Raw genomic sequence first — 72,089 nt, 5'->3', positions numbered from 1 at the left:
CGGACTGTGTGGGTTATGCAACGTATTGGCAGGAATAACAGGATAAAACCTTCTCTATTCTTGTTCAGTTTGGACATTTTCCTCTCCATGTGCCATAAACCCGGAGAGAACATTTCTCATTATTCAGGTTTTTTACATATAGGAGAGCCGTTAAGCCATAACCAAATAAAGTATTATGGTCCTCAGCTGGATTAAGGCTCATTAATGCTGATCAGCAAAAAAAAAAAAGAGGATTGGCAGAGGAGTTTGCTATTAATTAATTGTCCATTAACTTAATTACTGTTCCGGTTAACACCCCCGGCAGGTAACACAAGTGTGGAGTCTAAGGCTGGCCATATACACTGTTTTTTTTTTTTGTTCATCATGCAGGTTGGGGGGGGGGATCTAACAGATTCCTCCATTCACACTATACGGAATCTCCTGGTATGACTTTAATCGAGAAAGCTTAGGGTGCCACTCCAGGTCCCCATTCCAATGGCCTCTGAGGACTGGAATAAAAAGGGTTCCAGTGTACAAAGAGACTGTCCTGGCTCAGAATGCACTCATAGACAACAAAAATGATTCGATGATCAGCCCAGCTCCGACCAGGCCACGCTCGATGCGTTTTGCCCCGCCCACAGGGCTTAGTTGTGGAGATGACCTCCCGCTATGGCTGTTGGATTGTGGCAACCAGTGCCAGCAGCTGTCAGAATACCCAAACAGTGGCTGCATTTGTTTGAACATGGGCGCTGCCGCTGTCCAGCTTCTTCGATTGGCCTTCAAAATTTGACCAGTGTATGGCCAGCTTAAGTAGCACCTTGGTCTTCACCATAGCACCCTGCATAAAGTGATGGGCCAGTTGAGGCAGAGGTCAAGGCAAGCAGCAAGCAAGAGAGTAGTTGGTGTCCAGCTCTCTTGCTTGCTACCCTTCTCGACCTCTACCTGGACACCAAGTACTCTCTTGCCTGTTGCCTGCCTCGACCTCTGCCTCAACTGGCCGATGTCCAGTGAGCAGAATCAGCAACTGGGGCAGAAGAGATAAGCAGAGTCAGGCAATGCGGGTCAGTAACAAGCAAGACATAACAATAGAAATCTAACAAGAAAGCTGGCAAGAAGTCATAGCAGCGGCCAGCATTAGGGAAGGAACTTAAATACCCTCCTGGCCTATGTGCATGCCTAGCAATAGGAACGCACACCAATGCACGCTAATGTACTGTATGTGCGCCAATCTACGCACATCAACGTGCACGCTCACACCTAATAGTGCCAACATGTGTACGCTCACAACTATGAATGCCAACATGTGCATACTCATGTAGCGCTGGTAGATTTTATCTACCGCTGATAGGTAAATTTAGTGGGTCGCTTATTATAGGAAGTTAGATTTGCCTCTGTTCCAGCTTGGCTGACGTTACACGCAGTTCCGCATTGTGCCGGTGGGTGTCGTTGTCACTGTCGGCAGGTGTTGGAAAAGCAACGTGTTAAAGCGAATGAGTGCTCCTCTTTCCCGGAGATAACTCGGTGGAGGTGGTCCTCCGAGTTGCATTCTGGGAGAGGGTATTTATGGGACAGACGCCATGTTTTAGGGTTCGTTTTCAGCCATCTGCTGGCCCTCCTGGCCGACAGGTATGCACTAGGAATACCACCTTGTGGTCCTCCGTTCCGGAGGCCCGCGTCGCTGCGGCGTGTGGGTGGGCCCAGAAGCCTGTCTGGGGCCTACCACAGCAGCCGAGGAATGGTCCTGAGCTGTCTTTTCTGAGTAAAGAAGCTGGACAACGAGAAAATCCCAGGGGAGGACCCGTCATGGAAGGATCATGCAGAGTGCTGGTCTGGAGAGGGGCCTGGTGACCCGGTTGGAGGACGCATTCTGAAGTAATCTTACAGTATAGTACTGCCGGGTTGGCTTAAAGGTTCGAGTACTGTATCTGACTTTCACCACAAACCAATACATCCTGTGGTAGAGGATCGTACGGGTTTTATTCCAGATAAGTCTGTGGCAGAGACTTTTGTTCGTGCTAAGTGCTGGCTGCTGGGCAAGTGAGAGATGTCTATCCAGGCGGGCAAAGATTGAATCCTACGACTATTCAATTACAAGTGTTTAATTACAAAGAATGTTCTGAAGAAATACAACAGAAAGGTATTTGAGCTTCCCTGCAGTTTTCCTACTACTTCTTTCCTGCTACTTCCCTTAATCGTTCTATTAAAGCATTGGAAAAATCTACTCAAGTGTTTGGTGCTTATATCGTCCAGAGGTAAACTCAGCGGAACCCTAGAACCGGTGCCGGTGAAAAAGAGGTGTCGAGAGTGAAGGTAACAAGCCCGTTTAAACCAGCAGCTCCACCGAGAGTAATTGCTACATGTGGGGGCGTCGTCCGGGATTTGTTAGCCGTCAATTCTTACAGCCTAGAGAAGTGTTTTGCCGAGAGTTTGCGGTGAGAGCTGGACTTTGTCGTTTTTCTCAGGAGAGGAAGAGGTTAAAAGTTGCAGGACTTTATTTCTGAGTGCGTAGGCGGCGGGCGCCAGTAAAAGCCACGGAGCTACGTGATCAGAACAAGTGGGAGGACCCTACCCTACTTGATACCGCGTGGGACGCGTGTATGTGTTTGGCGCCAGAGAAGAAGAGAGGCCTAGTGATCGTGCTGAGAAGATCAGAGTGTGGCCATGTCTTTTTCAGCGATGCAGTCAATTATGGGACCAAGAATGTTCCCAGCGAGCGCCGTGTCGAGTACTGTGCTGACCGGAACCCTGCTTACAAATACCGATATTCATCTGAAGCCGCAGGGGAGGTTTGTTCTCTATACCATTGGAGATATCGAAGGGCTGGGCATGATCTACCACCAATGTGAGGGACTGGCCGTGCATCTCCGTCCATTTGGTCGCTGCCCGCAATGTGGAGAATATTTGTTTGTGGTGGAGCAACCTACCATGTCGCCCCGTGCTTATCGTATGGACTGGGCTACAGGTGTCGCCACAGTAGAAGCTGCTACTCCTGCTGAGAGAGAACGGCAGGCCATGACTTTGCCTGTTGCTACTGAGAGTGTTCCGGAGAGAGACACTGCTTTTACCGATTCATCAGCGGACATTACTTTGATTTCCGCGTCCACTACACCTATCCCTGTTGTACCTGTCCAGAAGAAGGTGGGATATGTGAAGGCTTCCCGCGGCCGTGGTCAAGGCCTACCCCAGAGACTACCCGAACCGGATCCAACAAAGTCCATGTCAGGAACGGGTGAGCAATTGTTGGGGAATATATCTGGGACTGTAAATAGATATCTGCCAGCAGAAGAACTGGGAGATTCGGAGATAGAATCCATGTTGGATCTCTCTGGTGATGATGACCTGTTTGAGACTATGTCACAAGAGTTATTATGGGCCCAAGGTGAGGATGTCGCCTCTGCCATGACTTTCCCTGAATGGACAGCCCTGAGTTCTGGGAAGACGTCACTCTGTGTGGAGACGCACAGCACTGTAAATGAGACATTGTCAAAAGTTACTAGTTCACTTCAGACACCGGCTGGGTCTATGGTGAGCAAGTCATTGGATATGTGTGTGCCTCCTGGTATGGGGAAAAATAGATCCTTACCGAAACTTGCACGTTTGCAGAGAATGTTAAACAAGCTCGTCGCTACGGAGTATGGTTTGGAGTTCCCCTATGTCCCTCAGGACATAATGCAAGTGATTGAAGCTAACCGGGAGCTTTGGTCAAGTGAAGCTGTTTGGAACTATTTGTCTGTGCCTAAGCCTTTCTGGAAAACTGGTTGTTCTGTTGCTATGGATGAACGTTACAGTGGATGTTTTATGCACTGGAATTATGGTCGGCACATTCATGCTGACAAAGTGGTCATTTGCAGACCCGGAAAAGATGACGTTGTGTATTTCATCACTACAGTGGATAAACTGGGAAAGACACTGACATTGCCAGATCCCCAGTTTTATTGGTAATTATGGACAAAAGAACTTTGAGTTAGTTAGTGTTAGTGCATAGAGATCTTCGTGGTCAAGATCTGAATACTCATCTCAGTGTTTTAAATCCAAGGACTTCTTTTTGCTAGCCGGATTTTCTTCAATTAAGAAAAAAATGTGTATATATAGGGATGGACTCCTAAAGATTAATCTGATATAGATAATGGGAAGAGAGTTTCATTTTTCCAAATGAGACTTTGCTCCTGAAACAGTATAGGTTGTGTGTATGTTTAATATGTTTTTTTTCAGGAACCTTTGTGATCCCCTATCAAGCTGTTAGGCTTTTCAGCTAAAATAGATAGTGAGGTTGTGTACAGTCATAGGATGGTTTTGTTTGCGGATGTGAAAATGTTGTTTTACAAATGTTGATCTTAAAATGTCTTTCTACTGTCTTTCTTCCTTCCTTATCTAAATCCAAGTTTTAAGCTCAAATACCTACTCTCAGGCTCAGCAGGTGCACGCTCACACCTATGAGTGTCAGCATTTGCAAGTTCACACCTATGAGGGCCAACATGTGCATGCTCATCACAACTATGAGGGACAACATGTGCATGCTGACAACAATGAGAGCCAAAAATGTTATACGTATGAGTGCCAACACTCACAGCTATGAGGGCCAACATGTGCACGTGCACACCTATGACTTGGCAGCATGTGCATGCTCCCAACTATGAGGGCCAACCTGTGCACACTCACACCTATGAGTGCCAACATGTGCATGCTCACAACTATGAGGGCCAACATGTGCACACTCACAACTATGAGGGCCAGCATGTGCACGCACAGACCTATGACTTGCCAGCATGTGCATGCTCCCAACTATGAGGGCAAACCTGTGCACGCTCACACCTATGAGAGCCAACATGTGAATGCTGACAACTGTGAGGGCCAGCATGTGCACGCTCACACCTATGAGTGCCAACATGTGCATGCTCACAACTATGAGGGCCAACATGTGTACGCTGACAACTATGAGGGCCAGCATGTGCACGTGCAGACCTATGACTTGCCAGCATGTGCATGCTCCCAACTATGAGGGCAAACCTGTGCACGCTCACATCTATGAGTGCCAACATGTGCATGCTGACAATAATGAGGGTCAAAAATGTGCATGCTTATACCTATGAGTGCCAACATGTGCACACTCACAACTATGAGGGCCAATATGTGAATGCTGACAATTATGAGGGCCAGCATGTGCACGCACACATCTATAAATGCCAACATGTGCATGCTCACAACCATGAGGGCCAACCTGTGCATGCTCACACCTATGAGTGCTAACATGTGCACGCTCACAATTATGAGGGCCAACATGTGCACGCTCACAGCTTTGAATGCCAACATGTGCATACTCACACCTATTAGTGCCAACATGTGCATGCTCACACCTATGAGTGCTAACATGTGCATGGTCACATCTATAAGTGTCAACATGCGCATGCTCACACCTATGAGTGCCAACATAGCTGGCAGGTGATAGGATTTTCTACTGAAGCTGTGGCTACTTTCTTGAGAAAACTAACTGTAGGACTTTGCACCCTTTTTGTTTTGATGCATCTGGAATAAACTGTCATAATTGCTGGACTCTCACATTGGATATACTCGCCCACCACCACCTTTTGCACAGCCAAAACTCCCAGCCAGTGAAAGTTCAACAAAAGTTAGCATTTTTCAGACTTTATTCAGCGTTGGTTAAAATAACAGGGCATAATGAGAGCCTGTGGCTGTTCTCTGTGTTAAAGGTTATGGTAACACAAGAGCTGAAATTAAGCAGTAACTAGGAGCATGCTACCTGCACAGGAGGAAGTGCAATGAGATGCTCCAGGCTAAAGAGAAGTGACCCTGGAATGATAAACGGTCGCTTATCGGAAGCTGATTCTTCGGTTCAAAGTTCATCAAAACACATTCTTGGGAATGATAAATCCATTATCATCACCTGCTTATATAAAATGGCAAACAAGTATGACGCTGGAAGGGTGATATACACCTGATTTATGGCTGCTGTAAAGCACGGCAATATTAGTTCTTTTTGGGATATTATCTATAAAGACGATTTTTTTTTAATGATGAGGTTCCATATATCATTGTCCGAGTGTCAACAGGGGCAGAAAAAGGAATAGTCCTTTTCAAACACACCTGTGCTGATAAGATAAAATCAATATTTGAAAAATACTTTTCCCGGACATTTTTTTAAACATAATAAAGACAGACGTTTAATTTTGTTCCTATATTTATACTGAGCTCCGTGTAGATTTTTAGAATTCCTTTCCTCCCCGTCAAACAAAAAGAAAGTCCCGAATCATTTATTCATCATCTCCACGCTCCGGGGGCTGCCTTCTCAGAACTCTTCTAAAGGTCCGGGAATTATCCAACCCACTTCCTGTGAGCCCAGGTTGTCAATAGCACGGCCCCCTGGGGGGGGGGGGGGTGTCATTACACAGCTTGGACTTACGTTGGAACACGTGTGTGAGTGCCAGCCTATAAAGCAGAAGATTGCCCACCGCCAATACTGTGGATCAGGGGTCTCTAAACTTTCTAAACAAAAAGCTAGTTTATTGTCTTTCAGACTTTAGGGGGGGGTTGGACTGTGGCTATTGGGAGTAGAAAAAGTCCAAGTGTCAGTAGGAGTTAAACTTTGCTTCATCGTTGGCTTTGAGGTGAGGAATAGTGCCCCATCACTGGTGTCATTGGACGGAATAGTGTCCCATCGTTGGTTTTAGTGGAAGGACTAGTGCCCCATCATCGGTGTCAGTGAGAAGAATAGGTTCCAATTGATGGAATCAGTGGGAGGAATAGTTCCCCAATTGTTGGTGCCAGTAGGTGGAATAGTGCCCCATTGTTGTTTGATTTCCAGGAATAGTGCCCCCATTATTGGTGTCAGTGGGGGGAATATTGCTCCATTGTTGCTTGATTTGGCGGAATAGAGCCCCATCATTGGTGTCAATGGGAGGAATGGTTCCCCATTGTTGGTGCCAGTGAGAAGTATAATGTCCTATTGTTGGTCATAGTGGGAGGAATAGTTCCCTAATGATGGTGTCAGTGGGAGGAAGAGTGACTCATTGTTGGTGTCGGTGGGAGGAATAATGCCCCATTGTTGGTGTCAGTGGAAGGAGTTTTGCCCCATTGTTGGTGTGAGTGGGAGAAATAGCGTTTTCTATATCATTGGGTGGAACAGTCCCCCCGAAGGGCACGCAAAAAAGGTAAAGCAAATTGCTGCAGTTTGGAGACCAATGCTGTAGAGCAGGGGTCTTCAAACTGTGGCCCGAGAGCCAGATGTGGCCCTTTGCTAGCCTTTATGCGGCCCTTGGGGCACTATTCCTCCCACTGATATGAGGCACTATTCCTCCCACTGACACCAACAATGGGGCACTATTTCTTCCACTAATACCAGTGATGGGATACTATTCTTCTTACTAATAGGGGCACCATTCCTACTCCTATTGACCACCAACCCTAAGGCCATATTTATTCTGACTCATGCAGAGTGTGTGACATTTTCGGACCCTGCTGGCCAAAATTTGGCCCTCCTCAAGTCTGAAGGACAATAAACTTGCCCGTTGTTTGATAAGTTTGGAGACCCCTGCTGTAGAGGATAAAAAAAAAAAAAACGTGCAGTGTAAGTGCCTGTGATAAATATATGCGTAAATAGATACAAAAGTGCCAAGTTCAGTACGGGCCTTACAGCAACTATAACAATTTTCTCTGAGCTACTTGGAAGGCCCACCCAAGAAGTGTATGCAAGTATAGTAAGGTGACGTAATGACCTAGTGCCGGAGAAACTAATTGGGATCCCAAACCCATAGTGTTTTTCTAGCACCCCAGGGGCGCCACTTTCCTGGAGGCACATCACCAGGAGCTCCTTGTACCTCCCAGCCCCTGACCAGACAAATGCAACTCCATCCCTACCAGAAAGGCATTTGTACTTAGAGAGCCTGCCTACCACGGGGGACAAGCCTAGCGAACCACCAGGCCAAAATTCAGCCCGGACCGGGAGGAAAGGATCCATCCCCCCAATACCCAACTTCATCATCTTCACCACCTTCAATACCTTCATCATCAGGAATTACTAACCCTTGCCTAGGGACACCAGCATTCTGTTCCCAAACAGTGATAAGAACAGATACTACACTTGATCTTTGCCAAAAGGTTGAGTAGCTACTGTTATTATCGGATGAGTTATGCAATTGTTTCCCAGCAGTCACTGCTTGCCAAATGCCGAGTTCCATCCTGGGACTATATGTCATATGTAGCACCCTCTAGTGTGCTAGAAGAATAGCACCAGTTTGTGAGAGTAGGTCAATTTCCAGGCTTGGCCGGCAGGTGTGTTTTGATCTGGGCTGGGAGTGGTTCAGAGTAGTGCTGGGTGACCCACAGGTAGCATAACCAGGACCTCCCACTTCTTTCCAGAATGTTCTGGTGTTTTCTGGAAAGAGAGGTGAAGAAGGGAGGTGGAGCTGCCTGGGGTGTTCTGAGGAGCCATGACCAAGCCCCAATCTGGATTGGCAAGGGGCAGGCCTCCATTAATACCCAGGGTCAGCCCAGCTGGGGAGGAGTTGTTCGAGTGGAAGATAGAGATGGAGTGTTGGGCTGTCGGGGGCCTTTGGGGGAGCTCCTCAGTCTGGGGGGGGTGCCTTTGGGCCTGGGCTCGGGTGCGGACAGGACCCTCTTACAACCCAAAGAGGTGTCCTGACCAGGAGGCACAGAAGGAGCAAGAGAGGACAGAGGGAGAACACTGCCAGTCAAGTCTCCAGAAGTTCCACAGAGGCAGCCAAGGGGGCTGGTGAGTGTTCACACAGTCGGGAGGACTGGGAGGCAGGCCTGAGAGGACTGAGATGTAGCAGTCTAGGATAGATACAGAGCCAGTCTGGAGGATTGTGCTGGCACAGGCAGTGGAAAGAAGCAGCTGCAGCCAGGAGGGCTGGCAGTGCCCGAAGAGGTGGCACTGGGAGCAGTAGCCACAGGGACAGCTAGCACTGGAACTTTCTATATTTTTGCTACGCCATAGGAGGCCCGCGGTCCCTGCCTGCAAAGGGCATCTGATTTAAGCCTGGCTGAGCCAGTGTCAGGCCTACAGTGCTAGTTGGTTCCGGGAAGAGCAAGCAAGCAAGGTGCTGGAGGAGTGAGGAGTGATAGTCTGCAAGCAAGGAAGTGCAAGAGGAGAAGAGGAGATTGTATATACTGTGGTGTATATAGTTGGTCCCAATTTTGACCGTCAATTATCTGAGCATCTCATAAGTTTCCTATCCCTATCCAAGTTAAATTCCCCTCAATAAAATACAAAAAAAAAAAAAACAAGTGCAAAGACTTCTTTCATATCTCTAGATGCTGAAAGTATGTGCCTGGCTGGGCAGGGTGACAGACGGACTACTACACTCAGCAGCCCCTACGGGGGTACCGCTACACATACATGGTAACATACGAAGTGTAAAGTATTTACTCATCATTGCTACTGGTTTGCATTCTGGCTAACAAGTCAATGTACGGTAAAATGCTACTACTGAGTGCGGTTTTGACAGTGAGCAGCAAATGTACTTTAACGACTTGAGTTTAGCAAGTTCATGTATTATTGCAGAAAAGATAAAGACAAGGTAAACTGAAGGTTTTAAAAGCCATATAACCTGAACCTCTTCTGAGATACTATGGGCTGAGATACTACTGTAGATAAAACCAGATGCAAACAAACCATTAGACTTGTATAGATTGACCTTTAACTCCCTACTCCTTATGTAAAAATGGCTATACACAGCTGATTTCTGTGCATCAGACCAAATTTGAGCCTTGGTTGGCCTTGCCAGCACCACCCGGCTCAACCAACTTCGATTAAAAAATCGAAGGACCTGGACAGAAAAAAGTCAGCTGAAGATTGACTACGGCCAATCAACTGCAGTCACTGTTTGGGTATTGTGACAGTTGTGGGTGCCGGCTATCAGAATAATATAGCCCGGTGTCGGCTGTTAGGGCACAATTGCTGCCAGTGGGGGAATCTATGGATCTCTCTCATTCAGTTCACTGGGCTGAATGAAGGAAATCATAACATGGATTGCCAGTTGAAGTCCGCTGTTGGCTGACATCACAGAGCCGGTCCAGGCTCCGGCAAGATTGCAACAGTGAAGTCGGGATCTGCCCGCGTGCCTGAACCGGCATCCGGCTCAGCCTCACAACGAGCCGCTGAGAGCCTGAGCCGGCCGCTCCCACCCTCTCCACAGCCCAGTGATCCAGTGAGTGGAGGGGGGGAGACTGACAGTCACCAGCTCTCTGCTCATGGAGCTCTGAGAACTGAGCGCTCGGCGGTGTTTGATCGCTCGGTTCTCAGTGTTAGAGCAGATGCTTACCTAGATAAGTATAATTCTGCAAAAAAAAAAAAAAACGAAACCCCATACCTCTCTTTTAATAGTTTTTACCCAAGATTTACTCAACTGACAGCTCTTTTCACAAAGGATTCAATTAAAAAAGTGTGAATCTTGGGCGAAAGCTGTGAGAATCTTGTGTGAAAACATTGTTATGGACCCCTTTAAAGCTGATCTCCAGTTTTTATATGAAGTCTAAATAGTTTGTTTGGACCAAGCTTAAAACAAACAAACCAAAAGTGCTCTATGAATGGCATGTAACCTCAGCTGCATATAGTATACAGCGCTGGGTTCCCGCCTCCAGGAACAAAATTGGGTTGGGATGATCGATGCTCAGCCTTTCACGGGTGGGAAACACATCAGAGTCCCCCATCACTTCAGAGGTCCTCCGATCACATCAGAGTCCCCCCTATACATCAGAGCCCCCCAAAATCACACCAGTGTCCCACCATCACAGAGCCCCCCCAGTCACACAGTCTGCCACATCATAGAGTCTTCAAATGACAAAACCCTTCATTCATACAGTTGTCATCCTCCCCATGACAGAACCCTTCAAGCACATGGTCCCCCAATGACAGAACCCTTCAATCACACAGTCTCCCCCCCCCCCAATGACAGAACCCTTCAAGCGCATGGTCCCCCCCATGACATAACCCTTCAGTCATACAGTCCCCCCATGACAGAACCCTTCAGTCATACAGTCCCCCATGACCCATGACAGAACCCTTCAAGCACATGGCCCCCCAGTGACAGAACCCTTCAATCACACAGTCCCCCCCCCCCCCCCATGACAGAACCCTTCAAGCGCACGGTCCCCCCATGACAGAACCCTTCAGTCATACAGTCCCCCCATGACAGAACCCTTCAATCACAAAGTCCCTTCATGACAGAACCTTTTAATCACATGGTCCCCCCATGACAGAACACTTCAATCATAATATCCCCCATCAGAGGCACCCTTCAGGGCAAACTGGGTCCTGTGCTCACGGCACCCCAGGGAACCCAAATAGGACCTTGGTTGAGAAATGTTGCCCTAAGGAGAACAGTGGTGGATCTCATGTACTCCCACTGCCAGGCATGGTCCTACAACATGTTAATATGGTCAAATATCTCACTGTTTATTGTTTTTGGGAGATATTTGATAATTTTTGAAAAGCTTATAGTACAACAATATACAGTGACTTGAAAAAGTATTTATACCCCTTGAAATTTTCCACATTTTGCCATGTTACAAGCAAAAACCTAAATGTATTTTATTGGGATTTTATGTGATAGACCAACACAAAGTGGCACATAATTGTGAAGTGGAAGGAAAATTATAGTTTTTCAATTTTTTTTTTTACAAATAAATGTCTGAAAAGTGTGGTGTGCATTTGTGTTCATCACATGCCTGACGAAGGGGTCCTGCGTGGCTCCGAAACGTTGCACTTTCCTTTGTGATGTGATCTTTTTCATTAAAACTTTTTGGACGAAAAATTGCTGATCCATGGTGTGCTGGCGAATATGTACGCTTGTATTTGTATTCAGCCCCCTATACTCTGATACCCCTATCTAAAATCTAGAGGAACCAATTGCCTTCAGAAGTCACCTAATTAGTAAATAGAGTCCACCTGTGTGTCATTTAATCTCAGCATAAATACAGCTGTTCTGTGAAGCCCTCGGAGGTTTGTTAGTGAATAAACAGCATCAAGAAGGTCAAGGAACACACCAGACAGGTCAGGGATAAAGTTGTGGAGAAGTTTAAAGCAGGGTTAGGTTATAAAGAAATATCCAAAGCTTTGAACATCTCACAGAGCACTGTTCAATCCATAATCTGAAAATGGAAAGAGTATGGCACAACTGCAAACCTACCAAGATCTGGCCATCCTCCTAAACTGACAGGTTGGGCAAGGAGAGCATTCATCAGAGAATGTGCTCTGGTCAGATGAGACCAAAATTTAACTTTTTAGCCTAAAAGCAAAAAGCTATGTGTGGTGGAAAACTAACACTGCACAACACTCTGAACACACCATCCCCACCATGAAACATGGTGGTGGCAGCATCATGTTGTGGGTATGTTTTTCTTCAGCAGGGACAGGGAAGCTGGTCAGAGTTGATGGGAAGATGGATGGAGCCAAATACAGGACAATCTTAGAAGAAAACCTGTAATGCCGCGTACACATGAGCGGACTTTACGGCAGACTTTGCCCGGCGGACGGGATTTCGTCGGACAATTCGATCGTGTGTGGGCTCCAGCGGACTTTGTTTTCTCAAAAGTTGGACGGACTTAGATTTGAAACATGTTTTAAATCTATCCGTCGAAATCGAGTCCGGTCGAAAAGTCCGCTCGACTGTATGCTACAAAAAGCCACGTTAGGGCAGCTATTGGCTACTGGCTATGAACTTCCTTGTTTTAGTCCGGTCGTACGTCATCACGTATGAATTCGACGGACTTTGGTGGATTGTGTGTAGGCAAGTCCATTCATTCAGAAAGTCTGTTGTAAAGTCAGTCGAAAAGTCCACCGGGCAAAGTCTGCCGTAAAGTCCGACCGTGTGTACGCGGCATTAGAGTCTGCAAAAGACTTGAGGCTGGGGCAGAAGTTCACCTTCCAGCAGGACAACGACCCGAAACATACAGCCAGAGCTACAATGGAATGGTTTACATCAAAGCATATTCATGTCTTAAAATGGCCCAGTCACAGTCCAGACCTAAATCCAATTGAGAATCTGTGGCAAGACTTGAAAATTGCTGTTCACAGACGCTCTCCATCCAATCTGACAGAACTTGAGCTATTTTGCAAAGAAGAATGGGCAAAAATGTCCCTCTCTAGATGTGCAAAGTCAGTAGAGACATCCCCCAAAAAGACGTGCAGCTGTAATTGCAGTGAAAGGCGGTTCTACAAAGTACTGACTCCGGGGGGTGCCATACAAATGTACACCACACTTTTCACATATTTATTTGTAAAAACTTTTTAAAACCATTTATCATTTTCCTTCCACTTCACAATTATGTGACACTCTGTGTTGGTCTTAAAAAAAAAAAAAAAACCCAATAAAATACATTTACGTTTTTGGTTGAAAGATGACAAAATGTGGAAAATTTCAAGGGGTATGAATACTTTTTCAAGGCACTGTAAAACCATTAAAAACTAGCAGAATAACCACACAATTTAAACATACAGGTATCTGAATTTAACTAGTTCTCGACCTTAGGCATGCCAGTTTTGCTCTAAAAACTTTAATGAAGTACCTTCGGCATACCTGTTACTCCCTGCCCCCACTGTAGCTACATAATTCCTTCAAATTACCCAGATTCTTGAACTCTATACAAAATAATACCCTCCAGTGCTTCCACAGGATAAGCATAGAGAGTGCCAGATAATTACAGATAATGCTAGCACTGTGAGATTAGTCCGCTCTGCTCATTTCTTCCTTCCAAGAAAATCAACTTAAATCATTTAGCAAAGTCTGAGCACCGTACAAGAATTGGATGCATGCAACATGTGCAGAGCAGAATCTTTTTTTCTTACAGGCTCCCATGGCTCATCCCTCCTCTCCCCTGCAGCAGCCGTTCACTGACACAGGAGAGCTGGAGCTGAAGAATCACATGACCGGAGCTGATTAAAAATAGATATGTAGCCCCCTTCTAGTATAGAGTAGGCTGCTAGTTAAACTTACCGTGTATACTCGAGTATAGGCCGACCCGAATATAAGCCGAGGCACCTAATTTTACCAGAAAAAAATGGGAAAACGTATTGACTCGAGTATAAGCCTAGGGTGGGAAAATGCAGCAGCTACTTGGTAAACTGTGCCCATTTGCAGCCTCACTGTGCCCATCTGCAGCCGTACCTTTGATTACTAAAACAGCTGGTGTCTCCCGCTGTGTTATGCAATCTGTTCGGCGGCCGTCCATTGTAACAAAGCCCCGCCTCCTCCTCATCCGTGATAGAGGAACACTGATACAGTTTCCCAGCATTGTATTGGTGTTCCTCTATCACGGACGAGGAGGAGTGTTTTAGTAATCAAAGGTACGGCTGCTGTACTTGTCATTCGAGTATAAGCCGAGGGGGGGTTTCAGCCTAAGAAATGGGCTGAAAAACTCCGCTTATACTCGAGTATTTACAGTAGTTTGGCTCAGTGGAGCAGGGGTTGGTTGCTTAGGGCTATTCAGTGTTTCACAGGCTGCTGTTCGGTTACTTCCCCCTGTCTTCTAGAGCAGGGGGTCTCCAAACTTTCTTAACAAAGGGCCAGTTTACTGTGCTTCAGGCTTTAGTGGAAGTCAGTTGCCAGTGGAAGTAGAAAATGTCCTGACATTAGTGCCCCATCATTGGTTTTATTGGGAGGAATAGTGCCCCATTGTGGATATCAATGCGAAGAATAGTGCCCTATTGATGGTGTCAGTAGGGGGAATGGTTCTTCATCATTGGTGTCAACTGGTGGAATAGTGCCCCAAGGGTCAGTAAAAGGCAAGCAAAGGGCCACACCTGGCCCCCAGGCCATAGTTTGGAGACCACTGTTCTAGAGGCTTCTAGAAATATAGTTGGAAGGAAATCAGATCAGACAGCCTGAATATTTGTGGGACTCCATCCAATCCCTGGGGTGGTGTGCCCAGAAGTTGGAAAGTGAGCCCATAAAGAGTCAGAGGCCTTGGCAGCAGAGTGCAGGGTACGATCGTGCAGGAGGAGACCCCTGTGCAAGAGCTCTGCCCCCTTGTTTAGGATCCTTGAGTGAGCTTTGAGGAAGACCCCGATGTCCCAGCTCTGCTTAGCTGGGGGGCCTATTCACAGATCCATGTCCAGGGATCTAGTTGGTTCAGGAGTAAGCTCACTAGAGAGAGCCAGGAGGACGTTGGTGTGAAAGTGTACAACTGTCCTATGGTGGTGTGAGTCTACATCTCCCTCATTGGAAAAAGCCTGCTAGATATTGGCATGAGGCAACCAGTTATCCTGTGGTTTCCCCGAAAATAAGACCTAGTGTGATTGTCGGTGATGGATGCAATATAAGCCCTACCCCCCAATTAAGACCTAAGTCCTTGTAGGTCTTATTTTCAGGGTAGGGCTTATTTTCAGGTAAACAGGGTAGGGGTAATTTGGGGTGTAGGGCTTATATTGCAGCCATCACTGACAATCACGCTAGGTCTTATTTTCGGGGAAACAGGGTAAGCAGATGGCCCCTAAAGCTGAAGGGAAGTGATTATGTGTAGTTTTTGACTCTTGAGGGAGTACAAGCTCAGTCCATCGGTTTCTTATGCAAGGACTTGGCTCACAGTTCTACTAGAGAAAGTTCAGTGTCTTTAAATTGTGGTTACTGGAGTATCCTACCTTTACCCAATATATCCAAGTTATCAAAGCTTTAGAAAAAAAGCAGACCCCTAGACTGGGTAATGAGCCTGAAGAGTGATTGGAACTGTGTGTTTTGCTGCAAGGAAACTACTGGGAAAAGGGATCCTGGCATCTACCCAGTGGCTCCTACAAGGGTAGCGTTATATTGGTTGTTTAAATTTAGCCAGTTCTTGACCCTGAGCATGCCAGTTTTGCTTTAATTAAGTACCTTGGGCATACCTGTTACTCCCTGCCCTCACTGTAGCTATAGAATTCCTTTAAATTACTCATATTCCAATCTCTATTGCAAGTATTTGCTAAAATACAAAAACATGGCATTTGTTTGTGGAACTAAATGTAATCTGCTCAGAGTTTACACATACTTTACCCGAAGTGGATTGGAATATCTTTTAAAGGCACGTGCAGAAAAGGGTGCTGCATGTCTGATTGACCCAGATTCTGAAACTTTTTTTATACAAAATAATAACCTCCAGTACTTCCACATGATAAGCATAGAGAGTGCCAGATAATTACAGATAATACTAGCACTGTGACATTAGTCCCGCAGCCGCTCTGCTAATTTCTTCCTTCCAAGAAATTCAACTTAAATCATTTAGCAAAGTCTGAGCACCGTACAGGAACTTGGATGCATGCAACATGTTCAGAGCAGAATCTTTTTTTTTTTGTTGCTCTAATTTAGTTATTCTCTCAAAGTAGTCACAAGACAAGCAGGCAGGAGCTGAGAAAGTGGGTCATAGCCCTAGAGGACCCCAGGGTGAATGCGTAAGCTTGGATTTAAGTCAAAAACATTCCAGATCCTCAGTCGTTCAGTCTCACAACAAAGCGAAAAGACAAGTAGCTACTCTTTTCTAATTCACCTGTCATTACTTCGAGCATATTTACCGTACTGTTATACACTATCTGACCAAAGGTTTGTGGACACCTGACCGTCACATCTATATGAGGTTGCAGGGCATTCCATTCCAAAACTATGGCAACTAATATGGAGGTAGCTGGAGAAGCCTTTGGTGGCCTTCCACAAGATTTAATTTTCTAACTATCTTGTAAAATGTTGTATAATACACTATTTGACCAGAGGTTTTGGAACACCTGACCATCACACCATAAATGGACATCCCATTCCAAAACCATAGGTATTATTATGGAGGTAGGTAGGGAAACCTCTGGTTGCCTTCCACAAGATTTAATTATCGAAATGTCTTGTAAAAAGTTGTATAATACACTATATTGTCAGAAGTTTTGGAACACCTGACCATCACACCATACATGGGCATCCCATTCTAAAACCATGGGCATTGACATCAAGGTGGTTAGGACATCCTCTTGTCTTTTAGGAAGGTATTCCACTGTATTTAAGTTCCTAACTGTCTTGTAAGAAGATGTATAATACACTTGAGCATCACACTATACATGGACATCCCATTCCAAATACATGGGCATTAATATGGAGTTGGCCACTCTGTGCAGCTACAGTATAACAGGCTCCACTCTTGGGAAGGCTTTTCAGAAGATTTTGGAGCTTGTTTGTGGAATATTGTGTTGATTCAGCCAAAAAGAACATTTGTGAGGTCAGTTACTGCTTTTGGATGACAAGAGCTGACCCACAATCATCGTTCCAGCTCATAGCAAGATGTTCAAACGGCCTGAGGTCAGGGCTCTGAGAAGGACATTTATGTTCTTTAACACCAAACTAGTTAAACCATGTCTTTACGGAGTTGACTTTGTCTAATTCACCTGAGTGTATTTGCAGTGCTGTTATACACTATATGACCAAAGGTTTGTGGACACCATACCATCATACCTATATGAGCTAGCTTGTTGGACATCGCATTCCAAGACCACTACATATTAAAATGGAGCTGGTTAGGATAGTCTCTGGTCTTCTAGGAAGGCTTTCCACAGGATTTAAAGTCTTGTAAAAAGATGTATGATACACTATATGGCCAAAAGTTTGGGAAGACATGACCATCACACTATATATGAACATCCCATTCCAAAGCCATGGGAGTTGCCCCCCCCCCCCCCCTTACCCCCACTTGACGGCTATTAGAGGTCTCAATCTTCTGGAAGGTTTTGGAGCCATTCAGTGGGATATTGTGTCTATTTAAAAGAACATTTGTGAGTTCAGGTACTGATGTTGCATGAGAAGACCTGGCTCACAATAATTGTTCCAGCTCAAACCAAGATGTTCATTAGGATTGAGGTCAGTTCTCTGAGGCTCAAAAGTGATGTTCATGGTTGAGGTCAGGGCTTTGTGCAGGAAACTCGAGTTCCTCCACACCAAACTGGTCAAACCATGTCTTCATGGAGCTGGTCCAAACTTGTCAACCCATGTCTTTATGGAGCTGGTTCAAACTGGTCAACCCATGTCTTTATGGATCTGGTCCAAACTGGTCAACCTACAGTATCTCACAAAAGTGAGTACACCCCTCACATTTTTGTAACTATTTTATTATATCTTTTCATGTGACAACTCTGAAGAAATTACACTTTGCTACAATGTAAATTAGTGAGTGTACAGCTTGTATAACAGTGTAAATTTGCTGTCCCCTCAAAATAACTCAACACACAGCCATTAATGTCTAAACCGCTGGCAACAAAAGTGAGTACACCCCTAAATGAAAATGTCCAAATTGGGCCCAAAGTGGCAATATTTTGTGAGGCCACCATTATTTTCCAGCACTGCCTTAACCCTCTTGGGCATGGAGTTCACCAGAGCTTCACAGGTTGCCACTGAAGTCCTCTTCCACTCTTCCATGACGACATCACGGAGCTGGTGGATGTTAGAGACCTTGCGCTCCACCACCTTCTGTTTGAGGATGCCCCACAGAGGCACAATAGGGTTTAGGTCTGGAGACATGCTTGGCCAGTCCATCACCTTTACCCTCAGCTTCTTTAGCAAGGCAGTGGTGGTGTGTTTGGGGTCATTATCATGTTGGAATACTGCCCTACGTCCCAGTCTCTGAAGGGAGGGGATCATGCTCTGCTTCAGTATGTCACAGTACATGTTGGCATTCATGGTTCCCTCAATGAACTGTAGCTCCCCAGTGCCGGCAGCACTCATGTAACCCCAGACCATAACACTCCCACCACCATGCTTGACTGTAGACAAGACACACTTGTCTTTGTACTCCTCGCCTGGTTGCCGCCACACACGCTTGACACCATCTGAACCAAATAAGTTTATCTTGGTCTCATCAGACCACAGGACATGGTTCCAGTAATCCATGTCCTTAGTCTGCTTGTCTTCAGTAAATTGTGGGCTTTCGTGTGCATCATCTTTAGAAGAGGCTTCTTTCTGGGACAACAGCCATACAGACTAATTTGATGCAGTGTGCGGCGTATGGTCTAAGCACTGACAGGCTGACCTCCCACCCCTTTAATCTCTGCAGCAATGCTGGCAGCACTGATACATCTATTTCCCAAAGACAACCTCTGGATATGACGCTGAGCACGTACACTCAGCTTCTCTGGTTGACCATGGCGAGGGCTATTCTGAGTAGAACCTGTCCTGTTGAACCACTGTATGGTCTTGGCCACCGTGCTGCAGCTCAGTTTCTGGGCCTAAGCCATCTTTATGTAGAGCAACAATTCTTTTTTTCAGATCCTTTAGAGAGTTCTTTGCCATGAGGTGCCATGTTGAACTTCCAGTGACCAGTATGAGAGAGTGAGAGCGATAACACCAAATTTAACACACCTGCTCCCCATTCACACCTGAGACCTTGTAACAATAACGAGTCACATGACTCCGGGTAGGGAAAATGGCTAATTGGGCCCAATTTGGACATTTTCACTTAGGGGTGTACTCACTTTTTTGCCAGCGGTTTAGACAATAATGGCTGTGTGTTGAGTTATTTTGAGGGGACAGCAAATTTACACTGTTATACAAGCTGTACACTCACTACTTTATATTGTAGCAAAGTGTCATTTCTTCAGTGTTGTCACATGAAAAGATAGAAGAAAATATTTACAAAAATGTGAGGGGTGTACTCACTTTTGTGAGATACTGTATGTCCTTTGAAGCTGGTCTAAACTGATCAACCTATGTGTTTATGGAGCTGGTCCACACTGGTCAAACGATATGTTTATGGAGCTGGTCAAAACTGGTCAACCCATGTCTTTATGGAGCTGGTCCACACTGGTCAAACCATGTCTTTATGGAACTGGCTTTGTACACAGGGGCACAGTCATGCTGGAATAGAAAAGGGTCTTCCCCAAACTGTAACCACTCCATCTAAACACTAAAACCACATTTTTTTTTTTTTTTTAGTTTAGGGTTGAGTAGGAAATTGTCAAAACTGTGTGTGCTCTTATTGGCAAGATTTCCCTTTATTTCTTGTCACAGATACACAACGAGAGGTGAATTCCCCTTAGAGAACTGAAACCAGAACTCAATTGTAAGATTTCCCCTTTTCTATTCTGGTGGTAATCGTAAAATGTGGTATTTGCCCTCACCAGTGACAGTGATCACCAGGACAAAGAGGGAAGGCGATATTCCCCAGCAGGGACACAGACTGCGATAACAAACTCGGTGGAGGATTTCAACATTTCCCTTCTATATCCTAAAAAAAAAAATAAAGATTTGTTTGTTTTGTAGCAGCATACAATTAACTGCTTGAGCAATATAAATCAATAACTCTATCAAAAAATCAATAGCGCTCTCCAACAGAGTGTTTTGAATCAGCAGTTCCCAACCCGTTCGTCACAAACAACCTGCGCAGACCGGATTGGGTATTGTTTCACTGGCTTCAAAGGTCTGGTGTACAAATACACTGGTGTCCTTTTTATCTGGAATTAGAATTGTTGCCAAACATTTAAGCGATTATTTTAACGTAGACGTAAACCCAACCTGAATGACATTAACTTACCTAACGTACTGTGAATCATAAACAATTGATTTTTTTTTCCTAATAATTGTTGTTAACTTTTTATCCTTTGTTGCATTTCAGTGCTGTTGATTTCCTGCAGCCTCTTTGCAGCAACTACATGTCTACATGCACTCCTAGGATGGCTTTTTCTCTAGCCGTGTTTTCTGATGATGACAACACTGCATCATGTCTGTGAAATGTGTGTTCAAATGGCCACTTGTATTCACCATTGGAAGTCAAGTAGCAACGTAGGAGCACAATTGGGAGATGGGGGAGCTCAGAGCCCAATCACATGATCCTAAAGCTCTGTGTAAGGGAGTGCTGGACAGCGACTGAGAATTTGTCAGCCGTGACGTCACCCATAGGCTCTCATAAGCTTCCATGGCCCATCCCTCCTCTCCCCTGCAGCAGCTGCTCACTGACACAGGAGAACGGGAGCTGCAGGATCACATGACTGGACTGGAGCAGATTAAAAATAGGTATGTAGCACGTGCGTACCTACAGGGGTTGCAGGGGTCGTAATTGCAACTCGACCTCATGCTGCAGGGGGTTCATGTGACCTCCCTGTACGCCTAGGTAGGAGGAGCCTGATTCTTCTCCTGTCCCTCCTGCAGAAGCTGAATGCCTCCTGCAGAAGCTGAAAATGGAGAGATCGGTTCCTCTATATGCAGCAGCCCCTGCTGCTCCTCCTACGTAGCTTATTTCTGCTGCCCCCCCGTGTGCTCTTTGCCCCCCCCCCTGCTCTCTCCTGGCCCCCCCCCTCTTTTCCCCCTCAGCCCTGCGGGGTCCCCCCTCCCCTCTCCCGCTGGCTGCTGCGGTGGATCTGTCAGGGTGGAGAGTGGGAAGGGGCTGGTAAATGTGTCATTTACCGGCCCCTTCCTTGTCCTAATGAATAGTTAGTGATCCATACCGACCTTCCATTCATAACTGAGACATAGTAAACTGTGTTTGTGAATGAACAGGAAGCTCTGTACAGAGCTATTCCTGTCCATTCATTCTGTGCTGCTGAGGCTGCAGAGATGGATATTGAGGGATGTGTTCTCAATCTCCTTTCTCTGTCCCAAAGGTGAAACATTAGAGGTCTGTTTAGACTCTTGATATCTCAACAAGGCCGCCCAATGGGACCCCTAAAACAAATTGTTAAAAATATTTAAAAAATAATATTGTAACATTAAAAAATGAAAAAAGGCTAAAAAATAACAAAAATAAAATAACAAAAATAACAAACTACTGACACCAGTGGCGAAACTACCAGGGTCTCAAAGGTTCGGAGGGGAGGACCCCGGCCAGGGGTCGCCCTTCATGGTTTCTCGCACCGGGACCCTGAAGGTTCTCTTACACCACTGGCATGTAGCACACTACTGGTATAGAGTAGGCTGCTAGGTAAATTTCGTTTAGCTCCTCTGTAATCAGTGAAGAATGAATTGATTGCTTAGAGCTGCTCAGTGTTTCACAGGCTACTGTTCTGCTACTTCTCCCTGTCTTCTAGAGGCTTCTAGAAGTATTGGGGGAAGGAGAGCAGAACAGGAAGTCTGAATATTTATGAAACTCCAGCCATTCCCTGGGGGTGGGGGGGGTGCTCAGAAGGTGGGAAGAGAACCCATAAATAGTCCGAGGCCTGGGCAACAGAGTGCAGGGTCCAGTCCTGCAGGAGGAGACCCCTGTGCAGGGGCTCTGCCCCTTGGTGCAGGATTCTTGAGAAAGATTTGAGTAAGACAAGGTCTCAGCTAGGCTTAGCTGAGGGGCTTATTTGCAGATCCATGTCCAGGGATCAAGTTGGGCCAGGAGGAAGCTCACTGGAAAGAGCCATTAGGAAGTTGGTAGGAAAGAGTCCAATGGTGGTGTGAGTCTACATCTCCCTCGCTGGAAAGAGCCTAGTGGATATCGACAGGAGGCAACCAGTGATCCTGTGGCTAAGTGAGTGGATGAACCCCAGTGCTGAAGGGTATTGGTTGTGTGTAGTTTTTTGACTCTTGAGTCACCAACAGCATTAGGAATCCTGCGGGACATTCAGTTTGTGAATTGCAGCCAGAAGCTGAGATGTCCTCAAATTGTTCTTTTAAGGCTGCATGGAATTTCTTGGGGCATTGTTTCCTGATGGTGACAACAGTAGACCATCCCTGCGTAACGTGTGTGGAAAGTGTCACTTGTAGTCTCCATCAGAAGCCAGGTGACAGTGTTGCAGCACAATCTGGAGACAGAGCTTTGTCACCCTATAACAGGAAGTGCCTGAATAGGGACCTTCATGGCAGGAACATGGCAGAGATTATTTTAATGAAAGCTGCTAATACTACAAATGATATGAATATCTTTATTTAACCAATAAATATCATGGAACTGTATGTATTCTTCATGGAAAGGTCTCCCCTCCTGGTTTGTCTTTAGTTAGCTGCCAATGAAAGAATTCTGCAAGTATCAACCATTAACTCGGCCCCGTTGACACTTTCCATGACCTTGGGAAAGACTGAGGCTGGGGACTGTTTATATAAGTGTGGATTGTAGGGAGGGGGGCGTAGGTAGTGTGATGAATAGAGGTGGATAAATATCCTTTGCCCAGGTCAGGATTAATGTTTGAACTCTTTTTTGGCAAACTTTCCGGCATCAAGGTTGACATGTTTATCTGAACTTTTTTGGAAAGCACTGTAACAAATATGTGTAGATAAAATGCGTCAGCACAGAATCCACCTTATTATTTATTTATTATAGGCATTAAAGAGGAAGTAAACCCTCTCTAAAAAAAAAAAAATAAAATAAAAAAAAAAAAAAACACCCTGCAGGACAAAGGAATAATGAGCTAGTATGCATAGCATACTAGCTCATTATGAATTACTTACCTGAGATTGAAGCCCCCGAAACGACCCTCGTTCACCTCCTCCGTCGCCGCCATCATACCCGGAGTGACTTCCGGGTATCGCTGCTTCGGCGCTGTGACTGGCCGAAGCAGCGATGACGGGGCATGCGTGCGGGAGCCGTCAGTGACGGCATGATCGCCTTCACTAACGGCACGCTCAGTGCGCCTGCGCCGTAGACATCGGTGCTCGTTTTTAGGAAAACATCTCCTTAACCGTGTAGGTTAAGGAGATATTTCTTGCACCTTCAGGTAAGCCTTAATCTAGGCTTATCTGTAGGTTAAAGTGGTCTGTAAGGGTTTACAACCACTTTAATATAGCCAACAATTTACACATTTAAGAAGCTTACACTTTAAGGTAGGGTTTCTCAATCAGTGTTCCATGGAACTCTAGGGTTCCTCCAGAGGTTGCTAGGGGTTCCTTGAGCAATGAGCAATATCTGCCTCTCAGATAAGTTCCCACTGGCACCCTTGATCTTTTTAGCTATCTGTAAGGGAGAATTCTTCCCAATGACTGCAAGTGTAAGGAGAATTCTTCTCACTGACCATCACACTAATGTAGCATGAGTTGTAGATATAGCAAATTTTAGCAGAGGTTCCCTGAGATCAAAAAGTTATTTCAAGGATTCCTCTATGTTGAAAGGGTTTGGAAAGGCTGCTCTAAGGTCCCTATCTCATGTAAGAGTATATGGCCAATTTTGACATACTTTGAACCCAAGGTACAAATTATGACAGCTATGCTGCAATTTATGGGTCCTTCTTGCACTGCTTGGTGTTTTTAGAAACATGGTCCATCACGGGAAATGATCCCCTGGAAAGCAGTACAGTCCTGTACCATCCATGACCTCCCCCCGTAGGAGGCCAGCATACCCGTTTTACCCCCTTTGCCCTTTACCCCCCAAAGCGCACCCCGTATTAGAACCTGCCATAATAGTTCTTATAAAAGCATCATTACCTAGAAATTATTTCATTTTAAACATAGCAATAGGTCGAAAATGTCTATATCTGTAATTTTGACAAGCTTGGGTTCGGTCTAAACTCGGAACCCAGACGTAAGCTGTCATACTTGGGTCAATAAGCCATGGCTAGGACATTGCCTGCTATGTGACCGCATTAGGTCAATGATGTTGTGAGCATCCCCAATCCTTTGTGTAGCTGAAGAGGGGGGAAGGTCATTGGCCCAGGTCATTGACCCAGCTTTCTAGGTTCAGACCAAACCCAAGCCCCTCCCCTAACCAGTAACACTGTTGTTTAATCTGCTAAAGCCTGGTACACGCTATTCGTTTTTTTTTGTTCAACCCAGTGGGCTGAATGAAAATAAACTGAAGACCTCGGAAGGAGATCCTTTACTAACTATGCAATGTTAGTACAGCGATCTCCCCTGTTGAGCTATTGTGTTCTGACAGAGGGACTGCCTTCCTCTCTAGAACAGACCGGTCAGCTCTCTCAGCCATTTCGGTCATGCCCCTTCGAGAGACGTCCAGCCAAATGGCTGGCTTCTGTCGGACCGGTTGTCGTACACATGGGCCCAATGTTGTCTGGTTCCTATTGAACCGACCCGATGCAACCCAATATTCGGCCCATGTGTACGGTACTTTAGACTACACTTTCGTTGAAAGAAGCAGTGTACTTGACACAGGTGATTCAGCGGCTCAGCCTAGGAGCTGAATTTAATGTCCTCTGTGCGAAGCTTTTCATAAAATGCTTCCACACTTTAGTTACACAAGGGGGTCTTATGACCCCTTTAACTAAGCCCTGTGGGCTGGGAGAAACACATCAGTGGCATGGCCTGGGAGGCATCAGGCTGGGAGCAGGGATTGGCACTCTCAGCACCAGCACCTACAACCAGTGTAAGTCACCACAGGATTATAGGACCATTTCTTGAAGCGACGCCTGAAGTCTATAAGGCTTCCACATTATAGTTACACAAGGCCCTCCCTGTTTGGTGGATTTCCTTGGACAAAAGAATACATATCAACAAGGTGTGTCATAATACCATGGAGGCCTCAGGAGTGGAAGACCAAGTTCTGGGTCTCCCCTGTCATTTTCGGGAGTAGATGGCCTGGATGATGCCCGAAGAAGGTTGGTGCTGTCTTTCTGGAGAGAAAAGCAGATTAATGTATTTTTTGTGATGTCTGTGAGATTTAAGTTTTTTTTATCCTTTATTCATTTTAGTGCTGCTTATCGTTTGCAGCCTCTTTCAGCCAATTCCTGTCTACATGCAGCATTGGCTGCTCAGCACTGGCTTACTATTAATGACAATAGAGGAACCAGTCCTGGCCAAAATGTGTCAGTACGGCCCAATGTAGTCTCAATAATTCTTAATATAAAGCTCATCTCCATCAGAAGCCAGGTGACAATGAACCATTCCTTTCTAATATGTGCTGAAACAGCCATTTGTGGTCTTCATCAGAAGCCAGGTGGCAACAGTAGACCATTCCTGTTCAATATGTGCTTAAACAGCAACTTGTGGTCTTTATCAGAAGCCGGGTGACAACAGTGGACCATTCCTGTCTAATATGCACTGAAACAGCAACTTGTAGTCTTCATCAGAGGCCAGGTGACAACAGTAGACCATTCTTGTTCAATATGTGCTGAAACAGCCACGTGTGGTCTTCATCAGAAGCCAGGTAACAACAGTGGACCATTCCTGTCTAAAATGTGCTGAAACAGCCAGTTTTGGGCTTCATCGAATGCCAGGTGACAACAGTGGACCATTCCTGTCTAATATGCGCTGAAACTGCCACTTGTAGTCTTCATCAGAAGTCAGTAGACAACTCTGGGCTGTTCCAGTCTAATATGCACTGAAACAGCCACTTTAGTCTTCTTTAGAAGAGGAGTGACAACATTGGATCATTCCTGCCTAATGTGTTCTGAAACAGCCACATGTGGTCTTCATCAGAGGCCAGGTGACAACAGTGGACTATTCCTGTCTTACATGCACTGAAAAAGCCACTTGCAGTCTTCACCAGATAGGTGACAACAGTGAACAGTTCCTGCCTAATGTGTGCCCAAACAGCCACACGTGGTCTTCATCAGAAACCAGGTGACAACAGTGGACCATTCATGTCTAATATGTGCTAAAACAGCCACTTGTAGTCTTCATCAGAAGACAGGTGACAACAGTAGACCATTCCTGTTTAATATGCACTGAAACGGCCACTTGTTGTCTTCATCAGAGGCCAGGTGACAACATTGGACCATTCTTTTCCAATACAGTGCCTTGAAAAAGTATTCATACCCCTTGGAATTTTCCACATGTTGTCATGTTACAACCAAAAACGTAAATGTTTATTGGGATTTTATGTGATAGACCAACACAAAGTGTTCATGTAATTGTGAAGTGTAATGGTTTTCAACATTTTTGACAAATAAATATGGGAAAAGTGTGGCATGCATTTGTGTTCAGCCCCCCTTTACTCTGATACCCCTAACTAAAATCTAGTGGAACCAATTGCCTTAAGAAGTCACCCAATTAGTAAATAGAGTCCACCTGTTAGTAATTTAATCTTAGTATAAATACAGCTGTTATGTGATGTCCTCAGAGGTTTGTTAGAGAACCTCAGTGAAAAAAAACAGCATCATGAAGGCCAAGGAACACGTCAGACAGGTCAGGAATCAAGTTGTGGAGAAGTTTAAAGCAGGCTTAGGTTATAAAAAAAATCCCAAGCTTTGAACATCTCACGGAGCACTGTCCAATCCATCATCTGAAAATGAAAAGAATATGGCAGGAACTGCAGAACTGCAAACCTACCAAGACATGGCCGTCCACCTAAACTGACCGGCCGGGCAAGGAGAGCATTCATCAGAGAAGCAGCCAAGATGTCCATGGTAACTCTGGAGGAGCTGCAGAGATCCACAGCTCAGGTGGGGGAATCTGTCCACGGGCCACCGTTGAAAGAAAGCCATAAGAAGTCCCATTTGCAGTTTTCCAGAAGCCATGTGGTGGACACAGCAAACATGTGGAAGAAGGTGCTCTGGTCGGATGAGACCAAAATTTAATATTTTGGCCTAAAAGCAAAATGCTATGTGTGGCAGAAAACTAACTCTGCACATCATCCTAAACACACCATCCACACTGTGAAACATGGTGGTGGCAGCATTATGTTGTGGGGATGCTTTTCTTCAGCAGGGACAGGGAAGCTGGTCAGAGTTGATGGGAAGATGGATGGAGCCAAATACAGGACAATCTTAGAAGAAAACCTGTTAGAGTCTGCAAAAGACTTGAGACTGGGGCGGAGGTTCACCTTCCAGCAGGACAACAACCCTTAACATACAGCCAGAGCTACAATGGAATGGTTTAGATCAAAGCATATTCAAGTGTTAGAATGGCCCAGTCGAAGTCCAGACCTAAATCCAATTGAGAATCTGTGGCAAGACTTGGAAACTGCTGTTCACAGACGCTCTCCATCCAATCTGACAGAGCTTGAGATATTCTGCAAAGAAGAATGGGCAAAAATGTCCCTCTCTAGATGTGCAAAGCTGGAAGAGACATCCCCAAAAAGACTTGCAGCTGTTTTTGCAGTGAAAGGGGGTTCTACAAAGTATTGACTCCGGGGGGCGCCGTACAAATGTACCCCACACTATTCACATATTTATTTGTAAAAAAATTTGAAAACCATTTATCATTTTCCTTCCACTTCACAATTATGTGCCACTTTGTGTTGGTCTATCACATAAAATCCCAATACAATACATTTAAGTTTTTGGTTGTAACATGACAAAATGTGGAAAATGTCAAGGGGTGTAAATACTTTTTCAAGGCACTGTATGTGCTGAAACAGCCACTTGTAGTCATCAGACAACGCAGGAGGAACATAGTTGGGTGACAAAGGCAGAACGGCCTGTCCCTATACTCTATAGCAGGAAGTGTCTGAATAAGGATCTTCATGGCAGGTGTTATTTTATTATACTTTTTATTTTACTATAACTCACTTATTTTTTAAATTACGTTAATGTGTTAAACCTCATTAGATATTTTAGCGATTGGGTTTAGATTGATTTTAATTATGTAATGAAAAATAATACAAGTGTGCAGCCAGTGTGCAAACTCTTGCCTAGAAAAAGTTCTACCTTATAATAACCTCCTGGGTTCAAATATTGAGATGAAAGGATCTCAGTGGTACATCAGACCGGTAAAATCCAGATTGTGTGTCTCTACCAATTTAGCCCCCGAGAGCCGTGTTCGGGGTCCCGGCTTGTTTGCTTTGTGTATACACGCTGGAGCCACGTGGGGGATGGATTAATCCTTAGCATCCCGCAGTGATTTCACCTATTCTCCTCTACCTTTGTATTAATGGTACAAAAATATTTCCCTTTGTATTTACTAGCAGCAAAGCAATAGAGTAAAACTGGCCTTCGGAGGACAACCTTACAGAGCGACCTTCAGACGAGCAACAAGAAATCACAGTGATTTCTTAATAAGATCAAATGACCGTTCTGAAATTTTTTTGTGTCTGGCAAGTCACGGAATGACCTTCGTGTGTCTAGGAGTTTTAGACGTTCGGTTTTGTTGTTTGTCTGGAACACTGTAGGGCAAATAATCGTCTTTTTATCAACATATTTGAAAGCGCTACTGAAGTCTCACACCTTTTTTTCCTCTCTTCGTGGTTCTATACCCTGCTTGTTAAGATTGGAACCTGTTTTTTTCCATGAAAATGCTTTAAAATACCCATTTCTCTCAGTGTAACTGCTTCTTCCAGTCTTCACACTGCAGAGCTCTGTGCTGGCAGAGCTGAGTAACATCCACACCCCCCTGTACAAGTGCAAAAGAGTGTCTGACCAGGACTGTTACATTACTGAGAGTTAGGCTGATCATAGATGGATTATCAGCCACTTGACTGTTCCGTTAGTGAAGAGCTGATCACTAAATCAACTCCTCTTAAATGGGAACAGCCATAGATGGATTTAAATTTGAACGGCCCCCGCTGAACCAGCCCAATTTCAATCCACGTATGGCAAAGCTTCAGTATTTAGATATCAGATACAACTGCTGTAACAGGAAAGTGGAGTAGAAACTAAGAAAATTGACTTTTAGTAGTAAGTCTACCTGACTACATACCTAGGTAGCTCCCGCCAGCATGTAAGTGCGGGTTAGGGTCCTGTTAGTAAGGTCCGTCTTCTGAGTGGATATGGTGGGTGGGGTTAGTAAGTCCTATATATTCTGGAATCGGAAAGGCCTGGGCCAGAGGGTGATGGGAAGATGGTATATGGTCTACTGATATGTAAGCCTGTAGCCTTAGAAAGTGAACCCTTCAGGGTAGGCCCACGGTGGCCCTGGTTGGAGAATAACATATGGGGGGACCTGCAATGAGGACAAAAGAAGAGTTAGGCCGTTATCCTGTATTGATGTTGAACATGCACTGTGTGGACTATATATGTCGGGTCTAGAGGAGTGGGCATAAAAGCAGAGTTGTAAAGAACTGTGCATTATACTTCTACTACAATAAAATTCTTATTTCCGGAGGTGGGCCTCAGGCCTGGAGAATGTGAGTGACCAAAGAGGGCAGAGTTTTTTCTTGTTACAGGTATTGGCGTGCTCTGTCCTATTCCTATTGCCAGAGGACAGTAAGACACCATCGCTGCTATTGAATCAGGGCTGCTTCCAAGCAGCCCTTTTAGGCCGCCCAGCAGAATGTTTCTTCCAGCAGTTCACTGAGAAAATAGAAAAAAGAGGGCCATTTACTGGCTCCTGCATGGCCAGGAGGTTAGACTTGAACATAGGAGTGGTGAAAGGCCTATTAACTACCTTGGTGGGCTATTTTGGCTGTGGTTACCATTTGAGGTGTTTGCTGAGGAATTCTACCAGAGGGAACTGAAATGCTTGTTAACCTTTGGATTACAAACAGTCACAATTGGGAGTAAGGGGTTCACCATGAATTAAAGGCCCCAACAACGGCAGGACTGAAGCTGTATACATCCCATTGGCCAGTGGCCTAAGGTTTGGGTTAGGGTTATCTTTTGCATTCTTGACCTCCCTTTAGGAGCTGTGTCCTAGTTCCAAGCCATTTCACCTGAGCATAGGAATGCAGAGAGGCCTATTGACTACCTTGTAAAAGATTATCCAGGACGTGTGGGTGAGCTGTGTCCTAGTTCCGATCTATTTCACATGAGCATATGAGTGGTGAGAGACCCATTGACTACAATGGTGGGTAATTTGGCTGTGGTTACCATTTATGCTGTTTGCTGAGTCGTTTTACCAGAGGGAACTGAAACGCGCATTTACTTTGGGATTCCAAATAATCACACTTGAAAGTAAGAGCTTCACCATGAATTAAAGGCCCCAATACTGGCAGGACTGTAGCTGTATATATCCCACCGGTGAGTGGTTTATAGTTAGGGTTGTCTTTTGCAATCTAGGCCATCCTTTAGGAGCTATGTCCTAGTTCCAATCCATCTCATCTGAGCCTAGGAGTGCCGAGGGGCCTATTGAGTACCTTGGTGGGTTATTTTGACTGTGGTTTTCATTTGTGCTGTTTGCTGAGGAGTTATACCAAGAGGGAACTGAAACATGTGTTTACTCTGGGATTCCAAAAAATCATACTTGGTAGAAAGAGCTTCACCATGAATTAACGGCCCCAACACCGGCAGGACTGAAGCTGCATGTATCTCTCTGGCCAGTGGTTTAGGGTTAGGGTTGTCTTTTGCATTCTAGACCTCCCTTTAGAAGCTGTGTTCTAGTTCGTATACGTTTATTCTGAGCATAGAGGTGCTGAGAGGCCTGTTGAGTACCTTGGTGGGTTATTTTGGCTGTGGTTGCCATTTGTGCTGTTTGCTGAGGAGTTCTACCAAAAGGAACTGAAAAGAGGGAACTGAGGCCTCAACACCAGCGGGACTGTGGTTATATACCCCACATGCCAGTGGTCTAGGGTTGGGGATGTCTTTTTCATTCTAGATAAGACTTACAGTTGCCATTCACCTGTACTTTATAGTGCCTGTTACTCATACTGTGCTAATTGACCTTGTTCTCTCTCTATAGAACTGCCATATCTGACATAAGCTTTATACTGCTTTATGGGTGGGTGCTGCGCCCTTACACCAGCCTATTGTCTTCTAGGTCGGTTATTTCACAGATGGCCATGAGTAATAAATAGCGTTACCTTGGTAATTTGTGTCACGTGTCAAATTGTATTTGCGCTACTGTTATATGACTATTCCGCCCACCTGGTCTGTTATATAGCTTAAAACACATCTAGACCTAAAAACATATATATATATATATTGCAATTGCAGCTTACCAGTTCTTAGATGTGGTTGGGCAGGAGGGCTTAGAAGGTTTTGTTCTCTTGGTACTCAACTCAACCAAGACTCTCTGCATTTTCTTGGCAAGCTGGTTATGCAAACATCATCACTTCTGTAATACCAACAGAGACTTGGGTAGTCCTCAGACTGATACTCAACTTCTTAAGTGTCCACTATAGACTGAGCTACGTCAAATAATAAGTTACATAATTTAAAGGAATTTGATTTTCCCTGGATGAGAATCTGAACTTGTTAAACCTCTCCATAGTTGTGTATGATGGAATGTGGTCAGGAATGAGACTGTTCAAGTTAATGAAACCCAATCACCAAAATCTCATAGGAATTTTACCATGTTAATGTTACTTTTAAAGTAATTTTCAATATATTTCCATCTGCCGTTTTCATTTAAAGAATCCTCGGTGGTCCTGCCATGGAGGTCCTTGTTCGGGTGCTTCCTGTTATAGGATGAAACATTCTGTCCCTGTGTAAGAATGTAGGCAGGTGCAGTTAGCTAATTTGCCACCAGGGGGCTCTGCATCAGAATAGTGCCTGGTAATAGCAGACTGTGTCATCAGGTGCTAGGCCCCCTTTAGGCAGAGCCCTCCTGCAGTGATGTCATGGGTGAGGCAGCATCCATATAAGCCAGGCTGGGAGGGGTCATAGGTCTTTTGGGGCATGGGAGCCAAACACCTCACACCCGCACAGATGTAACCAGCACATAGAGGCCCTGGACAGGGCTGGAGGCGCCTCTGGACAGGGCTGGAGGCCAAGAAGGAGTAGACCTGCACCCAGGAGAGCTGGCTGTAGACTTACTGACCCATATGGAGCTGGGGGCTAGGGTGGGTTACAAAAGGCCTTTTAGGTCAGGAAGAGTTCCCTGAGTGAGGCTATTCCCCTGGAGCATCCCAGGAGAAGTGTACCCATGGAGGATATGACTATAGAGAACCCAGTTATGCGAGTCCACCAAATTTGATTGACTATGTGTTTTCAAGTGACTCCAGAATGTATGTGATGTGACTGTTGTGTCATTCCCTGTGTTCCATCAGTAAAGTGCAAGGATTCTGCTCGTATGTGGACATTCCTTCCTTGGGATGTAAAGGTCAACGGCTGGGAATGACATGTGGAGGCCTAGATCATGCAGTGGGGCACAATATGGTGGAGGGTTCAGCCTCAGCAGGAGGGTGCAATGTCCTAGCAGGACAGGAGTAGAGATAGGGAACTGTGCTCTTGGCACCATCATTAACCAGCCACAAAGCCCTTCATACAAGTATTCCATATCCCTCAGCCACAGGTCCAGGTATCATCACTATATTAACCTCACTCCTGTCAGGGTTTTGTACCCAGAAGCTAATTCTGGTCCAATAGTCCAATATCCTTGGCTACATTGTCCAAGTCTTGGTGAAGGGGGATTGTTGCCCTCTGAAATGCGTTGATGGCCTTTTGTGTTCCTGTCATATTTGAGATATTAATAAAGGACTTTTGCACTCTTGACACTTACTTATGTGTACATTTTTCAATTCAAGTGACCCCTTTTGTCTTGGGTGGGGGCACTTTTGGGAAGAGAAGCCAATTCCAAACCATTAGGCTCAACCAATGACTTCTTTTGACAAGTAAATCTGAGTCCAGTTGCTCACCCTCGCCTCCTCTTGAATGCTCTGGCCCTGTGTCCCAGTCAGGATCTCTATTGTTTTTCTGCATTCATGATAACCCCCTAGCACAATTGGGAGACAGGGACGAAGTGTTGTCTCCCAAAAACATTAAGTGTCTATAATGAAAATTAATGGTAGGCTCACCTGGAATCATTTTAAAATGACTTTACTGTGCGGTACTTATGTCCCCTTCTACCCCCCCCCCCCCCCCCTCCCCAATGATTTTTTCAACCTTTTTACCTGCTGGGTTATCACTGAAACACACACTTGCCCGACAAGTGAATCTAGCGTTGTCCTGCTGCTATCCACTGTAAGGTTGACACAACCCAGGTCCCGCGCGCCATCTAGGTCCTCTTCAGCTGCCTCTTCTAAGTTCAGGCAGGCAGTTCCCCATGACCTGCCCTCCAGGCACACCTTTTGCTTGGTCTTGCAGCCTCCTGGGAGATGTGACCTGAGTATCCCAGGAGATGCCAGACCAGGGACATGTCATTCCGCCATAGGCCAAATAGTGGCATGGGGGCAGTTCCAGAGGGGGAGAGTTTGAACAATACAAACCCCACTTTGGAAGGTAAGTTCTGCATTGGAAGTTGTTAGGTTTACTTATCTACTTTAAGTAGCTAACGTGGAACTGTAGTATAAAACGTGAGAAAAAAGAAAGCAGGCCGCCCAAACCAAAGCAGCACCCAGTCCCCAATATACAAGAAGAGCCAAAAAGGAATATGCCTGTGGGACTTTTGTGAGTGGTGCTGGATAAAATGCTACAACAGGATATTAAACAAAATACAAAATTTATATCAAAGTACATAAATAACACATACAATTCAATTTTGGTAGCATCTTCAATATCAACAGATCAAACGTGTATATATAAAGTACCATATATAGTTGCTAGAAAATGTGATAACTTATTAATAAGGGCTGTAATCTTTACGCGTTTCGCGAGAACAGCTCCCCTTTCTTCAGAAGGCAGCCAAGATTGCTTGAGTGAAAAACACTTTAAGATCCCAGATCGCTGCTCTGTCTCCAGGAACTTAAGGTGTTTTTCACTCAGTGAATTGTATTTTTTGACCCCTCTGATGTGTCTGGCCCTGGGACCATCCACCATCAATAGCTCCCCAGTTGGAAACCTCTCCTGTGGTATCTTTTCCAAAGTATTGAGATCTTGGTGCTAATGAATCTGTCCCGTGTGTTTGCATCGATTTTGTTTATCTTTACTCCAACAACATTTGGATATACTGTATGCAAAATTCAATCTTGGCTGTTTCCTGAAGAAGAGGGGCGCTGTCTCCACGAAACGTGTAGAGATCACAGTCCTTATGAATAAGGAATCACATGCTCTAGCAACTATATGTGGTACTTTGTATATACATGATCTGTTGATATTGATGATGCTACCAAAATTGAATGTGTTTTTTATGTACTTTGAAATACGTTTTTTCTTTTTTTTTATATTCTGTTGTACCATTTTATCCAGCACCACTCACAAAAGTCCCACGGTCATATTCCTTTTTGGCTCTTCTTGTATAAAACATGACCTAGCTAGCAGGAACAGACAGGAGATTTTGTATGACTGGCTACTAGTGCTGATCATCCCTCTTCCAGACTGAGCTGGATTGCAGGTGGTTGATACCAAGTCGGGGACCTATATTAGTTGCATTTAAAAATAATATGAAATTATTTATTATATATAACGTGCAGATTTTTAGATCTGCCTGGCGCTTAGGATCATTGATGAGGAAGTGAGCCTGTGTTGATTTCAAACGTGCAGTCATGTGTGGGGTGCGGGGGAATCCAAAATAAAGGAACTTCTGCTCGTGATTTGATATTGCAAAAACTGAGAACGTATGTCCAGAATTAGACATTATCGCAAAGCACATTTAAAGCAGAACTCAGGTTTCATTTTAATTCTTTAATCAGATGCCCAAAAGATGCTCACTGGAATATTTCACCCTGTGTCAGAAACCATGAAATCAGACCGAGGCAGAAGTACAGTTAAATCACACTTGTTTAATAATAAAAGTAAATAGAACAAACATAGTCAAAACATAGCCAGAGTTCAGGAACCCGGAATGGATAGTCAGACAAGCCAAACGTCAGGGAGCCAGAGATGAGTGTAGTAAAACAGCAAGCAGGATCTGGAGCCAGAAGGGATGTCAGCCAGGCAAGTCTTTTAACAGGAATGCAGGAGAGCGTCTCTGTGATGTTGACCAAGGCGAAGGCAGAGCTCCTCTGGACTGGACGGCTTAAGTAGGCAGGACTGATGAGCAGGATATCATCAACATCTGAGTAGTTGTGGAGAGATAGGAGCTGGCAATTAGCCGACAACTGAGCGGCCAGCTCTAAGAAGGAAGGGCAGAGCCCAGCCCTGACACCTTGTCTCTAGAGCTGTCCCTCTGCAGAATCACTGATCTATCCAATGCTATCAATCCTCTTCTGGGTTAAATGATGCTGAAGGGCTTCCCAAGGCTGTCATGGACCCACCCCCTGGAGGGCATCAGGCTTGGCTCACAGGTAGAGGATTGAGGGTACGACAGTAACAAAACAAAGGAGGTTTCAAATAGGGTGGTGGTGTAATCCCGGAGCTCTACCTGGAAGACTGAGGGCGTACAATGAGTGCAGGGTTTCATGAACCTGCCCTCTGAGGCAAAGAGCACACCCCTGCCACACCTTGGAGTTACACAACCCATGGAGAATGAAAATGAAAAAAAAATGATAATTGGATAAACCAAATCCACCACTGCTTATCATTCCTTATTAGCACGTTTCCTAATAGCAATTGCACACATTTAGCGCAAGGGTCCTTAGACTTTAGGGGAGCCGACTGTGGCCAGTGGGTGTAGAAAATGCCCCAGCATCAGTGGGAGTAAACGATTTCCCAGGCTTGGTGGTCAGTGGAGTCATAAAATGCTCCAGAGATGGTGGTCTAGAGGAGTAAAAAATTATCTAACACCTATAGTCAGTGGGGGACTAATGGTGTCCCATTGTTGGTGTCAGTGGGGGAAATGGTGCCCCATAACTGGTGTTAGTGGAAGAAATAGTGTTCCATTGTTGGTGTCAGTGAGAGGAGTAGTGCCCTATTGTTGGTGTCAGTGGGGAGAATAGTACTCCATCATTAGTATCAGTGGAAAAAATATTGTTCCATTGTTGGTGTTAGTGGGAGGAATAGTGCGCCATCATTGGTGTCAGTGGAAAGAACAGTATTCCATTGCTGGTGTCAGTGCGGGGAATAGTGCCCAATCGTTGGTGTCAGTGGGGGGGGATAGTGCCCCATAACTGGTGTCAGTGGGAGGAATAGTGTTCCATCATTGGTGTCAGTGGGAGGAATAGTGCCCTCTTATTGTTGTCAATGGAAGGAATAATGGCCCATCATTGGTATCAGTGGGAGGAATAGTGCTCCATCATTGGTGTCAGTGGGAGGAATAGTGCGCCATCATTGGCTTCTGTGGGAGGAATAGTGCTCCATTATTGGTGTTATTGGGAGGCATAGTATTCCATTGTTGGTGTCAGTGAGAGAAATGATGTCCCGGCATTGGTATCAGTGGGAAGAATAGTGCTCCATTATTGGTGTCAGTGGGAGGAATAGTTTCCCAGCATTGGTATCAGTGGGAGGAATAGTGTCCCATCATTGGTATCAGTGGGAGGAATAGTGCTCCATCATTGGTGTCAGTGGGAGGAATAGTGCGCCATCATTGGCTTCTGTGGGAGGAATAGTGCTCCATTATTGGTGTTATTGGGAGGCATAGTATTCCATTGTTGGTGTCAGTGAGAGAAATGATGTCCCGGCATTGGTATCAGTGGGAGGAATAGTGCTCCATTATTGGGGCCAGTGGGTGGATTGGTAACCTATCCTTTGTATTAGAGGGAAGCATAGTACACCTTTGTTTGTGTCAGAGGGAGAAATATGGCGCCTTCATTGGAGGAATTTTGCCCCATCGTTGGCATCAATCGGAAAAATTGTGCCCCATCATTGGTGTCAGTGGGAGGAATTGTGATTGTATCCATCTGTGGTGTTAGTAGGAGAGATTGTGCCCCATCGATATTAGAGGGAGGGCTAGTGTCCCAAGGGCCACATAAATGCAAGCAAATGGCCACATTTGGCCCAAGGGCCACTATTTGCAGGCCACTAATTTAGGTATTAATAGGTTAGATGAAGGGTTTAATGTAGTATAACAGTTTTGATATTGATATTGCATTTGTTGTTTTTTTTCTATAGAAGACTATACATCAAACGAAAAAGAGGGATAATTAAGGAGGAATGTGTGACAGAGGGGTCTTGTTCGGGACAGTTGGGCTCTCTATGTGTATGACCTGTGAAAGTAATAGAAATGTACTTTGTAAAGCATGATTGTGTACACTGATTGTGTACAGGGAAGGTTTTCTTCCCCGCAGGCTATGTACAGAGGTGACGGAGTTCATGTGTAGAGTACGGAGTTCATACAGAATTCTCACCCAAAGCCCTATAAATAGACATATGTGCTGCCGAGGTGTTAAACATGATAGTGACTCTAGTCTTACTTCAATAATTCCAAAGTCTATAAGTACTTCCATATACTCATTAGACTAATGACAGGGACAGCTGAGCTTCCGATGCCCTCAAAGACCTGAGAGGATCAAATACCAACTGAACTTTCAGCTTAAAATCAGCACATACATTCCAGTTACATCAAAACAACAGGTGTGCAAAGTCTTGGAGCTTTTTTTTTTTTTAAAGCAGCCACAGCCTGAGTAGAAAAGCCTGTCCACTGCCAGCAGGCCTCAGAGGACTCTAATGCCCTGCACACAGGCTCCGAAAAGAAGAAAGGTAACAGCGCTCTCTGCAGGGACAACTCAATCCATACACCAGGTCCCCTCACAGGTGCAGAGGCTCGATGTGTCCCAACACACTCCAATGCAACAGTAATAAGGAGAGCCGGCAAAACTGTAATCCTTGAAGTGTCGTTTATTGGTACAACAGAGTGACAATAAAACAATAAAGCTGACGCGTTTCGGCAATAGCCTTAGTCGTAGCTTTGTGTGTGGGCTCCATCGGACATTTTCCAGCGGAATTTCGGTCACACAAAATTTGAGATCTGGATCTCAAATTTTCCAACAACAAAATCCGTTGTCGTAAATTCCGATCGTGTGTACACAATTCCGACACACAAAGTCCCACGCATGCTCGGAATCAAGCAGAAGAGCCGCATTGGCTATTGAACTTCATTTGTCTCGGCTCGTCGTACGCGTTGTACGTCACCGCGTTCTTGACGTTCGGAATTTCCCAAAAGATTTGTGTGACCGTGTGTACGCAAGACAAGTTTGAGCCAACATCCTTTGTAAAAAAATCCAAGGATTTTGTTGCTGGAATGTCCGATCGTGTGTACGGGGCATAATTCTCTGTGTGGAAGCAACAGTCTCTCTGCCGACGCCCGACACTCCCCACCTGAGTCAGCCTTAGGACTCTCCAGTCGGCAAAATTCACACTTATTAACCACCTAAGGACCACCCCACATACATTTACTTGCGGCAGGGCGGCCTCTAAGCGCAAAATCATTTACCTGTCCGTGATTCCTGTTGTCAGCTGTGGTGGAGGTGGGTGGGACTAAACAGTAGGCGCGGAGGAGGAAGGTAAATCTCCTCCGCTGTGATGGGTCTCTGCCTCTCTCCTGCTCATGACGTCACTGGTTGCTACACGGCAAGCGGGCGGCAGGTAGCAACCAGTTTGGTCACTGAGCCAGCGGCGGTGGTGAATAAAGTAAAAAGGGTCTCTGCCAGCTAGGGGTCCGCCACAGGCTGAGACAGTGAGAGACAGAGACGATGCAAAGGCTATTTTAGGGAGCATTAGATCAACCCAGGGCCGGGGGCAATTCCAGGGACACCGTATTGTCCCGGAATGAGGGTGCCCGGGACACGGGACAGACCTGCTAATTGCGGGATTGTCCCGGGCAATCCGGGACACGTGGGCACCCTAGCTCTGGAGCACATGCACGCCGCCGGAGCCGCACTCCCGCTGTGAATGGACATAGCGGGAGCCAATCAGCAGGTCCGGTGGGCGGCCGTAATGGGCGCCGGGACCCGCTGAACGTTCGTAGGAGAGACAGATCGGTGGTCTGCCTATGTAAACGAGGCAGACCGCTGTTCTGTCACAGAGGGAGAGAGAGAGATCTTGTGTTCCTGCTAATCAGGATACGGATGTCTCTCTTCTTCCAGTCAGTCCAGTCAGTTTATCAGCCTCTTGTTTTTGGAGGTGTGCTGACAGCTTTGCAATTGTGTCAGCACACCTCAGGTCAGGCAGTTTGCAGCACAGTGTCACTCTAACATATGATGTATACTAAGGTGACCAGATTTTTAAAATGAAACCCGTAGACTTTTTTTTTTTTTTATTGGGAAATGTTAAACTATTTTCTAAGCATATTTTCCTCAAATGATATATGCAGAGTATGTGTTTATGGAATGATATGAGTACCAAATGTTATGAGAATAAGAGAGGAAAAACAGAGTGCAGAGTTCAGGAGTGCGTTACATAAAGAATGCAGGGCTCAGCAGCTTTTTTTGCGGAAAACTAACCCTGCCCATCACCCTGAACACACCATCCCCACCGTGAAACATGGTGGTGACAGCATGATGTTGTGGGGATGCTTTTCTTCAGCAGGGACAGGGAAGCTGGTCAGAGTTGATGGGAAGATAGATGTAACCAAAAACAGGGCAATCTTAGAAGAAAACCTGTTATGCCGCGTACATACGACCGGTTTTGCTGTCGGAATAAACTCCGAAGGTTTGTCCGACGGAACTCCGACGGAATTCCATTCAAGCGGTCTTGCCTACACACAGTCAAACCAAAGTCGGACCAAAGTCCGACCGTCCAGAACGCGGTGACGTACAACACGTACGACGGGACTAGAAAAAGGAAGTTCAATAGCCAGTAGCCAATAGCTTCCGTCTCGTACTTGCTTCAGAGCATGTGCCGTTTTTGGTCCGTCGGAACAGCATACAGACAAATGGTTTTCCCGATAGGAATTGGTTCCGTCGGAAATATTTAGAACATGTTCCATTTCTAGGTCCGTCAGAATTTTCGAAAAAAAAAAAGTCCGATGAGGCCTACACACGATCGGAATAGACGATGAAAAGATTCCGTCCGACTTTTTCTGTCGGACATTCCGCTCGTGTGTACGCGGCTTAAGAGTCTGCAAAAGACTTGAGACTGGGGCGGAGGTTCACCGTCCAGCAGGACAACGACCCTCAACATACAGTCAGAGCTACAATGGGATGGTTTAGATCAAAGCATATTCATGTGTTAGAATGGCCCAGTCACAGTCCAGATCTAAATCCAATTGAGAATCTGTGGCAAGACTTGAAAATTGCTGTTCACAGACGCTCTCCATCCAATCTGACAGAACTTGAGATATTTTGCAAAGAAGAATGGGCAAAAATGTCCCTCTCTAGATGTGCAAAGCTAATAGAGACATCCCCAAAAAGACTTGCAGCTGTAATTGCAGAGAAAGGGGGTTCTACAAAGTATGGACTCCGGGGGGCGCCATACAAATGCCCCCCACACTTTTCACATAGTTAGGTTGAAAAAAGACACAAGTCCATCTAGTTCAACCATATTTATTTGTAAAAAATGTTGAAAACCATTTATCATTTTCCTTCCACTTCACAATTATGTGCCACTTTGTGTTGGTCTATCACATAAAATCCCAGTAAAATACATTTACGTTTTTGTTTGTAACATGACAACATGTGGAATTTTTCAAGGGGTATGAATACTTTTTCAAGGCACTGTATTTTTCTGTGCATTTCTGGAATACAAAAGGATTCTGTTTTCCCTGCAAAAAGCTTTGTATCTCTGTCCATCTACTCCTACGATTTATACATCCTTGCCACACAGCACAAGCCCTGTTTGGCAGGGGAGGGTGGCCTAATTATTTTCTTTGCTGCAGTTCAGTAACACCTACGTACCTTGACCCTCTGCCAACCTGGAGAAGCAATAGAATGCGAAGCTCATCACTCTGCTCTCTCCTCCTATCAGCACGTCTCTTGCAGTGCAGCCTGCCTAGCTGACTCCTTGTGCTGCTTTTCCTTCTGCCAGCGTGAGCTCTGCTATACGGTGTATTGCAAAAGGCTGTTACCAAGTCAAATTCAGTTACCGGCTTGCATTTAAAATATAGTCAGGGGCGGACTGATAACTCATGGGGCCCCCGGGGCAATAGGAGATTATGGGGCCCCCAGGCAATCAGAGATTATGGGGCCACACAGTATACACAAACACAGTATACAATCACACATATACACATACATGTACACACAGTATACACAGATATGATTCTATTGGCTGAGAAGGTACTGGAGAGGTGGGGCAGCTATAATCTCAGGATTTTTAGACCGAAAGGATGTCGGTAAGGAGCATTTCAGAGACAAGCTGTAAAAAAAAAAAAAAAACACAGATTTTTACATACTGTCCCTGGTTTTACTGAGGCTGGCAACCCTGATGGGGCCCCCTAGTGGCCCGGGGCCCCCGGGCAGTGCCCGGGTGGCCGAATGGTCAGTCCACCCCTGAAAATAGTTAATGATTTATTAATGAATAAAGAGTTGCCTTTTTTATCTGCTCGAAGTTCAGCAAATTTTTAAATTTTTTTTCCTATGGCCTCCATATTTAAATGCTACATGAAAGAGTCCAACGCTGACTTTAAAGGGTAGTGATGGAAAACTGACATATTTGTCCAACACAACCAGAATGAGCAGAAGGAGGGAGCTGTCTTCTTTCCAATGACAGCTTTCCTTGACGTCTTCACACCATCCATGTGCTGGAACAGTGGCTCCCTGTGTTTCTGGGGGGGGGGGCTGGGGTTCACCTCCCGGGGATAAATACATTCGCTGCTGAGATCTGTCATTATGAACATTATTTAATTATTTAGCAAAAAAAAGCCAGACACCGGCTCAGCTGATCCTTTGAAGAGGTTTGTTTGTCCGGCTTATTTTTGGCCGCCTCTCCCTGCAGCAGTTCGGAGATTCAGGAAGGAAGGAGCACAGAGGCCTCCATACAAACCGCCGGCATGCCAAGCTCGCTCCGGAGGGTGGAAGGGTCATTGACACATCATCTATTGCCGCACAACTTCATTCCTGCTTTATAGTCGAGGCACAGCTGGGGAAGATGAACTGCATCGCACTGCAAGGTGTCACTTTTACATACAATGTTAATATTGGCCGATCACCTTGTTACCGGCAAGACTTTTAAACCAAGCAAAAAAAAAGGGTTAATTCCTTTGGGTTATACAGAACGGAAAGACACTTATAGGAGAGAAGAAAAATGCTGCACACTCCAAATAGTGTAAAAAAAAAAGGGAAGTGTCCCCCCCCCCCCCGGGTGGGGTTTTCTAGGCAGCAAACATTTGTAGAATAATACTACATGGATTGAAATTAGTTGATCTTTATTGATAACAAGCTTAAACGTTTGGCAGTAGTATTTAAAATACAAGCTGTACTACAGGAGATATAAAAAGCCTACACAAATGAGGCTGAACACAATAATAACACAACATTCATTGTCAAAAATGCTGATGATGCCAAACTGACGCGTTTCGACCTAACATGGTCATCTTCAGAGGATTAGTGTGCTGTAGAAAAATGTATATATAATGAGGTTCATAGTTGTAAGCATAATAGTATTGGCATAACATCTAAATGTGTAATTACCAATCATGATGTATTGTGGAAATTCTCCTAGACCTGAAGTCCTCTAAGAAGCCTCTCACTCGGTACCACCAAGAGATCCCTTTGGGTTAGACCAACTATTTTGTTCTTCCCTGGTTCAAAGGTATCATATTGATACCAAATTAAGGAACATTGGTACTCTCAAAGAAGGAAGTGCTTCAGATGGCACAGTCCCTTTGAAATTCGCTGCCAGTATATGAAGTCGGCGTATTTGGGAGGATATTAGAATCAGTCCATCAATTTGTTAACTTCTTACTATAACAGGGTGTGACTGCAGGGTTTTTGTTCCCCCCTCATTTTTGGCACACAGACACCTCATTGGAGCTCTTGGTGGGATTCTTTGGAACCATGATCATTTAAATAGTGGCAATGCATTAAGGTCCTACAAAAGCCCCAGAAGAAGCCACGATTGTGGAGAAACATGTAGGGGCAACCATTCAGTAATGTATTAAGGTCCTACAAAAGCCCCAGAAGAAGCCACAATTGTGGAGAAACATGTAGAGGCAACCATTCGGTAATGTATTAAGGTCCTACAAAAGCCCCAGAAGAAACCACAATTGTGGAGAAACATGTAGAGGCAACCATTTTTAATATTTGGTAAATAAAGACTGAATATTATGTTACAACGTGTTTCGAATGCTACATGTTTAAACCTATATGCAGCTTTCAAACAACTTAAAGTGGACCTGTGCCGTGCATGTTCTAAACAAACACTACATGAGCTTTATATCAAGTAATAATAACTTAAAGTGCATATACAGCATACAGTAATCAAAATAAATCAGGTTGGCCAGGCATATAGTCCATGGCTAAAGGGTTGGCAGCCCAGGGGTTAATGAGGGTCTAACAGTTCGGAGCATGTAAAGTAGGTTAGGTGGCGCTTCCTTTCTTCAACCTCTCTTATATCAAGCCCTCACTGACCTCTGTAGCTGCAGGCACTGTGGAGAAATTCCTCATTAAAGATCACAGCACAAGCTTCAAGTGATTCTCTAAGGAACTCAGCATCCTCCGCTCACCTCCCCCAGCAGTGATTCAGCAGCACAGCTCCCCCCTCCCAGCCAGGGATGTATCTATTGCGAGGCGTTTGCCTTGGGCGGCATATTTGAGGGGGGCTGCGGGCACCCCCCAGGCAGAAGGGACACTATGAGCAGTGGCCTCTCTGCGGGGGGGTGCGGACCGTACCCGGATGACACCCGCCAGAGGGGTGACACCAGGAGCGGGTGCGGAATGACCGTTCGGTGACAGGGGAGAAAAGCGGAAGCAGGAGGCGGCGGTGGCTGCAGCCTTCGGTCCCGGAAGTAGCTCACTTGGCAGGGCAGGTCGGCAGCCTTGCTACACACAGCTGGTAAAAATGAGCCGACGGGCTGTAAGAAGGTGGGAGTCTGGTGTAGTTTTTTTTTGGGGGGGGGGGTGGGAGAACCTCCTGGTGTAGTATGGGGGGGATAGGGGAGCCCCCCTCTCTCCCTCACCCCTCCCACTTCTCCCCTCTCTCTTCTACCACCTCTTTCCCCCCCTCCCTCTCTCAAACCCCCTCTCTCTCCCCCCCACCTTTTCCCCTCTCTCTCTCTCACCCCAATCCCACTCTATCTCTCATCCCCCCTCTCAACCCCTCTCACCCCCTCTCTTTCCCACCGCCCTCTCTCACCCCCCTCTTTCTCGCAACCATTCTCTGCACCCCCCTCTCCACCCTCTCTCTCACCCCCCTCTCTCTTTCACCACCTCATTCCCTCTCCTTCTCTCCCCCCCTCTCTCTCTTACCCCCTCTCTCTACCCCCACCTTTTCTCCCTCTCTCTCCCCCCCTCTCTCTCTTACCCCCTCTCTCTCCCCCCACCTTTTCTCCCTCTCTCTCACCCCCTCTCTCTCCCCCACCTCTTCCCCCCCCTCTCTCTCTCACCCCCCCTGTCTCTCACCCTCTCTCTCTCTCTCCCACCCCTTTCTCTTTCTCACCACCCTCTCTCTCTCTCTCTCTCTCTCTCACCCACCTCTCTTTCTCGCCCCACCTTTTTCCCTCCTCCCTCTCTCTCTATTGGAAGAGGTGGAGCCTAAAGAGGGAGGGGTGGGGTTTAAAAATGTTGTGGAAATTAATTTACGCTATGTGTAATCAATTTCACTTGTGCTAATAAGCGCACTTTTCAGCTCTTTTGGATAATGCATATTGAGTCCATACCCCGTAAAACACACACAGTAGTTCTCACATTGGAAGGTCCTCAGACAGTCCTGCCTTACAATGGGAGCTCAGTTTATTTATAGGACTTTGAACAGGCATAACAAAAGAGATTTGGTGGCTATTCAGTTCCGCCAATCAAGCCCAGGCATTCCTTCAAACAGTAGGTGTTATACAAAACTCAACCAATGAAGACACATGTGTATTTTCAAAAAGAAGAAGAACTAGGGGTCTGTCTGGGCGTGTCCGCGCAGACCTGTGTGTACAATTCCCCGCCCTTTGTACCTGAAAACCGTGCTCTACAGTTTAAAGCGGGGTTCCACCCAAAAGTGGAACTTCCACTTTAAGCACTCCCCCCCCCCTTACATGCCACATGTGGCATGTCATTTTTTTTGTGGGGGGTGGGTGACTACTTTTGAGAGAGACTTCCTGTCCCACTTCCTGCTTCCGCCCACGGGCCGCCTACGCGACTCCTCCTCTCCCCTAGGCGGTTCCTTCCTCTCGGCAATCTTTTGGGACACGTGACAGGTCCCAGAAGATTGCCTGTCCACAGTGAGTGCCCGGCCATGAAGCCGCAAGCTGTAGAGGCCGGGGTGCCCACAGTTCCAAGGGATGCGCGGAGGAGAGGAGGGGGAGAGAAGCGGGGCTCCGTGCGGCCGCATCGCTGTACCGTGGAACAGGTAAGTGTCTGTTTATTAAAAGTCAGCAGCTAAACTTTTTGTAGCTGCTGACTTTTAATTAAAAAAAAAAGCCTGAAACTTCGCTTTAACAAAGAAACTCACATGTAAGGATTGGCGCCTAAGAAATCACGAACGTTGCTCCGACTAAGCTCGCGCACACGCTCCCGCTTCTACCATTGGTGTGAATCCTTATTCTGCATTGTTCAGAGAACAATTCATAGCCATGTAATACTACCGTTCCTATGGACAGGAGGCTATCTGCAGAGACATGTCATGGTCCCTCTACGTGGTGATCAGGCACATAGAAACACACAATCGTATATATCCCTCCAAAAGGCAGATAGATATCAAACCGATAATGTCTTCGCAGAGCGAACATATCCCCTTCAAACGAACAAGTCTGCGCATAACGCAGGGGCCCTCGATGGCGGACATATCCTCGTGGAGCGGACACCTCTTCCACATCCACAGGAAGCTTTTCACTACCAATGGTCCTTCACCGGTGCCGGTTCGCTGCGGTTCACTCTTATGAGCGAACCGCAAGTAGAACTAACACTGGGAGACACTCGCACGCGATTTTAGTCTTGCCTAGAGCAGCACAAAACCAAAATACACCACTGCTTCCAGCAGAGACTTAGCAGCTCTGCTACTCCTGCTTCCCTCTCCCAGCGGTGACTCTGCAGCCCAGCTTCCCCCTGATCCCCCACCCAGCAGTGATTCAGCAGCGCAGCTCCCCCTGGTCCCCCTCCAAGTGGTGAATTAGAAGATTGGCTCAACGCTGCTTCCCTTTCACACCAGCAGCTCTACTCACCCTGTTCCCCTCTCCCAACAGTGACACAGCAGCTCAGCTCATCCTGATCCCCTACCAGCCTTTAAATCTCTAATGTAAACACAGAGCATGCACTCTAGGAGAAAGAGGTTGCTGGGCTGCTGAGTCCCTGTCTGGAGGAGGAAGCGGGAGGGGGTAAGCTGCTGGTTCACTAATGGGAGGGGGGAGCAGGAGGAGATAAGCTGCTGGGTCATTGCTGGGAGGGGGAAGCAGAAGGGGATAAGCTGCTGGTTCACTGCTGGGAAGAAGAAACAGGAGGACATAACCTGCTGGTTCACTGCTGGGAGGGGGAAGCAGAAGGGGATAAGCTGCTGGTTCACTAATGGGAGGGGGGAGCAGGAGGAGATAAGCTGCTGGGTCACTGCTGGGAGGGGGAAGCAGGAGGAGATAAGCTGCTGGTTCACTGATGGGAGGAGGAAGCAGGAGGAGATAAGCTGCTGGTTCACTAATTGGAGGGGGAAGCAGGAGGAGATAAGCTGCTGGTTCACTAATGGGAGGGGGAAGCAGGAGGAGATAAGCTGCTGGTTCACTGATGGGAGGAGGAAGCAGGAGGAGATAAGCTGCTGGTTCACTAATTGGAGGGGGGAGCAGGAGGAGATAAGCTGCTGGTTCACTAATTGGAGGGGGAAGCAGGAGGAGATAAGCTGCTGGTTCACTGATGGGAGGGGGAAGCAGGAGGAGATAAGCTGCTGGTTCACTGATGGGAGGGGGAAGCAGGTGGGGATAGCAGGAGGGGATAAGCTTTTGGTTCACTAATGGGAGGGGGAAGCAGGAGGAGATAAGCTGCTGGTTCACTGATGGGAGGGGGAAGCAGGAGGAGATAAGCTGCTGGTTCACTGATGGGAGGGGGAAGCAGGAGGAGATAAGCTGTTGGTTCACTAATGGGAGGGGGAAGCAGGAGGAGATAAGCTGTTGGTTCACTAATGGGAGGGGGAAGCAGGAGGAGATAAGCTGTTGGTTCACTAATGGGAGGGGGAAGCAGGAGGAGATAAGCTGCTGGTTCACTGATGGGAGGGGGGAGCAGGAGGAGATAAGCTGCTGGTTCACTGATGGGAGGGGGAAGCAGGTGGGGATAGCAGGAGGGGATAAGCTTTTGGTTCACTAATGGGAGGGGGAAGCAGGAGGAGATAAGCTGCTGGTTCACTGATGGGAGGGGGAAGCAGGAGGAGATAAGCTGCTGGTTCACTAATGGGACGGAGAAGCAGGAGGGGATAAGCTTTTGGTTCACTAATGGGAGGAGGAAGCAGGAGGGGATAAGCTTTTGGTTCACTAATGGGAGGGGGAAGCAGGAGGAGATAAGCTGCTGGTTCACTGATGGGAGGGGGAAGCAGGAGGAGATAAGCTGCTGGTTCACTAATGGGACGGAGAAGCAGGAGGGGATAAGCTTTTGGTTCACTAATGGGAGGAGGAAGCAGGAGGAGATAAGCTGTTGGTTCACTGATGGGAGGGGGGAGCAGGAGAATATAAGCTTCTGGTTCACTAATGGGAGGGGGAAGCAGGAGGAGATAAGCTGTTGGTTCACTAATGGGAGGGGGAAGCAGGAGGAGATAAGCTGTTGGTTCACTAATGGGAGGAGGAAGCAGGAGGAGATAAGCTGTTGGTTCACTGATGGGAGGGGGGAGCAGGAGGAGATAAGCTGTTGGTTCACTGATGGGAGGGGGGAGCAGGAGAATATAAGCTTCTGGTTCACTAATGGGAGGGGGAAGCAGGAGGAGATAAGCTGTTGGTTCACTGATGGGAGGGGGGAGCAGGAGGAGATAAGCTGTTGGTTCACTGATGGGAGGGGGGAGCAGGAGAATATAAGCTTCTGGTTCACTAATGGGAGGGGGAAGCAGGAGGAGATAAGCTGCTGGGTCACTGATGGGAAGGGGAAGCAGGAGGAGATAAGCTGCTGGTTCACTGATGGGAGGGGGAAGCAGGAGGAGATAAGCTGCTATTTCACTAATGAGAGGGGGAAACAGGAGGGGATAAGCTGCTCATTCACTCCTTGAAAGGGAAGCAGGGGAAGCTTTGGCAAGAAATATGAAAACTACAGCCTGTTGCTGGACCTGAAGCCTCCAGAAAAGGGTTGAGAGCAGACTGGAATATTATCATTGCACACCAGTATAGTAGCATTTGGCTGCTTGTTGCCTGTGCAATGTAAAAGCTGCCCATTTGGTTGTGCTTATTGGAACAGTTGCCCAATAATTGCCCACATATTGTACAAATTGTAGCTGAATTTGCACATAAGAGCAGTATGTCAGTTAGTGAGGACAGTTAGTTCCTCCAATACAGTATTCAGATCTGATCATTCAAGTTGTAAATGAAAAAAGGTTGGAGTACAAATTACCGGTGGTTCCGGTGTACCGCCATTATCACAGAGGAAGAACGTGTCCCTTTGTATATGTTCTCATTTCAAATGCATGAGAGTTCTCTCAGGACCAGTGTCTTCGATATTACAAAAAATTATCTAAAAATCATAGTTATTGTCCTGTCCCGTATTTGGAGGTCCCGTCTCGTATTAGAAATATTTAAAATGAAAACAAGTAGAGGTCCTTGAATTATTCAGTTTAACCCCTTCGCGGCCAGGGCCGTTTTTGCGTTTTATGCATACGTTTAAAAAGTGATTTTAGGCCTGAAGATTAGTTAAAACCCTGATTGGTTGCCAAAGGATACAGCATATCATTACCGCTTACTGACTGGTTGCTAGAGGTTACAACACACATTATGGCTCACTGATTAGTTGCTAGAGGTTACAGCATATGATTTCTGCTTGTTGATTGGTTGCTAGAGATTACTGTACAGTAATACCGCTCACTGATTGGTTGCTATAGGTTACAGCACATTTTCTCCTCACTGCAGGGGGGCATGATATACATATGAATGCCGCCTTTATTTACATATTAATGCAGTTATTTACATATGAATGACGGTTATTTACATGTAAACACAGGGTCTGCAGCTGAATCATCTGTACACAACAATAGGGCAGAGCTGGGTAGCATTAGTAGCAGCACTTCACACTGAGATATCGGGACACAGCACAGGACTCAAACTTCAAGGGACAAGGGAATTTAAACTTAGATAGTTGGCAAGTATGAGGCAGCTGCTTTGGGCCCCACAACAATGACAGGGCCCAGGGCAGCTGCCTTTTTTGCCTTGCCTTAAAGACGGCCCTGGTCTCGGGTCCTGATTGGATAGATTGATAGCAGAAGGAGCCATTGGCTTCTGCTGCTGTCAATCAAATCCGGAGCCAGGGGCGGGGCCGAGTCCTGCTGTCTGTGTCAGTGGGCGCAGCAGCAAGACTCGGGAGCGCGCCTGCACGGGTGCCCCCATGAAAAGGGGTGGGGGTGATTTTTTTCACGTGGCCTCTGGGTCATTAGCAGGAATGGTAGATCAGTGAATGGATGTTCACTGATCTCCCTTCCGCCATGCAGGTCCCAGGTCCGTTGATGGGCGCATGGAGCCTGAGAAACATGGTGGGGGGCGCACGTGTTGGGAGGGGGGAACGGCACTTATAAGGGGTGTGGAAGTGATTGCTTCCATCTGACAACTGACAGTTGGCTTGTCAGATTAACATACATTCCCAAAGGCTACAGCCACCAGGGGTGTATGTAACCCCCCCCCCCCACCTCTTTTCTCCACTGCCAAGGATGTAAGGTATACAGTGTTGGCAGTAAAAGGAATGATTTATAGGGGACTAATATGATTTATTTATCTTATGTGGTAGGTGTTTTTCCTGCAAAAGGACTTTCGAATCCATCCAGTCCAGCCACACAGCAAAAGCCTGCTGGGACTTTACCTTTGTCCCTCCCCTAACCTGTGATTGGACAGTGAAGGGAGAAGCAGCTGACTGATAAGCTTATCTCTCTGTCACTCTGTTCTCTCTCCCTGTCAGCATGCTCCTTGAACTTTATGGCAAATGATTGGCTCCTTGTGCTGCTTCTCCCTCTCCCACACTGACTCTGCTGTACAGGGTTTGGGAAAGGCAAATAGGAGGTCAAATTGACTTATCTTGCATTAAAAAAAAAACACATTTAATAATGTATTAATGAATACAGAGCTGCATTCATGTGGGGACTTTTTATCTGGCTGGAGCTCAGCCTTAAGCCTTCTAGGTTCCCTGCAGAGAATGACCTGTTTAGTTGTGCTTGTCGCGGGTCTTACAGTGAACAGAGCGTGCTGATTCCTGGAAACCTCTGCTCTGCTTATTACATTGCTCATGGCCCTGTCACTCAGCTACTGCTCTAAACACTCATCATAGAGGAACAAAGCATCTATTAATTAGATAGGTCATCACCTTCATGGCCAATCTCCCAAAGTTAAAGTTCAATTCTTACTAAAACTTTTTTTTTCTTTGGATTCCTCCCCTCCAATATTAAATAAAATCTCCAATTTCTACTTACCCTCTCCATACTCCAGCATGTCTGGGCACGACAGTCATGTCATTGTGCCAATTTCTTATGAGCCCAGCCTCTCATTTACATGTTCTTTAGGGGGCGCTTCATTACACCGGCTGGGCTCACAAGACTAAGTGGCACTCACACATCATGACAAAGAATGCCCACACTCAGCCACCGCTAGAGGAAGATAAAGAAGCTGCCAGGACATCAACAGACCACTTACCATAACCCATCAGGGCATGGACTCCACATGACCTCTGAAGGTATGCTGTGGTATCTAGCACCAAGCCATCAGTAACAGATCCTTTAATTCTGTAATTTGCAAGGTGGGACCTCCAAGGATTGGACTTGTTTTTCCAGCACATCCCAATTGGATTGAGATCTGGAGAGTTTGGAGGCCAATTCAAGATCTCAAACTCTCAATTGTGTTCCTCAAACCATTCTTGAATTTATCAGACCAGAGCACCTTCTTCCACTGCTCTGTGGTCCAGTTCTGATGCTCATGTGCCCATTGTAGGGGCTTTTGGCTGTGGACACAGGTCAACATGGGCACCCTATAGGTCACCATGGGCAGCCTACGGGTCACCATGGCCACCCGGCTACACAGTCCCATATACGGTCAACTTTCTCAGCAATTTTAACTCCAGTAGCTCGTCTATTGGATTGGACTACATGGGCCAGCCTTCGTTCCCTACATCAATGATCCTTAGAAACCCATGACCCTGTTACCTGTTTGCCAGTTTTCCTTTCTTGGATGCCTTTTGGTCAGTCCTGACCACTGCAGAGCGGGAACATCCCACAAGACCTGCAATTTTAGGTTTTCTTTGACCCAGTCGTCTAGCCATTACAATTTGGCCCTTGTTAAAGCTCAAATCCTTACCCTTGCCCATTTTTTCCGCTTTCAACACAACAACATGTTCAATTGCTGCCTAACACATCCAACTCACCTTCAGGTGCCATTGTAACGAGATAATCAAAGTGAACATACCCAAACCCATAGCTCTGCTCCAGACTTGCTCCTTTAAACCCACACAGACGACCCAGGTGCTGGCAACCACAGTCTGTCTCCACTCTCAGTTGAAAGTAAATACTCCAAAACTTAGCTCTTCTCTTTATATTTAATGCGTCAAAAGATGAAAACTGCACACATAAATGTCTCCACCCGAAATCACCTTCCATGATGTGTTTCACCACTGTTGGCTTGCTCATGAGTATAGGGGAAGTATATTTTCCCTATCCTTGTGAACAAGCCAACAGTGGAGAAATGTGTCAAGGAAGGTGGTTTCAGGTGAAGACATTTATGTATGCAGGTTTCATCTTTTGATGAATTAAATATAGAAAGAAGAGCTAAGTTTTGGAGAGCAGCTTGTCTCCAACTGAAACCTCCTTCCTTCATGCGTCTCAGCTTTGTTGGCTTGCTCACAAGTATAGGGGAAGTCTATTTTCCCTTTCCTTGTGAACTAGCCAACAGTGGCGAAACACGTCAAGGAAGGTGGTTTCAGGTGAAGACATTGATGTATGCAGGTTTCATCTTTTGACAAATTAAATATAGAAAGAAGAGCTACGTTTTAAAGTATGGCTTTATATTTACTTTCAAGATAATCAATATTGTAACAAAACACCAGGGGGTCCTTGGGGAAAGGAGAAGGGTTCAGACGAGGGTGGCGAGGAGATCCTGGAGCTCTGCTTTAATATAGAGAAGTGTGTTATATAACTGGAGCACTGCCGCATACAAACAACCGGGAGCATGCAGAGACAAACGCAGACAAACATACCAATAAACCAAAGAACAGGCATGCACAGGATTCTCGGATTAACAGCATTTTAACAATGACTGGAAAAATTCCCAGTGGAAGAATGAACAGGTATGCAGCCAGTTATGGAAATAGGATCAGGCTGAGATTGGCTCCAGAGAACCAGCTATTAACACTGGAGCCAGGTCATCCTCAGGGCAATGTGGGCAGGAGTCTATGATCTGGTGGATGTCCAGGGGGCCCAGCTACAGTAGTCTCTATTGGAGGCCCACAACCCGATAGAACACCTTTGGGATAAATTAGAGCGGAGACTGCGAGCCAGGCCTTCTTGTCCAACATTAGTGCCCGACTCCAGAAATGAGCTTCTGGAAGAATGGTCAAACATTCCCATAGACACACTCCTAAACCTTGTGGACGGCCTTCCCAGAAGAGTTGAAGATGTTACAGCTGCAAAGGTTGGGCCAACTCAATATTGAACCCTGCGGACTAAGACTGGGATGCCATTAAATTTCATGTGCGTGTAAAGGCAGGCGTCCCAACACTTTTGGTAATATAGGGTACATTTAGCAATATTCACGCTATATGCTCCCTCTGTCCTTCTTCCTCTATGGTGGTCGTTTGAGACACTCAAGACCCAGGGATAACACATTAATAGCCATAGGTTATGATCTAGTGGTCCTGGCCCAGTTGGTTTTTGGACACCAGTAGGTGTCAGTATAGTAAGCTTGTTTGATATCTGTGGATATCCCATATATCTTGGAGATCCCATTGATCTATAAGGCTTACAGTGCGGTGAAGGGTACGTGTTTATGTTGGAATTTTAAGCACTTTCCATGTGGTTTGGTGGTTTTGGAGAGTGCACCTTGATATAATAGATTAGAAGATTTAACTTTTTTTTTTACTTTGTTGTGTTATCTTTGTTTGCAACACATTGATCACCAGTTGTTTATCCATTTACTTTTATTGTTGCAAGATTGGAATTTTGCATGTTTTGACACCTAATAATATTTTTTTGCACTGCATTGTATGAATTTCTCAACCAGATAGGGCATATTTGTTTACATATACACTCTATTACCAAAAGTATTGGGACACCTGCCTTTACACGCATATGAACTTTAATGGCATTCCAGTCTTAGTCCATAGGGTTCAATATTGAGTTGGCTCCGCCCTTTGCAGCTATAACAGCTTCAACTCTTCTGGGGAAGGCTGTCCACAATGTTTAGGAGTGTGTCTATGGGAATGTTTGACCATTCTTCCAGAAGAGCATTTGTGAGGTCAGGCGCTGATGTTGGACAAGAAGGCCTGGCTCACAGTCTCCGCTAATTCATCCCAAAGGTGTTCTATTGGATTGAGGTCAGGACTCTGTGTAGACCAGCCAAGTTCCTCCACCCCAAACTCGCACATCCATGTCTTTACGGACCACACCTGGTGTGCAGCCATGTTGGAGTGGGAAGAGGCCATCCCCAAAGTTAGGCACATGAAATTGTCCAAAATGTCTTAGTATACTGACGCCTTAAGAGTTCCCTTCATTAGAACTAAAGGGCCAAGCCCAACCCCTGAAAAACAACCCCACATCATAATCCCCCTCCACCAAATGATTTGAATCAGTGCACATAGAAAGGTCCATAAAGACATGGACAAGTAAGGGGAAATTATGGTGTGGCTTTTTTTTTCTTAGGGGTTGGGCTTAGCCCCTTAGTTCCAGTGAAGGGAACTCTTAAGGCACAAAGCAAGTTCCATAAAGACATGGATGAGCGAGTTTGGGCTGGAGGAACTTGACTGGCCTGCAAATCATTTGGTGGAGGGGGGGTTATGGTGTGGGGTTGTTTTTCAGGGGTTGGGCTTGGCCCCTTAGTTCCAGTGAAGGGAACTCTTAAGGCGTCAGCATACCAAGACATTTTGGAGAAGTTCATGCTCCCAACTTTGTGAGAACAGTTTGGGGACGGCCACTTCCTGTTCCAACGTGACTGAACACCAGTGCACAAAGCAAGGTCCATAAAGACATGGGTGGGCGAGTTTAGGGTGGAGGAACTCGACTGGCCTGCACAGAGTCCTGACCTTAACCTGATAGAACACCTTTGGTGGTGAATTAGAGCGGAGACTGCGAGCCAGGCCTTCTCATCCAACATCAGTGCCTCACCTCACAAATGCGCTTCTGGAAGAATGGTCAAACATTCCCATAGACACACTCCTAAACCTTGTGGACAACCTTCCAAGAAGAGTGGAAGCTGTTATAGCTGTACAGCAGGGGTCTCCAAACTACGGCCCTCCAGCTGTTGCAGAACTACACGTCCCATGAGGCATTGGAAAACTGACATTCGTAGGCATGATGAGAATTGTAGTTCCTGAACAACTGGAGGGCCGTAGTTTGGAGACCCCTGCTGTAAAGGGTGGGCCGAATCAATATTGAACCCTATGGACTAAGACTGGGATGCCATTAAATTTCATGTGCGTGTAAAGGCAGGCGTCCCAATACTTTTGGTAATGTAGTGTACGTTTTACATATAAGTTTTAAAATCATTCAGGGTATTCAGATGGTGCATGGCTGCAGCTCTGGTTGAATTTATCGCACTTTAGCACAAAAAAAAATTATATAAATTTTTTTGGTAATTTAGTATTAAAATTGAATCAAATAATGTTTTTTTATTTATTTATTTTTTGTGGTGCTTAGATGCTGTGAAGATCCATTTTTGCTTTTTCATATGTCACGATTTAGATCCATTAGAAATACAAGCACGCAAGTGTCATTTGTAATCAGCAAAAAGATAACTTTGAGCCAAATTGTTGCTATTAGTGACTATGTGTTGAATTTGACGCCGAGTTGTCGTTTTCTTATGTAATTAGGAAGGCCTTGTAATCAGCACTAATAGAATCCTCCGTGCTTTGCCTCTGTAATCCAAATTCTGCAAACCCTGCTGAGATTCACCCTTACCCAAAATGTCTGCTTCCCTTATTTACAGAAACCGATATTGAGATCATAAACCTCAGAACCTTAAAAACCACAGCTGATCCAGAGGAAGGCAAAAAAAAAAAAACAACAAAAAAACAATATAAAGCCCAGTCCAATTCACTCCAAAGAATTCCTTTCTGATCCCCTATGTCAGTCAGATACTCCCTGGATCAACACTCTACGTTATTATTACTATTTTATTATTATATAATTATTATTATATTATTACTATTATTATTGTTATTATTATTATATTAGTATTATACAGGATTTATATAGCGCCAACAGTTTGCGCAGCGCTTAACAAAATGAAGGCAGATATTACAGTTTGGTACAGGAGGAATCAGAGGGCCCTGCTCTCTAGAGCTTACAATCTAGGAGGGAGGGTCGATTGATACAAAAAGGTAATAGCTGTGGGGATGAGCTGACGGAGAAAGTAAAACAGCGTATTAGTTAGAAGCAGGATGAGCTTCTTTAACCTCCTGCCGACCGCCGCACGCCGATATACGTCGGCACAATGGTAGCGGTGGGCAAATGGGCGTACCTGTACGTCCCCTGTCATTTGCGGGGCTAGTGGGGCGCACGCGTGCCTGCCGCGTACAGCGTGACCGTGCCCGCGGGACCCGCGGACTCGATGTCCGCCTGTGTCCCGTGATCGTGTCACGGAGCAGCAGAACGGGAAGATGCCTATTGTGCCGACCGCAGCACGCCGATATACATCGGCACAATGGCAGCAGTGGGCAAATGGGCATACCTGTACGTCCCCTTTAATTTGCGTGGCTAGTGGGGCGCGCGCGCGCCTGCCGCGTACAGCGTGACCATGCCTGCGGGTCCCGCGGACTCGATGTCCGACGGTGTCCCGCAATCGGGTCACGGAGCAGCAGAATGGGGAGATACCTTTTGTGCCGACCGTCGCACAACGATATACGTCGGCACAATGGCAGCGGTGGGCATATGGGCGTACCTGTACTCCCCCTTTAATTTGCGGGGTTAGTGGGGCGTGCGCGTGCCTGCCGCGTACAGCGTGACCGTGCCCGCGGGACCCGCGGACTCGATGTCCGCCGGTGTCCCGCGATCGCGTCACGGAGCAGCAGAACGGGAAGATGCCTATTGTGCCGACCGCCGCACGCCGATATACATCGGCACAATGACAGCGGTGGGCAAATGGGCGTACCTATACGTCCCTTTTAATTTGCGGAGCTAGTGGGGCGCGCGCGCGCCTGCCGCGTACAGCGTGACCGTGCCCGCGGGTCCTGCGGACGCGATGTCCGCCGGTGTCCCGCGATCGCGTAAACAAGGCATTTCCCTGTTCTGCCTAGTGACATGACAGGGATCTATTGCTCAGTGATCGCTGTCATGTCAGTAATAGCCCATCCCCCCACAGTTAGAATCACTCCCTAGGACACACTTAACCCCTTGATCGCCACCCCTAGTGTTTAACCCCCTCCCTGCCAGTGTCAGTTACACAGTAATCAGTGCATTTTTATAGCACTGATCGCTGTATAAATGACAATGGTCCCAAAATAGTGTCAAAAGTGTCCGATGTGTTCGCCATAATGTCGCAGTCATGATAAAAAAATCGCAGATCGCCGCCATTACTAATAAAAAAAAAAAATTATAATAAAAATGCCATAAAGCTATCCCCTATTTTGTAGACGCTATAAATTTTGCGCGAACCAATCAATATACGCTTATTGCGATTTTTTTTTTACCAAAGATATGTAGAAGAATACATATTGGCCTAAACTGAGAAAAAAAATTAGTTTTTTTTTTTTTTGTATATTTTTTGGGGGGATATTTATTATAGCAAAAAGTAAAAAATATTGCTTTTTTTTCAAAATTGTCGCTTTTTTTTGTTTCTAGCGCAATAAAAACCGCAGAGGTGATCAAATACCGCCAAAAAAAAGCTCCATTTGTGGGGAAAAAAAGGACGTCAATTTTGTTTTGGTGTAACGTCGCATGGCCGTGCAATTGTCAGTTAAGGCGACGCAGTGCCGAATCGCAAAAAGTGCTCTGGTCAGGAAAGGGGTAAGAATGCTCCTTACATTGGTGGTCAATGGGAATAATGTTCCTTACATTAATGGTCAGTGGGTAGAATGACCCTTACAATGGTGGTCAATGGGAATAACGTTCCTTACATTAATGGTCAGTGGGTAGAATGACCCTTACAATGATGGTCAATGGGAATAACGTTCCTTACATTAATGGTCAGTGGGTAGAATGACCCTTACAATGGTGGTGAACGGGAATAATGTTCCTTACATTAATAGTCAGTGGGTAGAATGACCCTTACAATGGTGGTCAACGGGAATAACGTTCCTTACATTAATAGTCAGTGGGTAGAATGACCCTTACAATGGTGGTCAACGGGAATAACGTTCCTTACATTAATAGTCAGTGGGTAGAATGACCCTTGCAATGGTGGTCAATGGGATTAAAACGTTCCTTACATTATTGGTCAGTGGGTAGAATGACCCTTACAATGGTGGTCAACGGGAATAACGTTCCTTACATTAATGGTCAGTGGGTAGAATGACCCTTACAATGATGGTCAATGGGAATAACGTTCCTTACATTAATAGTCAGTGGGTAGAATGACCCTTACAATGGTGGTCAATGGGAATAACGTTCCTTACATTAATGGTCAGTGGGTAGAATGACCCTTACAATGGTGGTCAGTGGGAAGAATGCTCAATACTTTGGCTCCACAGCCTCTTGGGATGTAGTATGTACTGTATATATGTTATTCTTGCCAAGGAGAGGAATCCAGAAGTGAGGGGGGCATTAATCCAAAGAAATCTATTTACTATATAAAAAAAAAAAATCTTGAATTGTGAAAAAGGGAGGTGATGAGGAGCAGAGGAGAGCAAGTTGAGTGAAGGTTAAACTAAGGCCACCCAAGCAAACAATTGGGAACTCTAGTTCTCACCCAACATATTAGATGCCACCACATGATTTATTATGAAAACTCTTTAAAAAACAATGCCAGGCAATCCTTCTTCTCCCCATCCAAACCACATCAATTCACTACTTATACAAGGAATACATTGACTTAATCCAATTTTCCCATGCGGTTGCTGCCCGTTAGTGAAATTAGCAAATCTGTCATCCTGTAGACATATGGTCGTCATCGCCTGTATCCGCTGGGAGAACCAGAACTTAGTCTTAATGAAAAGAGATCTATATTGTCCGCTTATGTTCTTCTCCTAATTCCAGCTTGACACTTAAGTCTTAGTCAGGGTGTCAGAGGTCACCTGAAATCCAATAACTGGACCTCAGCTGTCTGAGCTCACACAATCATTGAACAAGGTGAGACATTTGACAGGAGAGTAACTATCAGATTTACTATGACCTCAGACTCTCATGCTGAAGTATCAGGCTCAGATACTGTAAATATAGCTTGATAGGGAGACAAATGTATAGGTGTAGATACACTTTATTGTCAAAAGTATTAGGACACCTGCATTTACACGCACATGTACTTTAATGGCTTCCCAGTCTTAGCCCGTAGGGTTCAATATTGAGTTGGCCCACCCTTTGCAGCTATAGCAGCTTCAACTCTTCTGGGAAGGTTGTCCACAAGGTTTAGGAGTGTGTCTATGGGAATGTTTGATCATACTTCCAGAAGCGCACTTGTAAGGTCAGGCACTGATGTGGATGAGAAGGCCTGGTCCATAAAGAAATGGATGAGCGAGTTTGGGGTGGAGGAACTTAACTGGCCTGCACAGAGCCCTGACCTCAACCCCATAGAACACCTTTGAAGTGAATTAGAGCGGAGACTACGAGCCAGGCCTTCTCGTCTAACACCAGTGCCTGACCTCACAAATGCTCTTCTGGAAGAATGTTCAAACATTCCCATGGACACACTCCTAAACCTTGTGGACAGCCTTCCCAGAAGAGTGGATGCTGTTATAGCTGCAAAGGGTGGGCCAACTTAATATTGAATCCTACAGACTAATGCCCCGTACACACGATCGGACATTGATCGAACATTCCGACAACAAAATCCTAGGATTTTTTCCGACGGATGTTGGCTCAAACTTGTCTTGCATGCACACGGTCGCACAAAGTTGTCGGAAAATCCGATCGTTCTGAACGCGGTGATGTAAAACGCGTACGTCGAGACTATAAACGGGGCAGTAGCCAATAGCTTTCATCTCTTTATTTATTCTGAACATGCGTGGCACTTTGTGCGTCGGATTTGTGTACACACGATTGGAAATTCCGACAACGGATTTTGTTGTCAGAAAATTTTATAGCCTGCTCTCAAACTTTGTGTGTCCGAAAATCCGATGGAAAATGTGTGATGGAGCCTACACACGGTCGGAATTTCCAACAACAAGGTCCTATCACACATTTTCCGTCAGAAAATTTGACTGTGTGTACGGGGCATAAGACTGGGATGCCAGTAAAGTTCATGTGTGGGTAAAGGCAGGCGTCCCAATACTTTTGGTAATATAGTGTATGACTGCATGGAACTCTGATGACAACCCCCCTTTCTTGACCTGCCTGGCCTGATGAGGGTCTGGTATGGATTTTTTTTCGGGGGGGCACGCCGTATTTTTAATCATTTTTATCTATTTCCGGCAATTTAAATGTCATTTGATTCATTTCTTTTCTTTAGAAATTTTATTTTTGCTGCAGCAGGTTCTATACATGCTACAGAAGCCACTTTACAGGCAGACTAAGGGGACCCCCCCAGGCACTATATTTAAAGGAATTTTTCATTTTTATTGTTACACTTTAAGCATCATTAAAATCAATTCTCCTGTAAAACAAATTTTTTTTTTTTTAAATGTGTGCATTTGTCAGGACTGGGCTCAGCCCTTCCTTCTCTGAGCTGGCTGCTCAGCTGTTGGCTAATTGCCAGCTCCTTCCTCTCCACGGTGACTCACCTGTTGATGATATCCTGCTCGTCAGTCCTGCCTACTTAAGCCGTCCAGCCCAGATGATCTCTGCCTTCGCCTTGGTCACATCTCTAGAGACGCTCTCCTGTGTTCCTGTTAAAGACTTGCTTGGCTGACATGCCTTCTGGCTCCAGATCCTGCTTGCTGTTCTACTACGCTCATCTCTGGCTCCCTGACGTTTTGGCTTGTCTGACTATCTGTTTCGGTTCCTAAACTCTGGCTATGTTTTGACTACGTTTACTCTGTTTACCTTTTTTTATCATTATTAAACAAGTTTTAATTGTACTTCTGTCTCAGTCTGATTCATAGTTTCTGACAGCACTGATACATGTCCCCCAGGGCAGTACCCGGGCCCCCATACCCTTTCTATGGCCAATTACTTGCATATAAGCCTTCAAAATGGGCACTTTTGATTTTTCAAATTCGGGGTCCCATAGATTTTAATAGGGTTCACTGTACAGGTCAAAACTTTTTCTCTGTTCGGGAGTTCTGGTGTGAATCGAACCTGGAAGGGGGGGGTGTTTGGTTCATCTCTACTCACCACTTCTCCTTCACTGTCCAGTCACAGGTTCATGGTACAGTCACACGGGTCCATGGCAGCCTGGGCTTAGTTGAATTGGGTTGAATAATGCTAGCCGTCATTCAACCCGGGAGACTGAGGACATCTAGTGGTGGAAAATAAGTACTCCACGGGACAGCTCCAGGTTGTAGGTGAGTATTGCATTATACTGTAAGTCGCTTTTTTTATGTTTTTTAATACTTTAAAGCTTTCTTTATGATTAAATACATCTTGGTCTTTTTTTTTTTTTTTTAGACTGCATTTATATTATACTGTATGATTCAGCAAGTTGCCTGAGTCTACCAGTAAACACTTGATCCCCTGACGGAATATGAAATGATGTTTGTGAGTAAAGTGTTTTATTGCACAAATATATTTGTTATTGTTCTCAGAAACACCTTCGCTGGAAATACCGTGCCAAGTAGACAAAGAACAGGTGTCCCTGTGTAAATATATTTTGTTTATGAATGTGCAAACTGGAGTTACTGGATGGTTTGTACAAACACTGCGTCTGCTGGATTTATGAGAAAGCCTGTTCTGAAACCACATTTCACCTGGATTATAAGAAAGGTTCTACCGTAAGCATGTCACACACATCTCAATTTATGGTTCAGTGCCATCTTAATAGCATCATGGGCCCCTGGGCAAAGTAATGCACTGGGGCCCCTACCAGGGAGATGGTGGGTAAAGTAGGAGTGGCTAAATTATACTACATATATGGTGCGCCTTTTTTCTTAGATTTTTACATTTTTTTAAAATTGTTTTTCTACAATTTTTAAAAATTAATTTTAAAGGAAGGCGCCGGTAAATTGCATACACTATATTACCAAAAGTATTGTGACGCTTGCCTTTACACGCACATGAACTTTAATGGCATCCCAGTCTTAGTCCGTAGGGTTCAATATTGAGTTGGCTCCGCCCTTTGCAGCTATAACAACTTCAACTCTTCTGGGAAGGCCGTCCACAAGGTTTAGGAGTGCATCTATGGAAATGTTTGACCATTCTTCCAGAAGCGCATTTGTGAGGTCAGGCACTGCTGTTGGATGAGAAGGCCTGGCTTGCAGTCTCCACTCGAATTCATCCCAAAGATGTTCTATCGGTTGAGGTCAGGACTCAAGTGCAGGCCAGTCAAGTTCCTCCACCCCAAACTCACTCATCCATGTCTTTATGGACCTTGCTTTGTGCACTGGTCCAAATCATTTGGTGGAGGGAGGATTATGGTGTGGGGTTGCTTTTCAGGGATTGGGCTTGGCCCCTTAGTTCCAGTGAAGGCCACTCTTAAGGCGTCAGCATACCAAGAAACTTTGGACAATTTCATGCTCCCAACTTTGTGGGAACAGTTTAGGGATGGCCCCTTCCTGTTCCAACATGACTGCACACCAGTCTTTCTGATCTCTGATTCTTCAACAGTAGAGTCACTGCAGGTGCTATTCCCTTCCCTCCCCTCCTCCTGCCCAATCACAGAAGCCTTGGTATTATGTGAACTAATTCACAAAATACCAAGGCTTCTGTGAATGGGCAACAGAGGGGAGAGACGCGCATAGCTGCTCTGTGTGCTTCTCTCCTCTCAGATTCTTGAGTGTCTCTCGGCAGAGCAAGAAACCTTTCAAATGTAAATAATTGAGAGAAGTCTAGGAGATGTCAAGCACCTAGTTGGACTTAACTCATAGTGCTTAGATACAGTTGTGAGAAAAAAAAAGTTGTAAACCTTTAACACATGCAAAAAACATCTAAAATAGGCTTGAGTGTATGCATTTGATGCAATAAACCCTTTTTTTTTTTTTTTTACAAGAGACGATGCAATAAACCCTAATACATTTTCTGGAATTCTCCATGAATGGCTCCTAAAATTTGATCCAATCTTCATCTATGGTTAGTCATAGAAATAACTACAGTTAAAATCAATTGGGTCCATGATTTCCATTTGAAATATAAGAAGTTAACATCATTTTTGAGCTCCATGTAAATTCCATAGCAGTTAGATGACAACATTTTATAAAACACCCATTTGATTATGCTGCATAACTGAAGATAGAGATTGGGGAACATGGAGGTCTGAGAAAAGCAAATGATATGCATTTCATGCTCAGCAGAAAATTATCAAGAATCGTATACTCCCAGACACACCCTTGTATACCCACAGGTTTAGACAATTAACACTACTCACTTCCAAGCTGACTGCACAACTGCCATTAAACTCATCAAAAAGACACACCTCCATGGTAGCCACCCACCTTTCATGCAGGCAAATCACTTTAAGACCTAGGAGGCTATAAGGTCTCCCAAGAGAAAATGTCATGAGTACCCACCAAAATTATTCTACCCCTCTATTCTCCTCTACCCCTCTATCCATGGTAGCCACCCACCTTTCAAATTGGCTAATCACTATGAGGGCTATAAGGTTTCCCAAAAGAAAATGCCATGAGTACCAACCAAAATTATTCTACCCCTTATCCCCCCTCTACCCCTCTATCCATGGCAGCCATCCTTCTTTTATGTGGACAGATCACTATGAGACCTATGAGGCTATAAGGTCTCCCAAGAGATAATGTCATGGGTAGCCACCAAAATTCCTCTACCCCTTTATCCCACCTCTAACTCTCTATCCATGGTAGCTACCCACCTTTCATATGGGTAAATCCCTATGAGACTTATATGGCTTTTGGATGAAGGGAAGATTCTGGACAGCCGCACTCAAAATCAAATGTCTTTATTTAAAAAAGGAGATAATGATCCAAAAAGTACAAGCCACAGCAAACAACGGATCACAGGAGTTGACGCGTTTCACACATTCAAAACTGCTTATTCGTAAGCACTTTTAAAGTGTAAAACGCGTCAGCTCCTGTGATCTGTTGTTTGCTGTGGGTGGTACTTTTTGGATTATTATCTCCTTTTTTAAATAAAGGCATTTGATTTTGAGTGCGAATGTCCAGAATCTTCCCTTCATCCAATTAACTATGCTTAGCCTGCACCTGCTGTTCCTATTCTGAGGAGAGTTACATTTCCAGACACCCTTCCTAGAGCGGCATCTCTCTTCCCTTTGTTCCTAGACCTATAGGGCTATAAGGTCCCTCAAGAAAAAATATCATGAGTACCCACCAAAATCCCTCTACCCCTCTATCAGTTTGCCTAGCTGCCCAAGTGGATACATCGTGAAATATGATATATGACCAGACATATGTGAATACTTCTTCAAATTGTTGAGATCAGGTGTTTCCAATGAATGGGTACTGTTAATACTACATCATTTAAAGACATTTTAGACAATTGTGCTCTTCCAACTTTGTGGTAACAGGCTGGTGAAGGCCCTTTTCTGTTCCAGCCTGACTGTGCCCCTGTGTATAAAGCCAGCTCCACAAAGACATGGGCTGACCAGTTTGGTGTGGAAGAACTGGAATGATCTACACAGGGCCCTGACCTGAATGCTACTTAAAGTGGGGTTCCACCCAAAAAAACAAAAATACATGAAAAATGCTAAAAACAAAAAACAAAAAAACATTTGGATATTTTTTTTTTTTGTAACTTACCTCTAAATGCCTGTTGCTAGGGTGTCCCTCGTAGTCTGCCCCTTCCAGTGCCTGGTGACATCACTTCCCCCTTGGCACAGGAAGGGCTCAGCTCTGCTCCCTCCCTCCTGTCAATCATCTGGGACCCATTACAGGTCCCAGGTGACTGAGAGGCCAATCACGGCGCACAGGGTCGCTCGCGCATGCGCAATGGGTGCCAAGCTGTGAAGCCACAGCCCGGCGCCCACAGTTGCAATGCCGGTGCCGCTGAACGGAGGGGGAGACGAGCGGGGCTCCCGCATCGCTGGACCCAGGGACAGGTAAGTGTCCAATTAAAAGTCAGCAGCTGCAGTATTTGTAGCTGCTGACTTTTAATTTTTTTTTTTTTTTTTACTGGACCCCCTGGGTGGAACTCCTCTTTAACACCTTTTTTGGGATGAATTGGAAACTTGATTGTAAGCCAGGTCTTCTCAATAGAACCTGACCTCTCAAATGCTTTTTTGGCTGAATGGGCATAGGTGTCCAAAAACAACTCCATAATCTCGTGGAAAACTTTTCCAGGAGAGTGGAGGCTGTTATTGCTGTAAAGGTCACTATCCCTGTTGTTGCTGATGCAACACTGCACTGCTGCTTGCCAATTTCTTACAAGATCTTGTAGGAACTAAGAGACCACGGATGTTACTGCAGTATAATTTTTTTTTCAATAGCAGTATATTTTAATGATGGAAAAACTGGCCACAATGTACTAGAGATAAAGAGTACAGGCAGGTGTTTTACTACAAGAATTTCGTCCACAGATAATACAATAGTGTAAAATTGGTCAGCAGTGGGACAATTTTATGAGTGGGCTAGGCCCAAATTTACTAGAGACAAAGAGCACAGGCTGTTTTTTTTTTTTTACAATAATTAAGATACTGCTCATTGCTTAAGGAACTGCTAGCAACCTTTGGGGGAATTCTATGGTTCAATGGAACCCTGATTGAGAAACCCTGTCCTAGGTGGTGGATCTACACATAAATTTGCCAGGGAGGTGAATCTCAAACTTATTTTAGTGAAGAGCCTGACCTTCACTCCTAGTACCTGAAAGGACTGGTAATGACGATGTCTGGTAAATAGGATTTGGGGATTAGGCAATCTGTTGGGAATTTATCATGCTAAAAAGGTTGGGAACCTCTTCTCTAAAGCAGTGGTCTCCAAACTGTGGCCGGATGTAGCCCTTTGCTTGCTTGTATCCAACCCTTGGGAAGCTATTCCTTCTACTGATACGAGGCAATATTTCTCCCACTGACACCAGTGATGGGGAACTATTCCTTTCACTGACACTAATGATGGGGCACTATTCCTTCCACTGATGCCTGCCGATCATGGGGCACTGTTCCTCCCACTGATACCAATCATGGGACACTATTCCTCCCACTGATACCAATGATGGGGCACTATTCCTCCCCACGATACCAATGATGGGGCACTATTCCTCCCACTGATACCAACAATGGGGAACTATTCCTCCCACTGATACCAATGATGGGGTACTATTCCTCCCACTGATAACAATGATGGGGCACTATTCCTCCCACTGATACCAATGATGGGGCACTATTTCTACCACTGATACCAATGATGGGGCACTATTCCTCCCATTGATACCAATGATGGAGCACTATTCCTCCCACTGATACCAATCATCGGGCACCATTCCTCCCACCGATACCGATGATGGGGCACTATTTCTCCCACTGATACTATTGATGGGGCACTATTCCTCCCACTGATACCAATGATGGGGCACTATTCCTCCCATTGATACCAATGATGGGGCCCTATTTCTCCCTCTGATACCAATGATGGGGCACTATTTCTCCCACTGATACCAATGATGGGGTACTATTTGTCCCACCTATACCAATGATGGGGCCCCCATTCCTGCCACTGATACCAATGATGGGGCACTATTCCTCCTCCTACTGACAGGGGTGCTATGACCACCAAACCTGAGACATTATCTACTCCCAATGGCCACAGTCAGGCCCCCTAAAGTCTGAAGAACAGTTAACTGGCCCTTTCTTTAGGAAGTTTGGAGACCCCTGCTCTAAAGGATGAATGGTGAAAGGAAGAGGAAATCATGGACTTTAGGTCAGATAGTATATCATGAATTCTCTTTCTTGGGCATACGCTGTATGCAGTGTCGTCATGATGCAAGTTTCAAAATGAGCGTGTATCTAGGGTATCATTTAAAAAGTCTTTGTTTTTGGGGTCTGCCTATACAATGGTTCCCCTGCACACAAGGTACAGGAATGCATTCTGAGTCCCTCTAATCTGTTTGCCTTTTCTGAGAAGTCATCTGTGCTCTGAATACAGAGAGAAGAGGAACGATAAAGCTTTCAAACCAAGACGTGCGAGGTGCACTTGGCTCGCGCAGCAGGCAGAGCTGGATTAATTCCAGTTTTCCCACAATGCTTTTCAGCTAAAGCGGCTTTCTATTTTTTAACTGTATACATGACGGGATAAAGTGAGGACCTTTACTTGGAAAACGCAATTCAAACATTTTATTACCATATGTCAACCCAATGAAATCTTGTCTAATCTTGAACACGTTAATAAAATTTCAAAAATATTTTTCCGCGTTTTTCAAACTGCAAGGGCAAGGTCACCTTTTCACGAAAAATAAAAGGTGAACTGATTGCAAATATCCCGGCCATCCCTCTGGACCCCCCTGCATATAGCAGTTGTGGGGCCTCATGCTGCTTTTGTAGTGGTCCCTACACCACAATACATAGCCACAGAATGAGTATCCATCATAATGCTCGTGTCAGCTAAGACTAAGGCCCTCAGGGGCAGAAACATGTCAGTGTTTTCTTTGTGTATCCAATAATGATGCGCAATCCAAAACATCAAACAAGGAAGCACATACAAATGCCAGCATGCGCTCCAATAAACCAATGAGCTCAAAAAAGCTGCAAATATAAAAAAAATGCAAATAAAAAAATGCAAATATGAAAAAAACACACAAAAACAAAAATTATGGTGTAAATGTGTAGTCCAAAAAGTGCAGGTATGGACGATCAGAACGACAACCGATATTTCTGTTCATCAAACAAAGTAAAAACAGCGCCGCTTACCAGATGTGGTGGATCTCAAATTATAGAGATCGGATAGGCACACACAGGAAGGATCACTTGGCCAAGGGCGTCGTGTCCACTGACTTTTCCAATATCAGGATCCCTCCTCCTGTAGCAGCTTTTTCTCTGCTTAAATACTCCTCTCAGAGCCTTCTAGTACCATAAATTCCTCCAGGGGATGTGTTTATAAAATGAAAAGAAGAGGCTTCATGGTGCAGTACTCAAATTTAAAAAGTATTTATTCCTAAAAAAATCTTAGGCACTGACATCCAAATAAAACGGTATTCACTGTATTCAAAACCAGCTGCAGCTCATGCCAGCCAGCTGGTGCACAGTGACGTCAAGATCTGTGGCTCCGCCCGACGCGTTTCCCCATACAAAGCTTTGACTGGGAAAGGAGGCTGCGTGTGTTTTCTTTGTAACCCTATAGTATTCAATAAAGGACCTTTATGTTGTTTATTTACCGGATTGCCCACTGTATCTTCAATAATGCTCGCGTGACTGTGCTGACCAATAAGAAAGGTTTCTTCCTTCTCGGCACCTTAGAAGTCTTAGATGCACTTTTTTTTGGTCAGCACGGTCACCTGACCAATAAGCGCTTGCCATTGGAAGCATTATGATGGATACTACCTGCAGCTACACTGGCAGCATGGGGCGTCTTGACCGCTATGTGCAGAAGGGTCCAGAGGGGTGACTGAGATATTTGCAGTTAGTTCACCTTTAAAATAATACCTGGTGATCCTGCCATGGAGACCCTTTTTGGCCTATTATAGGGTGACAACGCTCTGTCCCTGTCTCTGAATTGCTCCCCTGTTGTGTTGTGTATCATGTGTTGATACCTTGTTACTTGCCCTTTCAATGCAATTGTGGCAATGGTGAGATCTGTTCTTCCATTGTCACCATCACTTGGGTGATTGGAGAGGAGCGCCCAATGTCCAAAAAAAGTCCCACTTGATGAATTTTATCCTTGTTTATTGAAGATCCTCAATAAACAACGATAAAATTCATCAAGTGAGACTTTTTCGGACATCAGGCGCTCCTCTCCAATCACCCAAGTGTTCCCTATGGTAACACCCCCATGGTCAATATTAGAAAGGTAGCAGCCCTAGACCCCAGGGGAGTCTATCACTTGTACCACCTACAATTGGGAGACAACCCATTGGAAGAAATTCCTTCTATACCCTCCACACAGTGACTTGCCGCTAGGCAGCCTCGAGTGACACCAGTCCACTGTCTTCCACTCAAACGTGGCTGTCACCATCAGGAAGCCCACCCTGAGAAATGCCATACAACCATCACTGGTGTGCAGCTGGACAGGAAGCGGTTGCAAAGAAAGCACAATTTTTGGTGCCCGTGGGACTTTTTTGGTGCCCATGGGACTTTTTTGGAGGTAGTTCATTAGTAAGGGATGGGGGTACGTAAGCCTATGTATTAGACCTAATATTGTTTTTTAGGCATTTGCAAAGAGGCTGCAGGAGATCAGCACCACTAAAATTCAACAAGGGGTTAAAAAAGGTTGTAAACGGATGTCCCCTTTTTCGATTACCCCATGTTGTGGGCTGGGTCAACTCACCCTGCACGTGGGATAGCTTTTGCACCAAACGCGCTCATCAATGCCCGAGACCAGGCCAAGACTGTGGTCATGTGATGAATCTGATATTAAAGCAGTTCCCCAACTTAGAGATGAGTCTTCACTGTGTGCAGTGATAAAATACAGAGTTCTTCTGAAAAGCGACTTGTCCCGTGTCACTACACACTGTCACTTGTATGTTTCCATTAGGAGGGACATGCCGAGCCCGAGCCCAATCCACCAGTCCAGCGTACCTCTGTTACCTCGCTTTCAGTAACAGAATGGGGTCCCCGATGAGCACATAGCCTGGACCTTATGCGTGCTCTCACACAACTCTTCCACTTCAGGGGTTCTAGGGGTACTAGGGGTGTGTTGGGATAGGCTGGGCTCCCCCAGATTTCATTCATGCCCCCCCCCCCCCCCCCCTCAGCACCAGTGACATTGATGAGGGGCTTGGGAGCACTTCTCAATCTTGGTAATGAAGAGGCATCATAGCTGCACAGTGCCCAGCCCGCATCTGCCACACCACATCATTTGTTCCCATTTGGTGGGGGAGACTCTGATATGAAAGGGAGCTCTGAAGTGATAGGGGGGGGCTCTGGTGTAAAGGGGGGCCTCTGATGTAATGGGGGGCCCTGATGTGATAAGGGGACTCTAATGTGTAAGTGTGGGGAGATCGAAGCTCATCAATTTGGTATACAGGTGAATGAAACAGAGTAAATGCAAAAGTAACAATGTTATTTTGTATCTATCTCACCTATGAACACTGTTTATAAACAATGTTACTTTGTATCTCTCTATCGCTCATCTGAAAAATGTTTATAAACAATATTACTTTGTATCTCTCTATCGCTCATCTGAAAAATGTTTATAAACAATGTTACTTTGCATCTCTCTATCTCATCTATGGGAAATGTTTATGTAAGCATCCACAGTGAATATTTGTGAAGGGGGACAGATAGCTCTGTTGTGATGTAGGACTTAGATGTGAAGGGGGGAACTCTAATGTGTGTTGACAGTATGCCCTCTGACTTTTTTTTACTGCACCCCCAGATCAGACACCACGTGACCAGGCCATGGGTCTCCGTAACGCAGGTTTGGTTGGATACCATCAGCTGGGGAGGGAGCCAGAACATTGAGCCCCTCACTACCAGAGGACCTGTCACTCCCACCAGGTACCATGCCTAACGACTGGTTGCTTTAGTGTCTTGAACTGTACTTGGTTACTCTTTGCAACTGCATTACTCTTCCTTGTCTTTCTGAGTTAACCCTTTTTATAATGGTATTAGTTCATACCCCATAGTGCTTTACAGACCCAGGTTCTTTTTACACCAGAACCAACATGCTCCTCTTTGAGTACCTTCAGACCAGGCTCAGAACAGTTAATACAACTTTACGGAACACGATGCAATGCAAGATCAATGTGTGAACAACGCCCTTTCCCTGATCCTAACTAACATAATGTAGTAGCCCTGGAATTCCTCAGTGAAAGTCCATTTTGGCATTGTCCATGACTTGGATGTCTTCCGCAATTCCTGGTTACTTCAGCGGTGCCACGAAAAGCCTACAACACTGGAACCCACAGGTACCCGCGCTCCCGCTCCAGTTCTCTCTCCTCCACAGGCCTCCGCTGCCACCACTTTTATATCTCAGATGGGCCAGCCAGGACCAAAAGCCTGGGAACTGAGCTGAACACAATTAACCCTTTCCCCAGCTTGGCTATCTAAGCTATACACATTTTTAACCTGCCTACAAGGTTATCTAAAGTGATAAGCGTGGCAATTTTTTAAGATACATCCTTGTTTAAAGCAGACGTTCACCCATTAACCACTTGACAACCAGCCGTCCTCATTATACTGCGTCAGGTCGGCTCGTTCCCGCTGTACGTCGGGTGTTTTACAGCTATAGCTGGTGCACACGCGCCAGGAGCTGATGCGTGGAGGAGCTGATGCATGTGGCCTGCGGCCGCGATGTCCGCCGCTGCCGCCGGCCACCCATGATTGCTCCACAGAGAGCCGGAACGGGGATCTGTCAATGTAAACAAACAGATGACACTGGCAGGGAAGGGGTTAACACTAGGGGGTGATCAAGGGGTTAAGTGTTCCCTGGGAGGTGTTTCTAACTGTGGGGGGAGTGTTCTGACAGGGGAGTAGAGTGAGATCGTCTGTTCCTAGTGATTAGGAACAGCGATCTCTCTGTACTCCCAGTTAGTACACTTCCCGCCACAGTTAGAAACACCTCCCAGGGAACACTTAACCCCTTGATCACCCCCTAGTGTTAACCCCTTCCCTGCCAGTGTCATTTATACAGTAATCAGTGCATTTTTATAGCACTGATCGCTGTATGAATGTCAGTGGTCCCCAAAAAAGTGTCAAAAGTGTCCGATCTGTCCACCGCAATGTCACAGTCCTGCTAAAAATCGCTGATCACCGTCATTACTAGTAAAAAAAAAAAAAATAATAATATAAAAAATGCCATAAATATATCCCCTATTTTGTAGACGCTATAACTTTTGCGCAAACCAATCGATATACGCTTATTGCAATTTTACTCACCAAAAATATGTAGAAGAATACATTTTGGCCTAAACTGATGAAGAAATTTGTTTTTTACATTTTTTTTGGATATTCATTATAGCAAAAAGTAAATAATATATTTTTTTTTTTTTCAAAATTGTTGGACTTTTTTGTTTATAGCACAAAAAATAAAAAACGCAGAGGTGATCAAATACCAACAAAAGAAAGCTCTATTTGTGGGAA

The sequence above is a fragment of the Aquarana catesbeiana genome, linkage group LG09, assembly GCF_042186555.1.
Source record: "Aquarana catesbeiana isolate 2022-GZ linkage group LG09, ASM4218655v1, whole genome shotgun sequence".
Lineage (NCBI taxonomy): Eukaryota > Metazoa > Chordata > Amphibia > Anura > Ranidae > Aquarana > Aquarana catesbeiana.
Note: the sequence above shows the minus strand (reverse complement) of the source record.